The following is a 71,051-nucleotide window of genomic DNA, read 5'->3' as shown; positions in this document are numbered from 1 at the left end:
GAAGAACAATAATGGAGCAACGAATGCCCACAATCCCACAATATCAGAACATGATAACACAGATATTCAGAGATCTCCAGAAGATCATTCAGGAATAACTGTAAAAATAATACAGGACCTTCGAAAAGAATTTAGAAAGAATCTAAAAGACATAAAGGATGCAATCATTGAAGTAAAGGCATCAACTCAAACTATAAACAATCAATTAGACAACATGGAGAATAGAATCTCACTCCTAGAAGATGACTTCTCCAAAAACAAATTCATAATTTATAACTTAGAAAAAAATCTGACAGCAGGAATTTGACATTGAAAAAACATGGGCCCATTTTAAGAGAGCTAATCTAAAAATTGGAATAGAGGAGGGAAAAGAAAGTAAAACCAAAGGATCAATAATCTCTTCAAAGAAATAATAGCAGAAAAATGTCCAAACATAGAGCAAGAGGTCAATACACAGGTCCAGGAAACCTATAGAACTCCCTTTAGACAGGATTGAAGAAAAGTTTCCCCATGCCACATAATTGTCAAAATGAACAATGTAGAAGCCAAAAAGAGAATCTTAAAGGCAACAGAAACAAAAGGCCAAGTGACTTTCAGAGGCAAACCAATTATAATCACTCTAGACTTCCCAAACCAAGTCATGAAAGCCAGAGGACTAGTAGTAACATATTACAAACTCTGAAAAACAACAAATTACAGCCAAAATATTACTTAATACCCTTCAAAACTATCTATCAAATTAGATGGGAAAATAAGAAGCTTCCATGACAAACAGAAACTGAAGGAATTTATGTCTTCAAAACCAGCGCTAGAAAAAATACTCAAAGAGATTAATTACAATGAAGAAATAGGCAATGCACACCAGAACCAGAGAAACAAGATTTTCCAACCAGCAGACAACTAAGCAAAGAAGAATAAACAGTATTTCAAACAGAAATAAAATCTTAACATGTTAGGAATTAAAAATTATCTCATAGACTGGCAATGTGTACTAAAGAATGTACCTAACTATATGCTGATTACAAGAAACTTACCTTACAGGAAAAGGTATCCATACTCTAAAGGTGAAAGGATGGGAAAAGAAGACCAAAAACAAGCTGGGGTAGCAATGCTCATATCCAACAAAGCAGAACTGAAGCTAAAACTTATCAGAAGAGCTAAAGCATACCACTTCTTACTAATTAAAAGAGCAAACCAACAAGAATATATAAAGATAGTAAACATTTATTCCTTAAATGTGGGTGTATCCACTTTCTTAAAGAAAAAGCTTCTAGACATTAGGTTTCAAATAGGCCCAAATACAATCATATTGGGATATTTCAACACATGACTCACAGTACTTGATTTCTCTTCCAGACCTGATTAACAAATTTAGCAATGTAAAGAGATACATAATTAATTTTAAAAATTATTTACATGCCAATCATGAATCTACTTAAAAAGAAATATAGAAAACAATATTATTTACAATAATCTTAAAGATAATAAAAGACTAATGAATAAATCTAACCATAGGAATCAGAAACCTCTATCATATAAATTTTAAAACACTAAAGAAGGAAATCAGGACTTCCGGGAAGATGGCGACGGAGGAAAGCTGCACTTACAAGTCCCGCTAACAATCAAACTCTATTACCACAAAACCAGCGCCTTTCAGAGCCAGAAAACACCACCAGCAAAGAAATAAAAACTGTAAATACAAGGGACAGAGAAAAAGGGCTGGAAAAACAAGACACCAGAAAGAAACCAGACCGAAGTGCCGCGCTCGCCGTTGTGCAGAGCGGCCGGAGCTGTGGCGCGGAGCTTCCGGAGCAGCCGGAGCAGCCAGAGTGGCTGAAGCCATGGCGCAGAGTAGCCAGAGCCACGGCGCGGAGTGGCTGGAGCAGCTGGAGAGGCCAGAGCCACGGCGCGGAGCGGCCAGAGCCGCGGTGCGGAGCAGCCGGAGCCGCGGCACGAAGCGGCCAGAGTGGCCAGAGCTGCGGCGAGGAGCGGTGCGGCCTACATCTTCCCTAGCAGCACCAGGCTCCAGAGAGAAGGGAGACTCAGAATGGAGCTCAAATCCAGAGAGGAGGTACGCTGGCCTCGTGGCCTAGGATGCAGCAGCAGCGCCTTACTGCTGGCGGCAGCGGCGAGTTCACCAGACGGCTCCAGACCAATGCACTCAATCAGCACCAGGCGCCAGAGAGGAGGGGTGGACAGCGAGGCGAGATGAGCCGCTGCTGAACAGCCAGGCAGCAGTCAGCATTTTCTTCGGCGCAAGGAGCATCTAAAACTCCCAAGGGCCGGGCTCAGCACACCCCGCAGGGACTCAGCGGAGCTCAAAACCAGAGAAGAACTACACCAACCTCACAGCTGAGGACGCGACAGCAGCGCCTTACTGCCAGCAGCAGCGGCGAGTTCACCGGATGGCTGAAGACCAACGCACTCAACCACCCACCAGGTTCCAGAGAGGAGGGGTGGACAGCGAGCCGAGGTGAGCAGGTACTGAACAGCCAGGCAACAGTTAGCAGTTTTGTTGGTGCAGGGAACATCTAAAGCTCCCAAGGGCGGGACACAGCACACCTGGCAGGGACTCAGAGTGGAGCTCAAAACCAGAGAAGAAATACGCCGCATCACAGCTGAGGGCATGGCAGTGGTGCCATACTGCCAGTGAAAAAAAAACCCGACAGCAGGAATCTGACATTGCAGAAATATGGGCCCATTTCAAGAGAGCTAACCTAAGAATAATTGGAATAGAGGAGGGAAAAAAAGGTGAAACCAAAGGTATCAACAATCTCTTCAAAGAAGTAATAGCAGAAAAATTTTCCAAACATAGAGCAAGAGGTCGATACACAGGTCCAGGAAACTTATAGAACTCCCTTTAGACAGGATCGGAGAAGAGGATCCCCACGCCACATAATTGTCAAAATGACTAATGTGGAAGCCAAGGAGAGAATCTTAAAGGCAACAAAAACAAAAGGCCAAGTGACATTCAGAGGCAAACCAATTAGAATCACTCCAGACTTCCCAAACCAAGTCATGAGAGCCAGAAGGGCTTGGAGTAACATATTCCAAACTCTGAAAGAAAACAACTTCCAGCCAGAAATTTCCTACCCAGCAAAACTATCCATCAAATTAGATGGGGAAATAAGAAGCTTCCATGACAAACAGCAATTGAAGGAATTTATGTATTCAAAACCAGCGCTAGAGAAAATACTCAAGGAGATTAACTGCAAAGAGGAAATGGGTAATACATGCCAGAACCAAAGAAACAAGAATTCCCATCCAGAAGACAACTAAGCAAAGAAGAATAAACAGTATCTCAAACAGAAATAAGATCTTAACATGTTGGGAATTAAAAATTATCTCTCTATAATCATACTGAATGTAAACGGCCTCAACTCACCAATAAAAAGACATAAAGTGGCAAAATGGATTAAAAGCCAGAATCCATCCATCTGCTGCTTACAAGAAACACACCTTACAAGTAAAGATAGGAACAAACTCAAGGTAAAGGGCTGGAGCAAGGTAATCCACGCTAATGGTACTCGAAGACAAGCAGGAGTAGCAACTATGATATCAGACAAGTTAGACTTCAAACCCAAATTTATTAGAAGAGACAAAGAAGGTCACATTTTACTGGTAAAAGGAATAGTCCAGCAAGAGCAAATAACAATAATCAACATTTATGCCCCAAACATAGGGGCAGCTACTTTCATAAATCAAACTCTTTGTGACATGAAGTCACACATAAATCCCAACACAATAATACTGGGAGACTTCAACACACCTCTCACAATACTAGACTGATCTTCCAGACAAAGGGTCAGTAAAGATGTCTCAGAACTAAAGAACACCATTAACCAAATGGACCTGTTGGACAAATATAGAATATTTCACCCAACTACAGCAGAGATTACATTTTTCTCAGCTGCTCATGGAACCTTCTCCAAAATAGATCACATCCTGGGACACAAAAAGAGCACTAGCAAATTTAAAAAAATGTTACATACTTTTCTGTGTCATTTCAGACCATAATGGAATGAAACTAGAAATCAACTATAAGAAGACCCAGAGAAACAACATAAACATGTGGAGACTGAACACCACATTTCTGAATGAAGAATGGGTCATAGAAGATGTAAGAGGTGGAATCAAGAAATTTCTAGAAACAAATGAAAATAAAGAAACAACATATCAAAACCTCTGGGACACTTTGAAGGGAGTATTAAGAGGAAAATTTATAGCACTGAGTGCTCACATAAGAAAAACAGAAAATCTTCAAATAAATAGCCTTATGACACACCTCAAAGCCCTTGAAAAGCAGGAACAATTGAACCCCAAAGCCAGCAGAAGACGGGAAATTATTAAAATTAGAGCAGAAATTAATGAAATAGAGAATAAAAAAACAATACCGAAAATCAACAAAACCAAAAGCTGGTTTCTTAAAAAATTAACAACATTGATAAACCACTAGCCAACCTAACTAAAAAAAGAGAGAATCAACACAAATTATGAAGATAAGGGATGAAAAAGGAGACATTACTACTGATAGCATAGAAATCCAGAGGATTATCAGAAACTACTTTGAAAAACTATACTCCAACAAAATGGAAAATCTGGAGGAAATCTACAACTTCCTAGATAAATACAACCTTCCTAAACTGAGTCAAGAAGATATAGAACACTTAAACCAACCAATAACAATCAAAGAGATTGAAATAGCAATAAAGAGCTTACCATCAAAGAAAAGCCCAGGACCAGATGGTTTCCCAAGTGAATTCTATAAAACCTTTATAGAAGAGCTAATCCCAATACTACTCAAACTATTTCAGGAAATAGAAAAAAACCAGGACTCTCCCAAATACATTTTATGAAGCCAACATCACACTAATACTCAAGCGGAATAAAGACAGTTCAAGGAAGGAAAACTACAGGCCTATATCTCTGATGAACTTGGATGCAAAATTATTAAATAAAATACTAGCAACATGCATTCAAAACCACATCAAGAAAATCATTCACCATGACCAGGTATGGTTCATCCCAGGGATGCAAGGCTGGTTCAATATACGAAAATCAATCCATGTAATTCATCATATAAACAGAATCAAAGACAAAAACCACATGATCATCTCAATAGATGCTGAAAAAGCATTTGATAAAATTCAACATCCATTTATGATAAAAACACTGCAGAGAATTGGAATAGAAGGAACATATCTCAACATTATTAAGGCAATCTATAATAAGCCCACTGCCAACATCATATTAAATGGGGAAAAACTTCAAGAATTCCCCCTAAAAACTGGAATGAGACAAGGATGTCCACTATCACCACTTCTCTTCAATATAGTACTAGAGACTCTAGCCAGAGCAATAAGGCAAGAAAAGGAAATCAAAGGAGTACAAAGAAGAACTTAAGCTTTCACTATTTGCAGATGACATGATACTATATTTAGAAAACCCAACAAACTCAACCAAAAGGCTTATAGAACTGATCAACAAATTTAGCGAAGTATCTGGATACAAAATAAATCTTAAAAAATCAGAAGCTTTCCTGTACTCCAACCATAAATCCACTGAAAATGAAATTCAGAAAACACTTCCACTCCGGATCTCCCACAAGAAAACAAAATACCTAGGAATAAACTTGACCAAGGAGGTAAAAGATCTCTACAAAGAAAATTATAAAACACTGAAAAAAGAAATCGAAGAAGATCTTAGAAGATGGAAAGATCTTCCATGTTCATGGATTGGCAGAATAAATATCATTAAAATGGCCATCCTCCCAAAAGTGATCTATAGATTTAATGCAATGCCCATTAAACTACCAAGATCATTCCTCACAGACATAGAAAAATCAGTCCTTCAATTTATCTGGAATAACAAAAATCCCAGAATAGCTAAGGTAGTTCTCAGCAACAAAAACCACGCAGGAGGAATCACATTACCTGACTTTAAACTATACTACAAAGTCATTGTAATAAAAACAGCATGGTACTGGCAAAAGAACAGATATATAGACCAATGGAGCAGAATTGAAGACCTAGAAACAAGTCCACACACTTTCAGCCAATTGATTTTTGACAAAGGGGCCAAAAACATACACTGGAAAAAAGATAGCCTCTTCAACAAATGGTGTTGGCAAAACTGGTTAACCATATGCAGAAAATTGGATATTAATCCCACTTTTTCACCCTGTACAAAAGTCAACTCATGATGGATCAAAGACTTGGAAATTAAACCAGAGACCTTGAAGATCCTTGAAGAGGGCATAGGTCCAACACTACAGCACATAGGCTCAGAAAAACATTTCCTCAACTAGACCCCAAAGGCACAACAAATTAAAAGGAGAATCAATACATGGGATTGCATGAAACTGAAGAGCTTCTGTTCAGCAAAGGAAACTATCAAGAACCTCAATCGAGAGCCAACAGAATGGGAGAAGATTTTTGCCACCTACCCCTCCGATAGAGGACTAATATCTAGAATATACAGAGAACTCAAGAAACTCAACACTAAGAAAACAAAGCATCCAATAACAAAATGGGCAAATGAACTAAATAGACACTTCACAAAAGAAGAAATTCAAATGGCCAATAAATGCATGAAAAAGTGCTCAACATCACTCGCAATCACAGAGATGCAAATCAAAACTACCCTGAGATTTTACCTAACTCCAACTAGAATGGCAATCATTCAAAACACAAACAACAACAGATGCTGGCAGGGATGTGCCGAAGTGGGAACTCTAAGACATTGTTGGTGGGATTGCAAATTAGTGCAATCACTTTGGAAAACAGTATGGAGAATCCTCAGAAGAATGGAACAAACCTACCATTTGATCCAGCAATACCACTGTTGGGTATCTACCCAAAAGAAAAGAAAGCAAACTACCAAACTAATGCATGTGTATCTATGTTCATAGCTGCACAATCCACCATAGCCAAACTATGGAACCAGCCAAGATGTCCATCAACAGATGAATGGATCACAAAACTGTGGGATATGTACACAATGGAATTTTACTCAGCCATCAAAAAAAAAAAACTCAATTACATCATTTTCAGGGAAATGGATGGAGCTGGAGGACATTATGCTAAGTGAGATTAGTCACAAAAAATAAGAAATCAGATGCTTTCCCTAATATGTGAGAGTTAGGGAGAAATGGGTCATAGGAGGAACTCTTGAAAGAGGAAATCCTATAGAGGAGCAAACAAGACAACCTAAAGGAGGAGAAAGGAGGGGGAAAGAGGAAAATCTCTAAAACACACAATGTACTTAAACATATCGAAGTCAATCACTAAGCCAAGCAAGGGAGAGAGGGACGGGGAGGGAATGGGGTGGGAATTGGGTAGGGGTTAAATCAGCGGTGAGTACATGTTTGTACACACAAGTTTTTTACCCCAATAAGTTGTATGAATATAATGCACCAATAAAAACATTTAAAAATATAGAAAAAATTAAAATTAAAATTAAAATTTTTTAAATAAAAAAGGTAAAAGTTTATTTTACATTAAAAAAAGAAGGAAATCAAAGAAGATTTTAGAAGATGGGTAGACATGCTCTTGGGTAGACAGAATAAATATTGTAAAAATGGCCATTCCACTAAAAGTTATCTACAGTCAGTGCAATCCCTATCAAAATAACATATAATTCTTCACAGACCTATAAAAATAAGTCCTAGATTTCATATGGAGAAAAACAGACTCAGTTTAGGCAAAGCAAATCTCAGCAATAAGAACCAGGCAAACAGCATAACAATTCCTGACTTCAAATTATACTTCAGAGCTATATTAATATAAAAAAGTGTACTAGCACAAACCCAGACACATAGACCAATCAAATAGAAGATACAGAAATAAATCCACACATTAATAGCTAATTGATTTTCTTCCAAAGGTGCCAAATGCACACTTTGGAAAAAAAGATAGTGTTTTCAACAAAGGATGTTGCAAAAACTGATTATTTTTAGAAAAATGGAATTAAACCTCTGTCATCTTGCTCAAGAGTCAACTTGAGATGGATCAAAGACGTGGAACTTATAACAGGGACTTTGAAATTACTTGAGGGCATAGGTCCAATATTACAACATATAGGTAGAGGTAGAAAATTCCTCTATAAGGCCCCCAAAGTTCAGAAAATTAAAACAAGGATTAATAGATGGGATAGCATCAAACTAAAATATATCTGCTTATCAAAGGAAACCACCAAGAGTCTAAAAAGAGAGTCTACAAATGGAAGATCTTTGCCTGCTATTACTTTGATAGAGGAATAATATCTAGTTATATCTAGAGCAAAGATCACAGGAAGTGAATGAGTGATTAGGAATAAAAAATTAGTGCTTCTATGCTATAAGCCACACCCTCCTCTTAAAAGTCTGATGTGTTTCATATTATTAAAAAGTAATAAGTATGAATATAATGCACCAATAAAAAAAATTAAAAAAGTAATAAAATGATAGATTTGGCCAAAGTCTTTTAAAATTATATCTGACCACAAATTGTATCTGATCATAATCATGAATCTCTGCCCTTTCCATGTTTTCTCCCATGCTTTCATGTTACTCTTAGAGGGGTTAAAAATTCTATTTGGTGATGTCATAATTAAGAAAAAGAATATATATAAAACTTGAGCAAAGTGAAATAAAAAGGCAGTTGAGAAACACAAACCAAATAGAAATGTATTCACTGAAACTTGAAAGTTAATGAATACATAGGTTCAATTCTTTTAAAGAAATTAGAGTCACTGAATAGGTTCAAACGTTCAAAGAGTGTACTGAAAGAGGTAAAAAGGGAGTTTAGGGGCTCAGAAAGATAAAGAAGAAAAAAATAAAAACTTAACAGAGACAAAATCCAGGTTAGTAGCTAAATAAGCATGAACACACACACACACACACACACACACACACACACACAGCCAAGAATATAGTGAATATGATTCTGTATTTTAAAGAAAAAAATAAAAAGATTTAGTGATGTTGAATAGAGAGATGATTGGAGACATGGGACACAAGCAAAGAGAACAAATGCACCATTGCTATGCCTTACTGAAGAAAATAACTCAACAAATATAACAGAAAAAAGATACAATCAAAAATATAGGAGAATACTCCAGAAGTAATGACTTTAATATGCACATCAACGAAGTATATTGTATTCTCAGGAAAAGGAGAAAAATATAATAAAATCTGTGCTGCCACATACTCTCCAGAAATGACTTAACTACAAGGAAAAAAGAAAAATCATATAGATACACAGTTAGGAAAGCAAAAATTACATATTTGGTAGGCTTCCCACTGCTAAAAGATACAGTGACAAAATATTATGGAAGAAAAATTATGAAGCTGGGCATGGTGGTGGATGCTTGTAATCCCAGCATTCGGGAGGCTAAGACCTGAGGATCACAGTTTGTCGACAGCCTCAGCTACTTAGTGAGGCCCTCTGCAACTCAGTGAGCCCCTGTTTCAAAATAAAGAATTAAAAATAGGGCAGGAGGTGTAGCTCAGAGTTCGAATGCCTCTGGGTCCCATTCCCCCCCAAAAAAAATTAAAAAAATTAAAAAATAAAAATTATTAAGAAAGGATGGGCCTAGAAATTTATATGTAGCCACATATTTATTATTAATTATCATCTTTTACTCTACGGACTGTATTCAGACACCTTCAGTTGCGATAATAATATTTATTGCAAAGTAATATCTTGGATCCCACATTAATTTTCATTGCCAGTCTTTTCATTCTCTTTCAATACAGTGCATTTCCACTGTCTTTCTTTTCATTTCCTTAAACTGGTATTCATATTTACTCATAATTAGACTTAGGTTATGCCACAGTTAATATTGTTAATCAAGTGATCAAATTGAAATCACTACTGAACTAGAGGTAGAACCCTTGCCTAGGAAGTGTAAGGTCCTGGGTTCAATCCCCAGCACTGTCAAGAGAAAATGTAAAAGATTTTAATATGTATGTATACAAATTATATATATATATATATATATATATATATATATATATATATACATATATACACACACACACACACATATGTGTGTGTGTGTGTGTGTGTGTGTGTGTGTGTGTGTGTATGTGATCCTGGGGATTGAACCCTTCTACCTCTGGGCTATACTCCCAGACCTATTTTTTATATTTTTTATTTGGAAACAGGGTCTCTTAAGCCAGCAAGCCTGGCTTTGAACCTGTGTGATCCTCCTGTCTCCACCTCCCAAGTGTGAGGATTACAAGCATGTGCCACCACGCCCGGCTGTAGATGTATTTTTAGAAAAACAAAAGTTGTATTTATATATGTACATATAAAACATATAAATATAAATATATTTATATTAACAACATAAATGATTAATTATTAATGTATAAGCAATACTTATATTAATATTTAAATATCAATTAATGTGCAATTAACATTTAATAATTATATATGTAGATAATATATAAATATATGTATATATAAATAAGCTATATATACATATATATAACACTAGTAATGGGACAAATCGACATCATATTTGTCTTCATATAATAAATAGGGAATGATAAACCTAAGTTTTAAAGTCTCAATCCATCATCTATAGAATACAAATTGTAAGAACTCGCCGGGCGTGGTGGCGCACGCTTGTCATCCCCGTGCTTGGGAGGCAGAGACAGGAGGATCGCGCAGGTTTGAAGCCAGCCATGTGCGCTGGCTTAGGAGACCCTGTTTCCAAATAAAAATGTAAAAATAGGTCTGGGAGCATAGCTCGGAGGTAGAAGGACTTCCAGGAACTCTAGTACCACCAAAAATACCCTACAAAAAACAAATTTTAAGAATTCAGGCATAGTGGTAGGAAGCAGAGAGAGGGAGAGAGCAAGGTTTTCATCTCACATCATGGAGGCCAGAAGCAGAGCAGGAGAGGGCGAGAGCAAGGCATGTGAGAAATAGGCCTGCAAATTCCTAAAACCAAAGAATCAGCTCACATAGAAGTTGTGTCTTTCCACAGTGACACAGATTTATTCAACACTCAAAGGTTATAGCATGCAAAAACTTATCAGAAAATTGTCTAAGTAAAGTTAAGCTAAGTACTAAGTTTGGATGCTAAGTGTCTGCTTTGTCAAAGCCAATTAGCAATGCGTGAGAATCAAACAATACAATTAACATTAGCAAATCTAACAATTTAGGTTGAAAAAATGTACTAAACAGTATATAGATTCTCATAGTACTTAACATAATCAGCAAAATAGTACAATATAAACAAACAGGGGTAGGGAAAAATGAACCAATGAACCAAGTCAAGGAATGAAAGAGGAGATTTGGGAGTTGGCCCAAGCTTTAAGCTGGTCGCTGGTCTGAAGTCTCACCGTGATCTTTGGTCAATGTGAAGAGCAGGATTGTATCAAGTTGCTGGATTGTAGTCATACACACGAGTAGACTGTTATGGCATAAGCAAAGCTCAGCATACTGCTTTTTTAAAGGCAGGGTGTTTATAGAACTTTGTGAGCATTTTCCAGTGTCTTTGGTAAGCTCATACAGGCTTATCAAACCTGCCATATTTCTGCCACCAATTCAAATGTATTGATTATATAAGTCCATCAGAGGTAACAAGGCATTTTATGATTCAAGTATCTGTTATCAACTGCAGCAAAGAAGCACTGGTCTATGCTGATATGTCTAGACAAGTTTCTGAAGCTGTATGCTGTCGTGAATGAGCAAGTTGTTTGAGTTTTTGTCTAAGCTATAGGCTGGCATGTTAAAATAATGTAGTTTATGAATTCTTAAAAATTATTTTGTATCCCATGCTCTATACAAATCCCCAAGGCTCAATCCCAGGAACTCATCTCCTCCAGCCACACCCTACCTGCTCAGGTTACCATCCAGAAAAATTGAATGATGATATTACATATTACAACCCTCATGACTTAACTATATAAACCCTGAGCTCTTCAGGGGACATTCTGTATTGGACAATAATATTCTGCCCCTGGCCCCTAAAGAGCTCATGCCAAGTTCAGTCCCTCTCCAAGACTTCTTAAAAGTCCCAGCATAGCTCAAAAGTCCCAAAGTCCAAATTCTCTTCTGAGATTTAGGTGAATTCTTGACTGTGAGTCTATATAAAAAAATAAAAATACAAAGCAAGTTATATGCATCGAATGTGCAATGCCACAGAGTAAATATTTGCATCATAAAAGGAAGGAATAAGATGATAGAGACAAGAATGGACCCAAAACATTATTGAAAGCACATAATCCTGTCACTCCATTTCTGGCATCTAGTGTATATGGTGGTGAGATGTGATCTCCAAGGTGTCTTAGCAGCCCTATCCCTGTGGCCTGGTTGATTGCAAGGGTTGGCATATTGGCTCTTCCAGCCTGAATCATTGGCTTGCAGCTTGTAGCTTGTAGCTTTTTTTTCATGGTTGTTCCATTTTTCTGGCATTTATAAATCTTGGGGGTCTTTTTTGCAACATTGGCTTCATGCCAACAGCTTCACAAATTCTCCATTGGGGCTTTCTTGAAGGGATTCTGACACTGCCATACATTGCCTGGATTCATAGGCTTCCATTTCAATCTGGGGAGAAGACTTTACAATTCCCCTTTCTCCATCAAAGCCAGGATTACATACATGACTGCCTAAATTGATTGCCAACAGGAAAAGTATTCATGCCCTTTTCTATCACGGTCACTGAATCTTTTTAATCCTGGCCACTGGGTCTATTTCAATTATAGTCATTATTGTTGGACCCTTGTTTCCCTGATCTGCACTTGGACTTAAACTGCCCAACTACATTTCTTTCTTTGTTGTCATGCAAAACATTCAAACTCCCTTCAGCCATCTTACATTTTTTCATGCCACCATCTAGCTGGGCCCCAGCCTTAACATGCCTTTCTGGCCAAACTTAAAATCTATAAAGTCACCTTGCTTTGATTTCTGTCTGTAAAATTCAGTTTTACAGACAATTATTTGCTGACTGTGAACATCAAAATCTATAATACAGTTTGGATACTTTTATGTTTTGAGATTTCCTCACCCAATTTAGTCAATCCATCATCTTTAAATTTGGCCTCACACAGTTTCAGGACATGGAAAAAATGCCGTTAAGTTCTTTGCCAAAATGTATCACATGTGGTATCTACTCATTTTTCCTACAGAGTCCTATTTGTCTTAAAAAAATCTCTTGAGCACAATCTCTACCAGCTGCCTTTCTAGCCACATTCTAGCCCTTCAAATTTCTTCTCACAAACCAGTTCCAAAGACTCACAAAATACTACTTCTCTACTACTAATTTGTCTCAGTCAACATTCTTACTGCTATAATCCAAAACACTGACACACAATTTAGAGGAAAAAATTATTTATTTACTCCCAGGTTCTTGGATATTTCATTTCATACAAGACCAGGGTTTTCTGATCTCAGGGCATAGTGGCAAAAAGCAGAGAACGGGAGATAGCAAGGCTCTGCTTTCACACCATGGAGGCCAGAATCAGAGAAAGAGAGAACAAAGAGGAGGAACTATATTAGTCCCCAAGTTTGCACCCCCAGGGACCCATCTTTTCCTGCCATAGCCTACCTGCCCAGGTTACCACCCAGATAAATTCTGGATTTTACCTCCTGATATTGCAACCCTCATGCCTTAACTATATCAATTCTGAGATTTCTGTTAACATTCTATATCTTACCATAATATCAGCTTTCTACAGAGTCTTTTTATAGGGCACTAAGGCCATAAGTGAGAATAAACACGCATGACCTAATCACTTCCCCCAAACCTACCACCTAACACCACTACTTTGAGGATTAGTTTTAACATATGAATTTTAGCAGTACAAAAACCTTTAGACCACTAGATCAAAGCTCTTTCTTTTATCAATCTCCTTTTATTACTATAAATAAACATTGACAGGTAACTTTTATAGCTCTAAAATTAAACTATTTTATAGACTAACTATGAATGCTACCTCTGATAGTGTCAGCTTACACAATTCAGACCACTGTTCTCACAAAATAAATGAGTACCTCTGGGGTAAAATTATTTAAAGCTGTATATTCAAGACCACATAGGAGAGAACAGTATGAATGGGCCAGAAACAGGGAAGGCCGGAGGCCAGAGAGATGAGGTGGGCATCTTGTGCTCTCTTTTCCTCTGGGTTCTCTGCAGATTTGGTAGCAGGTTGATGATATAACAAGGGGCTAGACAGAACCCACGAGAGCAGCATGGATCTGGGAGAGCAGTGATTGGTGTTCAGAGGCACTAAGGAAAGAGATTGCAAAGATTCTGGGCTTTAGTGGGCCCCAGAAGGGGCTGTATCTTAGCAGTAAGGTTGAAAAAGAAATAGCTGTGGTTCTCTCTGATAGCTCAGTTTAGATTTATGAACATTGAATTGACAATATACTGGGTCCCTGGTGGCCTTGGGTATATAGCAGAAGCAAATGTAAATCTTCCCTAGAGGAATGTCATGTCATCTTAGTCATCAAACGTTATTTCCACAATTTTGCAACTAAAATTTCTGTACACAGTAAGATATAAGTTGAAAAGTGAGAAGTTATGACAGTGCACATGCACACAACCCCAAAAGAAATAGAAATGGCAGACAAGAGTAAAAAGACCTGTAAAGATTCCTGCTATGAGCCCATCAGAAAATCCTTTAAAACATAAAATATTTAAAAACATTTTATAATAACATTATACTACATATTTCAAACTTAGAAGAATGTTTTTTTTTTTACCATAAGTAACAATAAATATTTGAGGAGATAGATATGTTCAACTTGATTTCAACATTATAAAATATACACAGGCCGCGTGGCCAGCATGGCGGAGTGCGCGGACTCTGAGCCGACCCCCAGCTGTAGCGGCCTGGACCCGGGCGGCGCTCGCCATGGCGGCGGCGCTCGCGCGTGGGCGCCCGAGGACGCCTGGATTGCCACCCACCCTAAGTATTTAGAAATGATGGAATTAAAAATAGGAGATGCCACCCAAGTGTATATAGCATTCTTGGTTTACCTGGACCTCATGGAGAGTAAAAGTTGGCATGAAGTAAACTGTGTGGGATTAAAAGAACTCCAGCTCATCTGCCTAGTCGGAACTGAGATAGAAGGGGAAGGGCTACAGACTGTGGTGCCTACATCCATCTCTGCTTCTCTCAGCCATAATAGGATAAGGGAGATCTTGAAGGCATCTCGAAAATTGCGAGGCGATCCGGATGTGCCGATGTCGTTCACTCTGGCCATAGTGGAGTCTGATTCTACGATAGTCTATTATAAACTTACTGATGGATTTATGCTGCCAGACCCGCAGAATATTTCCCTTAGAAGATGACATCTATCTTTTCAATATTTACTGTATTCCAAAAAGATTGGATTCGAGATCATCAGCCTTCTTCATCTTTTATCTCAGAGATAGTGCTGACTTAGCTGGTGCCATTTTCTAAGTTTTCTTTTGGAAGCCTGAAACTTTCCCAGATAGAAGATTTTGTATTTCTCAAAGCTGTATAGTAGTTGGTCTAAAACTCTCTTACCGGAGACAGTTTAATTACAATCCTATGCAGGTTTATTCTGAGGGTGTATGTGTTCAGAGGGTGGAAGCCACATGCAGCCTCTGCCACCCACCTCGTAGTAGCTGCCGCTGCTGCTCGCTTCATGTTGAAACTCCCACCGCTTCCCTGCTCAGTCTCTCAGGGCCCTGTCGTGCAGCCATCCTGCAGTGGCATTTCACATGCACTTGGACACCTGGAGAGCTTACTTCCTACTTTTCCTTCTCCAGTAGAAAGTAAAAGACTTCTTTGAATTGGTTTGTTTTCCTGTTACACTTGCTCTTACTTCCCTCTTACTTCCCTCTTTGGTTGTCTTTAAATCAGAACTGGAAATATGTTCATCAGAAGTATAAATGTACATATCTGGATTCAGAGGGACCAGAGAAGTGCTACCTACAAGAGGCCTGGGGCTTCCTTTGCCTTCTTACCACCGTCCTTATGTCATAGCTAGAATAGTATAAGAAAGGGAGTGAGAGAGAAGCTCTGCCCTAACAATACCTTTATTGGTTAGGCCCAATCATTCCCCTTCTATTAGTATTCCCCAGTTGTCCAAAGTATGAAAAATCATATGCACAACTATTTTCTAAATGGCATTACTTATAAAAGCCTGAATTATGAACCACTTAAAGTTTAGGGCTTTCTGTAAAGGGTCATAAATATTTTAGGCTTTGCAAGCCGTACTCTCTTATAATTTCTCAAGATTGCTGTTTGTACCCTGAAAGCTGCTATAGACAATATGTAGATAAAGGTAAACAAGTGGGCAAGACTGTGTTCCAATAAAACTTTATTTACAAGTGTAGAACAGATGTCTATGAAGGGTACATTATGGATTCCTTAAAAATTAGTCGTGAATATTATGAAAAACATGAGAAAATGTCATTAAACAAAAAATTTAGATATGAAAGTATAGGAATGAATGTCAAATCACAGTTGCAAATAACACGCATATAAAACAAAGAAGGTCAAATTACTGTTTACAGTAGGATGGCAGGATAGTCCATGGAAGAGTTTGTCTTTGCTCAATATTTCAGTTTTTATTTACATTTTATAATAAAATATTTTAAACTAAAAAAAATATACACACATAATAAAACATTGTACGGCATCCCATTAGTATGTAAACTTTTTATGTTTTTATTCATCAGGTAAAAGTAAGTTTGGTTTAAATTGAACAAAAAATTAGGCAAAAGAGAGAGTATACAGCTGATGTAAAAAAGTGTGCATAAAACTGATGTAAATAAGTTAAAATTATACCTAGTATTATTTTAAGCTATTAGGATGTTTTGAGTATGGCTTGTTCCTCTGAACTCAGTTGCATACAGCTCATATTAATGGTATTAAAAGGCTAGACACCAGATCTAACTATGATACTTATATCATTGGGGTGGAACCCCACAGTTGAATCCTGTTCACTTTATAAGAAGAGGTACAGGGTTCAGAGAGCCACACAACACACGTGCTCCTTCCCTGAAATTATGCAGCCAAGGGGGCCCCTCACCAAGCCTGATTCATGCTGTTTGGACTTTCAGTCTCCAAAACAGGAAATCTCTTTTTATTATAAAGTTTCCAGACTCAAGCATTTTGTTATAGTAATGAAAAATAAACAAATATAATCATATTGCCATTATACTAGATATTCAAATAATTGTAGAAGAAAGAAGGAATCATAATGAAAACCAGATAATTATTTATTTATTTATTTATTTGTTTGTTTGTTTATTTATTTATTTATTTATTTGCAGGTCTGGGACCGGAACCCAGAGGCATTTGACCTCTGAGCTGCAACCCCTGCCCAATTATTTTTTTTGAAACAGGGTCTCACTGAGTTGCGAAGGGCCTCACTAAGTAGCTGAGGCTGTCTGCGAACCATGATCCTTCTGTCTCAGCCTCCCAAATGCTGGGATTACAAGCGTGCACCACCATGCCCAACTCCAGATAATACTTTAAGTAAATGACAATGAAATAATTTATAATAAAGCTAGTGGAATACAGTTAAAGCCCTGTTTTAAGGGAAATACACAGATTTAAAATAATATATTAGGAAAAAATAAGATTTATAAACACTGAGCTTAAGAAGAAAGAACATGATCAATCAAATAATTAAAATAAAACAATAAAAATAGGAGTAGAAGATTAAATTAGGAAATAGTGTAAATAAAAAATTAACAAATCTAAAAATTGTGTGATCACTCAGAAAGAGGGAGAGAGAGAATAAATAGCCAATATCAGGAGCACAAACGAAATTGTCACTACAGATTCTGTAGCTATTTGAAAGAGCATAAGGGTATATTAAAACACGATAACTTTATATCAAGAAACTTGAAAAAAATTATAGAAGTACACACACACACATATATATGTATATATATGTATATATATGTGGATATATATATGGATATATATATATGGAGATATATATATATATATATATATATATATATATATATATATATATATTTTATTTTTTAGAAAAAATATATCACCCTAAAAATGATAAAAGATTTTGTTGCAGTTGTTGTTGTGGAATTTAAGGGGGGGCTTTGCTTTGTTCCTCTAGTGACTTCACCAGATGTCAAAGAAATACTTCTAGTGGATCCTGAGAAATCCTTTGAGAAGAGGATTTATCAAGCAAATGACATCAACTCAACTGCGATTTGGACCTTGTAGGTCTTAGAAATAATGACAAAATAGATATCAAACAATGTTTATTAGGTGCCAAGTGCATTTATATATAACATCTAACTCAAACTTCAGAGCAAGCATTTATAGTAATTTTTAGTCATTTTCTCAAAAGCAAAAACAAGTTTTATAAGATCCACATTCATGCTTGTAATTCCCGTGCTTGGGAGGCTGAGAAAGGAGGATCGCACAGGTTCAAAGCCAGCCTCAGCTATACTCTGGGAGTATAGCTGGGAAGTAGAAAGCCCCTGGGTTCCACCCCTAGTACTACTACTACTAAAAAATAAAAAAAAATTTAAAAAGCCACATTCAGCCATTCAGCAAGGTTAGATAGCTAAGTGTCAAAGTAGAGCTTTGGACCTAAGTTGGCCCTACTCCAAAACTGGCTGGTCTAAACCAAATTAACTTCTATTAAAAATTTTTAAAATAAAAATTTTATATATGAATAATTTTAGACCACAGAAAAATTGTGTGTGTGTGTGTGTGTGTGTGTGTGTGTGTGTGTGTGCGCCACACCAGTTACCATTTAGTGGTACATTTAGTGGTATATTTACCATAGTGGTAAATATTACCATTTAGTGGTACATTTGCCAGAGTTGATGAACTAATGTTACCACTATATATAGGGAATTAAACCCAATAGATTTCTACTTTTGAGTTGCACCCTAGTCCTTTTTATAACATTAAAAAAAATCTTTAAGCAGGATCTTGGTAAGTTGCTTAGGGTCTCACTAAATTGCTGAGACTGGCCTCAAACCTGCAATCCTCCTTCTCAGCCTCCCAATTACTGGGATTATAGGTGAGCATCACCACATGTGACTCAATATGCCATTATTATCTACCTTGTTCTAATTTCCTTAGTTTTTACTTCATGTCCTTTATGTATTCCAAGATCCTACCTAGACACCATATTTCATGAATTAACATGGGTCTTTAGTCTTCTCTAGACTAGGACAGTTTCTCAGACTTGTTTTGGATGACTTTGACAGTTTTGAGGAGTACTGATCAGAGGTATTGTTGAATGCCCCTTAATTGAGATGCAGTCTGGTGTTTTTCTCATAATTAGACTGGGTAAGTGGACTTTGGGGAGGAAGAGCACAGGGGTAAAGACCCATCATCATCAAGTCTTATTAGGGGGACATGCTGTCAACATGACATCACTGTTGACACTGACCTGGATTGTCTGGCTGGGTAGTGATCGCCAGGTTTCTCCACTGTATAGTTTAGTCTTTTTAAACATTTCCATCTAATGTTTGCTTTTTTGTTATTGTTGATGGGGAGAAGAGTACTGAGGATTGAACCCAGGGAATTCTAACTCTAAGCTATACCCTAGCCTTTTTTATTATTTATTTGGAAACAGGGTCTCACTAAGTTACCACGTGCTCGCCTAATACCTGTGGTCCTCCTGTCTCAGCCTCCCAAATACTGGGGATACCAGATGCACATTGTGCTGGCCCCAATGGCCTTTTTAATGTCATAATTTACCTTGATATAATTTAACAATTCCTATAAAATACATAAAGATTGGTTATAGACAGAAAAATTTATATTGAAAATGTTGAGCTAATGCTTACAGAAAATAGCTCCTTCAGAATTAAATAATGAAAATAATAGTAATTTGTAAATATAATCTAATTATGGTAACATTTTGTTAGAATTCAGCTAGCAGGTTTCAGTTCTACTTAATTAATGTTTTCAAACTGAATGTTGTAAATTTTCATAATCTTAATTAATACAGATTTAAAATTTCTGTAGGGAGATTTAACATAAAATTATTTTATATAGTTCATAACAAAGTATAATAGTAATATTTACAGAAGACATCATTCTTACCAGCAACATGATATAAACAGATAAATATTTTCAAAACAATGTTTCTAAAATGTTCTCTTCGAGCATGGAATTCTTTTAGAAAAATATTTCTTTGTATCACTATTACATGTCATTTCACTTTGAAAGGACCAGCCTTGAGTATGTAGGTTTTTTTGTTCAGAAAATATTTAATAGATAGAAAGTATGCTGTCACTGCTACAGATCTCATTACTTTTGAAACACTTGTTTTTGTTTTTTTCATGAAAGAAATATACGCAAGTCATCTTGAAGTTTGGGAGTTTCTTGGTACTATACATTGCCCTAAGAAAATGATTACATATTTCAAAAGTTTTTAATGGCCACTATATATCATTTCAAAGTACTTTAGCGATTCTTTTATGTAAATCTTTTATTCCTACAAAACGCTTAGATTTCCTCCTGAGATAATTAAAAAGAAGACAAAGAAGAGAGGGGCCTCTCCTTCCTGTTCCTCCTGGGGCTCTTCTTCTCCTTGAGAATGACCAGAGAACAGCATGGGACAGGTGGCCAGGCACAAGGGCCAGGCTGAGCCAACACCAGCTCATTTACTTTGTCTCAGTAAAACTCGCTTCTCCTCTGGCTGTTAAGAAAGGGACTTCATACAATTTCAGTAATTCATCATTGCATTCCAGTAAATTGCCTTTTATATGCCCTGGTATATTTTTTAAGCTGGCTTTAATTTAATTTTATTTTTTGGTACTGGGGATTGAACCCAGGGGCATTCCCTCTCTGAGTTATACCTCCAGCCCTTTTTATTTTAAAACAGGATCTTGCTATGTTTAGGCACACTGACCTGGAACTGGGATTGTCTGACACTGCTCCTGGTGCAATAGCTGGTTTTTAAAAGAAGATTCCTGCTGAGAACACGTGTTTTTTCCTTGTGCTCTTCCGGCTACCTTTCAGCACACCATGCTTCATATCCAGATTCCTAACTTTATGTGTTCTTCAGTAATTTAAACACTATTCTGCTTACTACCACACCATTCCTGGCCAGTTTCCTTCTTCCTCCTGCTTTTTAAAAATATTGCATTTTGTGGAACCCTTTACTCACCTACAATACACCCCAGCCTAGACTTTTTCTTGAATCTTATTTCCTACATTATTTAGTCAAGACTGCTGCTTTTACTTTCTATTTCAACCACTCCATTAAATCATGCCTTACCTGGGTGTGGTGGCTTAGGCCTAGAGTTCTAGTTCTTGGGGGTGCTGAGACAGAAGGATTGAAGGTTTGAGGTCAGCCTCAGAAACTTAGTGGGACCCTGTTTAAAATAAAAACTAGAAAGGTCTGTAGCTATAGCTTAGAAGTAGAATGCCCCTGGGTTCAGTGCCCAATACCATACACATAGATACAAAAGTGCTTTAGTAGGAATCAATGATCATTCTTGTTTCCTACAATCTTCTCTGTAACTTTTGATAACAGTGGCTACCTCCAGATGACTTGGGTTTGATATTTTCTTGCCTGCCATTTCACTGTTCATTTTCTTATATTTTAGGTTTTTATGATTTTTCTACAGCTTTAATCACTGTAAAATATTAATAGTTTTCATGTTTCCTCACCCAACACATTGCTCTTCTACATACACTGAAAGTATCTTGTTTAAAAAATGGTGCTTAGTAGCCGGACGTGGTGGGGCACACTTGTAATCCCAGTACTTGGGAGGCTGAGACAGGAAGATCGCAGCTTTGCAGCCAGCCTCAGCTACTTGTGAGGCTCTCCAAAACTTAATGAGACAACTTTCCAAATAAAAGAATAAAAAATGAGTCCAGAGGTATAGCTCATAGATATAATGGCCCTGAGTTTAATCCCCAGTACTGAAAAAAAAAGGTGCTTAGCTGGTGTGATGGTGAATGCTTGTACCCAAGTACTTGGGAGGTTAAGACAGGAGGATCACAGGTTCATGTCCAGCCTCAGGTACTCAGGGAGGCCCTCTGCAATTTAGTGAGATTCTGTTTCAAAATAAAATAATAAAATCAGGTTTAGACTGTAACTCAGAGGTAGAATGTTCCTGGGTTCCATTCCCAGTACCACACAAGCACACAAAATAATTGGTGTTCATGTGATGTATCATTAACCACACCAACATAAGTAGGAAAAACCTTCCTTTCCTTTCCACTGACAAATAACACTTTCACTCATCTTAGTTTCAGTCAAAATTGGAAAGAAGCATAAGACAGTAAGTAACTAATAGATGGTATCCAATTATTATGGTGCAAAGGCATTATTCACTGAGTAGAAACAATACTTTAAGTTTTTAATTTGACTTTTTCCCAGGCTGGCTATATTTGTTGCAATATTCTTTTGTGGAGCTGGGTGGAGGAGGTGACCCTCAACTTCCAGTCAGCCACCAGGGTAGATAACTCGTACTGTACAGTGTATTTTGTTGCTAAACCATGATCTTTGGTAGGTTGTGTGTATTTAAGTGAAATTCCAATTTTTAGTGTTGTTCTCAATTTATTGTGAATTTATTGAGATGTAACCCCATAATATATTAAGAAGGATCAATATATAGATAAGTAGCAGCAAGAAAGAAAATTTGATTTCTTAGATTGTAGTCTACAGATAGATATAATAAAACCTTACCTAGAAATATAAGGTTTATAATATTGAATTAGTGTTTTATTGGTATTATGAAATACCAGAGGCTCCAGCTTTATAAAGAAAAGAGGTTAATTTTAAAATGTCAGCATCATCTCAGTATTAGTAAGGGCATACTTGGCTGCATCACATCATTGCGGAAGGCAGTGGTGGGGGGTATGTGGATTGAGGACTCCAGGGAGAGGGAGGAGGTAGTGTCACAGATCCGGCTAGGCTTGCTAAATTTTCCTAATGTGTTTATATGTATATATAAAAGTATATTAGCTACATATTATATAGATTGGTCTATGAAAAGTTATCCTTAGGCTCGTATGCTATGTAAGTTGTGAATGAACACTATCACTTGCATATCTAGTAAATCCATGGAACATAAAAATCAGTGTTGGAAATTGATTCAATTTTACAATAGGGATTTGAAAATTATAACAGCAATATGTTTGGTTTTAGATATTAATTATCGATAGGGCCAATTCTTGGTTTGACTCTAAGATTTTCTCTCTCAGAATTTTTTTGTCTGATTAATGACAATGTCTTTCCTCACATAATGCTAGAAGGTAATTTACTCCTCTATAATTCACTCTTCTGTGGTGTCAAGAGAAGTCTAGAAATGTATTACTAGTTAGGGAATGCTGATTGTCCCCAACTTCTTTCATGTTCATTCTCCTATTTTTGGTGCATTGTACTTATACATCATATAACTTTAGTGAGATAGAAACACATATGCACAGAGCACTTGTGTCTTCCCACCGAGTCTCACCTTGTTCTGTCCCTACACCATATGTAATATTAAAATTGGTCTTGATAACTTCATATATTAATACAGGATTATTTGAACTGCTTCTTTCATCATATCTCCTCTTTCACCTCCCTCCCCTAATCTTCTTCTATTATTTTTCTAGTATCTCTTCTTATTTATTTGAATACATTTATGTATTTGCATTTTCATTCTTAAGGAACTCTTGGAAAATAATCTTTCTACATTCATGTGTCTTTGAAAATTATCCTTAATGCATTTCAAATACAATTTAAATAATCCTTTGAACACTTCATAAAATATGACTCCCTATATTACAGAATTATTTGTGATAATGTGAATAATTCATATTTTATGTATTCCTAAACATCATATTTCTTAATTTTTCTCATTATCAAAATGGGAATAGTTTGATTTACAACTTGCATAGTTAAAATAGCTCTTATATAACATTTAACTGTTAATGTGCTTAACATTGATTGCTTTGTTAGAATTAAAGTGTAGAATAAATAAAAATGCATTCTCATTTATAATGCCAGAAATAATTCATTAGATACATAATTCTTTAACTGTGTTTATACATATCATTAAAAATAGATGAGAATTCTTATATTGACATATTATTCTAAATATTTGAATATTCTTCAAAATGATGACATTAAGTCATTATGATGCAAAAGTAAAACCACTTTCTGAAATATTTACTTTAGTTATCTTTAAAATATGTCAAGCAAGAGATATTTTCAAGAAATGACATTTTAAGTGTATATTCCCCAAAGCAGGTAACATTTCATAACTCAAACAGTGAAAATCTAAAGAAAATTTTTTAAAATTTATTTTTATTGGTGTATTGTAATCATACATCACATTGGAATACAAGACTTGAGAGGATATACAAGCACACATCATCCAATTAGCCCTCATCCAGTTCCCATCCCATTCCCTCCCCCTCCCTCGATCCCATGCTTGTTTGGTGATTAACTTTGATACATATGTTTATGTACCTCCTGCTTTTTAAAGAGGCTCCATCCTCCCCTATCCCATACCCTCTGATTGGTCACCTTAATTGCTTCACTATAGGGCCCTTTCTATAGCTCGACCACTTCCTGTTGCCCCTTTCCTCCTAGATATTGCTGATTAGGGGAAGCATCTGGTTTTAATTTTCTGTGAAATTTCTCTGTGCATGCCGTGTTGCAAATAGCGATCCCACCCTTGACGGCCCCAGTTGTGGCCTGGCTACCTGGTGGACTAATCCAGACCTCGCTGGCTCAAGCAGCGGCCTTGCCTCATGGGAGGCCCCGGTTCTGGCCTTGCTGGCCCCGACACTGGCCTAACCCCTCAGCTGGCTCTGATCCTGGCCTCGGAGACCCCAGCACCAACCTTGCCTCACGGCAGGATCCAATGTTAGATGATGGCCCTGGAATAGGCCTAATCCCTTGGCAGGCTCCGATCCAGGCCTCGGAGGCCTCAGTAGCGGCCTTGCTACATGGAAGGCTCTGATACCGGCCTCTGAGTCCCCGGCACCGGCCTTGCATCGCTTCAGGCTCCGATCCCAGCCTCACTGGCCCCAGCACTGGCTTAACCCCTCGGCAGGCTCCAATCCCAGCCTCGGAGGCCTCAGTAGCGGCCTTGCCTCACGGAAGGCTCTGATGCCAGCCGCTGGCCCCAGCACTGGCCTAACCCCTCGGCAGGCTCCGATCCCGGCCTCGGAGGCCCCAGCACTGGCCTTGCCTCACGGCAGGCTCTGATCCCAGCCTCGCTGTCCCCAGCACTGGCCTAACCACTAGGCAGGCTCCGATCCCGGCCTCAGAGGCCTCAATAGCAGCCTTGCCTCACGGAAGGCTCCGATGCCGGTCAGTGGCCCCAGCACTAGCCTAACCCCTCAGCAGGCTCTGATCCCGGCCTTGGAGGCCCCAGCACCAGCCTTGCATCGCGGCAGGCTCCGATCCTGGCCTCGCTGGCCCCAGCACCAGCCTAACCCCTTGGCAGGCTCCAATCCCGGCCTCAGAGGCCTCAATAATGGCTTTGCCTCATGGAAGGCTCCAATGCTGGCCCTTGGCCCCAGCACCGGCCTAACCCTTCGGCAGGCTTCGATCCCGGCCTCGGAGGCCCCAGCACGGGCCTTGCCTCACGGCAAACTCCGATACCAGCCTCACTGGCCCCAGCACTGGCCTAACCCCTCGTCAGGCTCCGATTCCGGCCTCAGAGGCCTCAATAGCGGCCTTGCCTCACGGAAGTCTCCAATGCCAGCCAGTGGCCCCAGCACTGGCCTAACCCCTCAGCAGGCTCTGATCCTGGCCTCGGAGGCCCCAGCACCAGCCTTGCCTCATGGCAGGCTCCTATCCCGACCTCACTGGTCCCAGCACCAGGCTAACGCCTCGGCAGGCTCCGATCCTGGCCTCGGAGGCCTCAATAATGGCCTTGCCTCACAGAAGGCTCCGATGCCGGCCGTTGGCCCCGGCACTGGCCTAACCCCTCGGCAGGCTCCGATCCCGGCCTCTGAGGCCCCAGCACCAGCCTTGCCTCACGGCTGGCTCCGAAGCCGGTTGTTGGCCCTGGCACCAGCCTAACCCCTCGGCAGGCTCCGATCCCGGCCTCTGAGGCCCCAGCACCAGTGTTGCCTCACAGCTGGCTCCGATGCCAGCCATTGGCCCTGGTACCAGCCTAACCCCTCGGCAGGCTCCGATCCCAACCTCAGAGGCCCGAACACCAGCCTCGCCTCACGGCAGGCTCCGATCCCAGCTTTGCTGTGTCTGTCACCAGCCTCACCCCTCAGCAGGCTCTAATCCAAGCACCATCTTCTCCCAACTATTTCTCCCACGTTCTCGAGGGTGCATGGTGGTAGCATTCTGCCTCTGGGGTCATTACTTCAAAGGTTCCAGATGTAATGCATCAGACTCTGCCTCCCCTGAGTACTTGCCACTGCCATTGCCACTGCCTCCACCATTTCAAATCTTTCCCAAGCTCTTTTTCCACTCTGAATGTTGTCCAGTGTTCCTAAGTATGTGCGACGGTAGCATTCAACCTTTGGTGTAATTTCTCCAAAAAAAAAAAAAAAAATAAGGTTGGTAGGCTCCGATTTCTGCTTCTCCTGAATACAAGTCTCCACTGCCAACGCGGAGACTGCTTTCAGCACTGCCTTTCTCCTTGGTCTCCGCTAAAGTCTCTCTCCTTACAGGTGATGTCCAAGATTCTTAACAATGTAGAGAAGAAGCAGTCCTCCTTAGCGGGGAATTTTTCTATAAGTTCCAGTTCATTTGGATAAGTTTTGTCTGCATCTCCAGTATCCTGGCATCCGCCACCTCCTTGACCCCTCTCCGATATTTTACTTTTTTCTTTTTCTTTTCCTTTTTTTAGAGTCCTTCCAGGTGGAAAGGGGTTTGCATAGGGGTGCCCCACCAGCACCTGCCCATCGCCCAGGGTTGGGGACAGAGGTCTGGACCACAGGGTCCTTCCGGGTGGAGAGGGGATTGCCTAAGGGTGCCCTGCCAGTGCCTGTCCACCCGCCCAGGTTTGGAGCCAGGGGCCCAGACCACAGGGTACTTCTGGGTGGAGAGGGGGTCGCCAAAGGTTGCCCTGCCAGTGCCTGCCAACCCTCCAATGGTCGGGGCCAGGGGCCTGGACCACAGGGTCCTTCTGGGTGGGAAGGGGGTTGCCGAAGGGTGCCCTACCAGAGCCTGCCCACCCGCCCAGGTTTGGGGCCAGGGGCCCAGACCACAGGGTCCTTCCAGGTGGAAAGGGGGTCACCTAGGGGTGCCCCACCAGTGCCTGCCACCCACCCAGGGTCAGGGCTGTTGCGGGTGGAAAATGTGCGTGGTGTGTGTGGGGAGAAGTAATCCCCCCCCCCCACCACACACACACAGACAAATGGAAAAACCGTGGATTCTTGTCCTAAGCTACAAATAAGTATTCATCACTTGGACAGCTGCTGAAGATTTAAAGGAGTTTATTAGAAAGATAGAAATACAGAAAATAGAAATACAGCCCCATGCCAAGATGGCATGAGGGGATGACTCGAATGAGTACACCAAAGGGCTTACACGTGGACCGGACTTTTTATATCCATGACCTCCATCTTGTTTGCATGACTCTGAAGTAGTGAACTTCCCTGTAAGGTACCTCCCCTAGCAAGGAGTGGTGAGGTGTCTCCTTTCATGAAGAGCAAGGTCAAACCCTGCCCCCTCCTCCCTAGCTCATCATGTAGATCTGTCTTTAGAAAGAGGAAGCCCTAGCTATCCTCTATTGACTTGTTAATTACTTTGAGCTAGGTTGATTTACATTGGAATAGCTGCCTGTTTTCAGGCAGAAACCAAGTCCTTTCTTTATCCATGTCTGCCTCCATTTTAACACAACTATTTTGAAATATACCAATTATTTTTTTTGAAATATATTAATAATCAAAGCTTTCCCAAATCTTCCTAGGTCATTCCCAATACTGGCACATTCCCCCCTTTGTCTAGTAACTTCCTGACATCTGTCAGGCCAAAGGTAGGTACAGAAAATACATTTTGACATTTACAATTTTATAAACATTTAACATGAGCTAATTTTACATCAATGTCATCCCATTATTATTACATACGTACATGTATCCCTAGCAAAGGAATCAGGGCGACAACTCATCGAACTGCTTTGAAGCTGAACAGGGGTGATGTAAGGGGCTTAGGGTACATATGTATGAAATTGGCATGGGGAGATTAGATGGGTCCATGTCGTGTGTGTCTATGATGAGTCAAAGGCCTCAGTAGATGTCTGCCAGGTTTTGTCTGTCAGAATGCTTTGATCCTATGAGATAATATTTAACAATATAGGTTAGTCATGAAACTGTAATATAGCATGTAAATGAGAAATTAAAACTGTTTTATTGACTTACTCTGAAACACATAAAAGTGGGATGCATTAAGTTTATTCTGCACTATGTAAATTCAGAAATTAGTGTTGTGGAAACCTGAAATAGGCTTTGGAACAAAGATTTTAGATGATTTTATGAGCACCAGGTCACCTGGATAAAACAGAATTTATTTTATTTTTGGCCCGGTTTGAAATGTAGTTAAGACTTGTTGATATTGCCAATTGGGCAACATAGTCTGTTAATATTTGAGACTCTGTATCTAAGACTATAGCTTGAGTTAAGAAAGGTCTCCCATATAGCTTTTCAAAGGGAGTTAGCCCTAATCGGCTAGGCGTATTCAGAATCCACATTAAGGTTATTGGAATTAATTGCCACCAGGGGGGCCTGTACCTCTTGGGTTAGTTTGAGAAGATGTCGCTTTAAAATCCCATTTGCTTTTTTTTACCTTTCCTGAGGACTGGGGGTGCCAGGCACAGTGTAAGTTAAAATCTATTCCCAAAGCTTGTGTAATACCTTGTGTAACTTCCGATTTGAATGCTGACCCATTATCACTCTGTAATGAGCGGGAAACTCCAAAACAGGGAATAATTTCTTGGAGTAGTACCCTTACATCCTCCTGTGCCTTCTCAGATTTGTAAGCAAAAGCTTCAACCCATCCTGTAAAGGTATCAACTAAAACCAGCATCACCCAATGCCTTTTACCCCCAGCCATGTGGGTGAAATCAAGCTGTTAATTCCTACCTGGATATGTGCCCCTCAATTGATTTTGTTTTTGGTGGGCTTAACAAGCTATTTAGGGTTAACTCTAAGACCAGTTTTACATCTCAGCACAATGTGACTCATAGTTTTCCATAACTTTTTCCAGTAAACAATCTTAAATCTAGTTTTTAAAGAATTTTTACAGACTTTGGGGGTCTCCCAATTTTATGGCCAAAAGTAGTCCTGTATAGATTCTCTATATCTATCTTTTGTTGTTACATACAAACAAACCCCCAAAAAGCATACCATTTAATAATGTTGTTTATATACCAGCAGTCAAAAAAACCATTTAAAAGACTTGTTACTTTAAACCTCATGAAGTTAAGAGCCTTTTAAAGCATTGCATTTAGCATTTTTTAAACTTAATTGAACTATAGATTACATGGAAAATTAAGATATTAGATAAATACCACTAGCATCTTAAAACCTTAATTTTGCAAAAGGAGTAATATTAAAAACACTGTATATTCTATTTGACCACACACTTTAAAAACTGTTGTAAATTACCACACAAATCTACATCATAAAAACATCCCTAGTCACTTAAAACATTGATTTTGTCAAAGAAAATAACTTTATTTAATCACCTTTCACAGGAGTCTAATTGGACATCTTTCTTGAAGTAACCATTTTAGCTAAGACTGAGATAAAAATATCTTTGAGCAATAACTTTAATGTGACCAGCAAAAGAAAAAAATACCTTTGTTATCAGAGGAGCTGAATTTTCTGGTGTGGCCAAGAACATAGAATGGAAGGTCATTCTAAGCACCTCTGTAGGCTGAATCTCGAGTAAAGAGATGGCTCAGGGCTGGCCTGAAAAGACTCCCCACCCTGGCTAAGCTTTTGGACCTTGGGCCGGGAAAGAAGGACACCGCCTTAGAACTGGCCTCTCAGATCTCACTGCATGATCGCCTAAGGCCCTTTTAGTTAACTCAGGTGGTGGTAAGTGGGAGGACTCACTGGGAACATAGGTCTGAGGACGCCAATTCCTTCCGGACCTGGGGGCATTCATCCATTTAATGGTCCCCTTTGCACTGTGAGTCAGGCCTCAGAGGGCCTTTATGGCCTCCTGGTTAAGAGCATTTCCTCCAGAGTTGCTCTTGCTTTTCCACCTTAAATAGACTTGAGCCTAGGCTTCTGCGACCAGCTAGAATCCTTAAATTACTTTTGTTCATCTATCTTTCCCTTTTCAAGTCTCTGTTAAACCAAATTGGCAGCCTGAAGTATTAGTCTGTCTGAGGATGGCCTTCCCTTCTACTGGGTAAAGAATTAACTAATAATGTTAGCATCTATTTTTTTGAGGTGTTATAGCCTTATATTTAATCCTCATGAAAGAACTGCATGTGGACAGATCAAACTGTGAACTTTACTCTCCAGGTGGTCTGAGGCCCACAGGCAAAACCAATTGGAAACTAATCTGGCAGCACTAAGACCCTGCAGATCCCAGGCTGCTAAAGCTGCACCTGGAATGCACCGGCTTTATTGTGGCCAGGCCCAAGAACTTTTGCATTTTGCAAGTTGTTCCTTCCTAACAAGGGGCTGGGGTCTATGAGTGGCACCGCCAGTTTCCCTGTGGGCATATTTTGTCTATCATCTGATTCTTCATTTGTGGAGGCCTCAAAATAATCATCCCCCACTGCTCTAGCCTCTTTATATTGAAGGGTCTGAGAATCGCCCACCAACCCAAATAACGAAGGACTCACAAGAGATGTAAAATTCAAGCGAGGTTTATTGTGCTGCAGCTCTGTCCCGGCAAGCCAGGGGTCGAGACCCAGACACTATGGTTGAGTTTCGACCCAGGGCTCACTCCACAGTCTGGATTTATAGCCCCAGGAGGGAGTGGTTACAACGTCAGAGCCCGCCAAAAGTCTGAGCCCACCAACCTTAGAATACAACCAATCAGATAAAAGGACAAACAAGTACAACCAATAATTTTAAAACATGCATCCACACACGTCAGAACCTGCTAAAGACTGCTTATCTCCCTTATGGTATGTGTTTGTTCCCTAGGGCTGCCTTTCCCACCCACCTTGGCTGGGCCAGGCTTATCTCTGCGCTGAGGAATCTGCCTGGAGAGCAGATTAGCATGGCCTTGTTTGCTGATCTGGCTCAGAGATATGGGGATGGGGCCCATGTTCAAAGACCATGGCCGGCAAGCTGGAGATTAGAGGCTTTGACCTGGTGGGTCCCCTGCCCTGGTCCTTGAATCCTGCAATCTGGGCAGCTGGGATTATGGATCTTCATTCTGTTTCTAATCCTACCTTACTTCTATATCTTAACTCTATATTCTAATATCTTATTTCTAATCCTAATATGGGAGAAAACTTCTCTAGTTAACTTCTCATGCTGGGGGGTGGGGGGAAAGAGCTTCTTCCAGCCTGCTTTCGAGCACCCTTACAATATACCCTCTCCCTCTCTATAGACGTCAGAGTTTGTTCAAGAAGTAATCTAACATTTCTCCAAGTAAGATCATACAATGAACTGAGTAATTCGAATGCCTTTATGTAATGGTCAGGGTCAGTAGTATAACTTCCCAAGTCTTTTTTAATTTCTTTCAATTCTGCTAGCGAGAAAGCCTGGTGGACTTGCTTCGACCCCGTTCTCCCCCCCCCCCCCCGAAATGAGAGGAAACATCCCTCTCTGCCCCCAAGCATCAGGCACCCCCTGGGTCTACCGCATATCAGGGTTGCTACCCTGAGGTGGAGGGGCCTTAGTCTGGTTCAGTCCCGTGGGCATGAGAGGGGGTCCTGTGGCTCCTATAAGGCCCTCTTCCCGATTGTTCTGTCCCATTTGCTCTTTAGATTTTGTTTTAGCCAAAGCTGCCACAATAGCCTCAACCTTGCACCTTTTAAGTAACTCTGGATGTTCCCATGAGTAAAAAAACACCTGAAGATAAGCTGTCTCTGTCCATTTACCCTCCTTTCTACAGAATAGATCTAATTGCCTTAAAGTATTGTAATTGAGACTTCCCTGTGGGGGCCACGTGTCTTTGTCCCCTAGTGCATACTGCGGCCATACTTGAGTGCAAAAAAATATGAGAGCTTTCTTCTTGAGCATCTTAGGGTCAAATTTTTCCCAATTTTGGAGAACACATGCGAGTGGAGATCCGGATTTCACCTTGGAGTGCTGGGAACCCATCTGAGAGGAAAAGGGTGTGGTTTTAGTGTCCTGTCTGGGCAGAGGTCGTCTCCCCTCCCCCAGAGCTGTGCACTTAAACCGATTTATCCTAGCATTTAGGACATGCTTGGAATCTCATCTTAAGACAGAGAAGTGTTCTGTGCTCAGAAGGTTGTCTTCCTGTCCCTGCACCCTGTGTATGTAGGGGCCTTGAGGGTGGCCTCATTTCCCACACTTTGCTGCCCACCAGGAGAGTATTAAATGGGAAGAGGCTTTGCCACCCTTTCCCCTTGCCCATATTCCCCTGTCCGATAGAGCTGCGTGGCCCTTCTCTGTCCAGATGAAGTTTCCTGTCCTAAAGCCATTGGTCCAGCTGTGGACGTCTAGCTGTCCTGTTCATAGAGAAGTACGGGGCAGTACCTTCCACCAAAAAGCCGGAATGGATATGAGGTTAAGCCCCCCTCCCCTCGGTTCCATCTCCCGCGCTTTCACAGTGCCTTCCCTTTTCCCAATGGGGTGTCTAGTTGAAATTGCCATTTTCACCAAAAAATGGTCTTATTAATGTGTTTTCCTGCACTCACTTCACTCATGCAAAGCCTAAAAGTCCCCAAGCCAGTGGCTGGGCGTTGCCTTTCTTTGAGGCGCCTCCTCAGAGGGCTTTTTCCATGCAAATTGAGTTTTCCCTGCCTGTTGAATGTCAAACAATTCCTGCTGAGTGCAGCCTCCACCTAGCAGACTTGTCTGACTGAAACTTTTTCCTTTTTGACCTCTTGAAAAAGCTTACTTCTTCATGCTCTGAAATTTAGAACTATTACACGTGGCTCCGGTTGCCAATGGCAACACTACCTAGATGCTGTCTCTAAAAACAAAACGCGCTAGCTTATCTTCCTAGAATCTGTTTCAAACTACAGAGAAAAAAAAACCTATCATTCACTAGCTCGAGTCTCCTTTTTGGAGAGCTTTCTTAGAGTGGGCCATGGGCATTTCTTTTTTTTAATTTAACTTTGTATAGGGATTTTAACAGTGTCCCATCCGTGATGTGGGCATAATAGATGGGCACTCATTGGGACTGAAAAGACAATAGCGGTTTCTGAGAAGCCTCAATAAGGACCAAGAACTGGCCCTGCACCCCCTATGTAGGCATAGGCAGCAAAGATCTTACCCCCACAGGGTACGGATCTCAGATTGCTTACTGGCCACCACTAAGCCTTGTAGTAGGCCGGGAGGAGGTTCTCAGTCCTCTATCGTCCCCTACACTATATAATGGGAAATTCTTCCTTCCCCTGGAGATTCTGCCATAGCTAGGCCGTGGCAGGGGGGTCTCCATGGTTCCAGAGAGCTCATTGGTGCCAGCATCCAGTCATCCTCTGAGATCTGGTCCCATTTTGGGGAAGGTTACTGACCTTCAAGATGCAGTGGCTTTAAAACCACCATTGTCTGGAGTCACCTGCAGCTGTATAGAAAGCCCTGCATGGGCGCCAAATATGTTGCGGGTGGAAAATGTGCGTGGTGTGTGTGGGGAGAAGTAATCCCCCCCCCCACCACACACACACAGACAAATGGAAAAACCGTGGATTCTTGTCCTAAGCTACAAATAAGTATTCATCACTTGGACAGCTGCTGAAGATTTAAAGGAGTTTATTAGAAAGATAGAAATACAGAAAATAGAAATACAGCCCCATGCCAAGATGGCATGAGGGGATGACTCGAATGAGTACACCAAAGGGCTTACACGTGGACCGGACTTTTTATATCCATGACCTCCATCTTGTTTGCATGACTCTGAAGTAGTGAACTTCCCTGTAAGATACCTCCTCTAGCAAGGTGTGGTGAGGTGTCTCCTTTCATGAAGAGCAAGGTCAAACCCTGCCCCCTCCTCCCTAGCTCATCATGTAGATCTGTCTTTAGAAAGAGGAAGCCCTAGCTATCCTCTATTGACTTGTTAATTACTTTGAGCTAGGTTGATTTACATTGGAATAGCTGCCTGTTTTCAGGCAGAAACCAAGTCCTTTCTTTATCCATGTCTGCCTCCATTTTAACACAACTATTTTGAAATATACCAATTTTTTTTTTGAAATATATTAATAATCAAAGCTTTCCCAAATCTTCCTAGGTCATTCCCAATACTGGTACAGTGGCCAGGGGCCCAGACCACAGGGTCCTTCCGGGTGGAGAGGGGGTCGCCAAAGGGTGCCCCACCAGCGCCTGCCCACCCTCCCAGGGTCAGGGCCAGGGTCCCGGACTACAGGGTCCTTCTGGGTGGAGAGGGGGTCGCTGAAGGGTGCCCCGCCAGCGCCTGCCCACCCGCCCAGGGTCGGGGCTAGGGGCCCAGACCACAGGGTCTAAAGAAAAAATTATGGACACAGTTTTTACTTCAAATTAAGGATGTTATAGATTAATATGAATATTAGGTAAAAAGAATTCTTTGAACTATATTATGAGGTGAGACTATAATGTACCAATAAAATGTAAAGAAAAGAAAATTCTCAATTGAAAATTACAAAAAATCTTGTGTTGAACTAGTTTAAAGCACAGATAAACTTATCATCATATACACGAGAAATCCAGAGGTCAGCAGGATCTCTGGCAAAGTATGAATTAGTTATTAAACAATGTTATAAAAAGCGCATAATCTTTGGACCTATTAGCTAATATATTTTAAATACCAGCTTCATCCCTAGGCTAATTCTTTTTTGTCATTGTAAGATTGTTCCCAGGGCATTCTGAATGTCTACTTTCTTTTTCCATGTTTATCATTGGAAAGCAATAAAAATCTACACATTCCACTGATGAAGAAGAATTTTATCAAGTTTTGTCAGATACCCATGCTTGGATCAATAACCACTTGAGATCATAAAGACAGACAAAACAGTATCAGCCAAAATCTAGGAATTGGGGATAGTTCATGGAAATTCATTGCCAAGAGGAGTAGGGTTGGATATATAAACAAAATCAGACTTCAGCTAGGAAGGAGCAGAAAGAGACACAAAATAAACAGCACTTGCTAGTACCCAATGTAACAAACATTTTTAAAAGTTTAAGAATGTAAAAGAATGACAGTGAACAGAATGAAGGCCAATCACAATTATATTTTGGATGAAGTGGTACAAGTATTTATGAGACCCATACTATTTTTGTAAAATCTAGAAGCAGTATAATACAGCACTAACTAAAAAATTTGATGCCCTAGGAAATAGAGATTTTTTCATGTGTTTGACCAGGGATATTTCAGGTGTCTGACAGAAGGTTTGTAACTAGTTGCTGCTATAAAATTGTAGATGATTTTCAAGATAATTTTGTTTATCTGGCCCTTATAATCTCTCCATTTTAATACTGTGTATACTAACTCATCTAATCTTCCTAGGAACCATGGAAGGTAGTAAGCATATTATCATCTCTATTTTACAGAGTAGAAAACAGAAGTTAGGTGACTTGTCCATTTGGTGAAGCTAGAATTGAACGAAAGAGTCTGCTTCCCAAGCTCATATTCTAGAACTTACATTCTGCGTAGTTCTATATTAATGGAGGCACAAAATGACCCCAAATACCTCCTTATTGGAGTGAACTTCAGACTGAACTCCTTTCTGTGTTCAGGCTTGGATTTGGATGAGATATCCTAGGGTGATTCTCAACCAAAGTCAGTGCCTCGCAGCTGGATAAAAGGAAGAGTTGAGATCCAAGTACATGTAAGTCAGCCAGGCCCGAGGCTACCTATTGTTTGAGAAAAATCATGCCTTATCAGAGTGACAGATTGTTCAGCTTCATGAGTGCATTTAAACAGTCACAGGGTGCAAGAATCTGAACATTTTTTTTAAGCAGTTAAGTTCTGTGCTTATAGACAATTGATGGTTAAGAAAAACAGCAAGAAAGAATTAATTAGAATAAATGTATTTGTAATACAATACCCATCTTTCAGCAGCTGTGTTGCTCATTTTGTCAAAATGCTTGCAAGCTGTGAGAGTTGCATATAAGGGTTGTATGCACACTAAGAGAAGAGCTACTAGTGCCAGGCAACATAGGTTTAAATATTGAATCCAGTAACCTGCTAGCTATGTGAAAGGAGGCAAGATAGGCAACTTTTCTGGGCCTCAGTATCCTCACCTATAAAAAAAGAGATACCATTACTACTCTCCACATAGGATAGCTCTGAGAATTTTACTCTAGTAGCTGGTATATGGTAAGTGCTATAGAAGCATTTGTTATGGTTCTTAATAAGGGCTATATATAACACATACAGTTAAGAGTTACCATATTACTATTTTTACAATACTTTTTTTTATAAATAATATGTTGTGATTTTTCTTAGTTTTTATGTTCGGGATAATACAAAGGTAGCTTTCTGAGTCTTTCCATCTTTTCCATTCCCCTACCATCCACCAAAATGCTGAAACACAACAACCTAGAAAAGTGTTAAGGGAAAAAAAACCAGTACTTGTCTTTTTATAAATTTTTCATAAACTGTATTCTGTTTATTTTATGGTTTGTCATTTGGCTTGTGTCCTAAGAATAAATATATAACTGTCTGAAAACAACATGTTCTCTTTTGGAGAGATAAAAATTTTAAGTTTTTGTGATTTCAAAAGGGAGAAAGATTTAGGAAAAGAAATATATATATATATTTTTGGTGGTACTGGGGTACCTGGAAACCCTTCGACCTCTGGGCTACACTCCCAGACCTATTTTTATATCTTTATTTGTAAACAGGGTGTCTTAAGCCAGCATGGCTGGCTTTGAACCTGCGCGATCCTTCTGTCTCTGCCTCCCAAGTGCAGGGATTACAAGCGTGTGCCACGACACCTGGCTAGGAAAAAATATTTTAAGAAAGCTTTTTATAGATAGTAGGAATTGATTTAGGACTAGCACTTCTGGGAATACCTTTAAATCCCTCTTCATTTATACCTAGGACCATTGTTCATTTATCTAAATGTGTACATTACAATGTTTTGCCAATAAATTGTAAATGCTTTTAGACAAAGCATTTTAGAAAATCTGAAATTTATTTATTTTTATTTTTTTTAAATTTTTTATTGGTGCATTGTATTCATACATTGTAATGGGATAAAAACCTTGTGTAGACATACATGTACACATCTACCATTTAGCCTCTACCCCATCCTCACCCCATTTCCTCCCTGTCCTAATTTTATAACTTCTATGATTGATATTTAGAGGCAATTCTTACCAGTCACTATGTAAACTGATTTTTACTTTTTATTTTAGAAGATTAGTTTTATAAGGACCAATATAGTAGGAAAAGAAGGTGTTTTTTAATAAATGATACTGGACTAATTTGATATCCATATGAAAAATTAAATCCAATCCCATTTTATACTGTATTCGGGGTAAATTATAGGTGATTTATGGTTTATACATGTCCTATAGGAAACCCTAATTTCATCATTTACTGGTATGAAAAACTGTGTGGGTTCAAGGGGTTGCAAATGGCTTGTTCTCAAGATTTTTGTTTCTAACAAACAAAACAAGGTTTGGAATTTCCTGTACAAACCTATCTTATTGGTATAATTTAGGTTTTAAAATATTTATGGAGTCTATATTGTGCCTGTTATTTTCCTAATGTCATAGATAAGTCATTTTCAGGTAATAAAATATTTAGAAATGATTTAGAATTGTTGCTATTTTCAGATAATGAAGTAAGATAATAGCTCATGCACTTGTCTTTTATACAGCATTGAGCAAAATTATAGTTTTTATTTTTGAGTGACTGATATTTTATGTGTCAGATAAATAAGCCTACAAATATTGCAATTCTTTAGTCTAATTGGCAAACATAGCAAATGCTGCTGTTAATACACCCTTCAAACCCCTTTTCTTTGAAGGTCTAGGCTCTGGCTAAGGATTAGTATACATAAATGAGTGTGATTGATTTACACTATATATGAAGAACTAGGGTGATTGTCAGGTATAAGTGGGAAGACAAAATAGTCTTTGTGATTCTAGAATATTGGAGCAGAAGCATTGTGTACATAGGAAGGGAGTTTACTTAGGAAATTTATAATCTAAGGATAAATTTCTATAGTCTTAGGCAATGAACTTGCTAAGCTATAAAATTTCTAAAATATATCATAACAATAATCTAATAGATTATTTTGGAAAATAATCTATTATTGGAAAATAATCTATTTTGGAAAAGCTAAGCCAAGAAGGATTTGATGAAACTACATAAAACATTAATTCTCTAGAATAATCTTGGCATATAATTAGACAAAATGTATTTCTTTTTAACAATGAATAACAAAAGAATTTTCCATTCCAAGGGGATAAACATTAGCTGGTGGAGACTCTGTATATTAAAAACTATTTCCTTTGTTGTAGCATATAATCAATAATTATAAATTCATTGTACCTGCTATGTCTGTTAAATCTGCGCACTCATCTTAATATGTCATCTTCCTTGAGCAGATTTCCAGACTTCTTAGTCTTGGTAATAGGTACTGGCTAGAAACTTGGTAAATAATCTTAATCAAATATATCCAGGTAGACAATAAACAAATGCATTTACTCTAGCTCCTAACTCGTTCATATGCAGAAAACAAACCAAAAACCAAAACAAAACAAAAACAAGCCTTATTTTCATTTGCAAAGTCTTAGTTGAATTTGTAAGGTCAAGACCTCAGTGTTCCTTAGTAAAGTCAGCTCCTACTTCTTTATCAAAAATAATATAACTCTCAGCTATAGTTATTTGCAACTGGTGTTTTTGTTTTCAGTGAATGTTTTATTAACACACTGGTAATACCTAATAATGATAGTCATTTGAAAAATGTTTAGAACTCAAAGAGAATGAGTTGAGACCTATAAGTTGAGTCAAGGACCCTTGAATATGCTTTCCTCAATCCTCTGTCCAGCCCTTCATTCTCATTTTTTCAGCATTCTAGAACTTTCACATATATTGTGACTTCCACACAGAGGGAAATAGGTAAGGACCTGGACCCCAAAGGAGTCCTCAGCTCTTTTTGGCAGGGCAGTATAGCAAGAACCAGATTGAATGGAGGATCACAGAGAACTGGTTCAAATCTCTGCTTGAATACAGAGTTGCAGTGAGCAGATAATCTGACTACTTCCATATCTGTTCAACATTCCCTGTAGCTCCATCAGGAATATTAAATGGAGTAAAGCACTGAAGAACATTAATAGAGTGTTGAGACTGAATGAGCACTTCATAAATGGCTGGCTACCTGGGCTAAAATCTTGGTGCAAAACTTATATATGCTCGACCTTGGGTAACCACTGGGCTTCCCTAAGACTTTTTTTTACCTATTTATTTTTAAATCTGTTAAATGAAGACAATGAGCAGCATCTAATTCTAGGATTATTGAGAGCAGTAAAGAAGATGATACACAGGCTATCTATGCTTACTAAATGTTCACTATTATAATTGTGCTGCCTGTATTTTCTGTAAGTTAGGTAATGCAACATACAACCATTTTATTTTGCAACCCTCAATCAAGAACCTCTGAGAATAACACTGATGATAGTAACAATAGATTATAAACTTCCTATTAACCTAGCTTTTTAACTTTTTTTTTTATTGGTGCATTGTAATCATATATCACATTGGAATACAAGACTTGAGAGGATATACAAGCACACATCATCCAATTAGCCCTCATCCAGCACCATCCCATTCCCTCCCCCCTTGATCCCATGCTTGTTTGGTGATTAACTTTAATACATATGTTTATGTACCTCCTGCTTTTTAAAGAGGCTCCATCCTCCCCTATTCCATACCCTCTGATTGGTCACCTTAGTTGCTTCACTATAGGGCCCTTTCTATAGCTCAACCTCTTCCTGTTTCTATAGCTCGACCTTTCCTTCTAGTTTTTGCTGATTAGGGGAAGCATCTGATTTTTATTTTCTGCGATATTTCTCTGTGCATGCCGCGTTGCAAGTACTGATCCCACTCTTGATGGCCCCAGTAGTGGCCTTGTTACCTGGTGGACTGATCCAGACCTCACTGGATCACGCAGCGGCCTTGCCTCATGGGAGGCCCCAATTCTGGTCTCACTGGCCCCGACACCGCCTAACCCCTCAGCTGGCTCCGATACAGGCCTTGCTGGCCCCAGAACTGGCCTAGCCTCAAGGCAGGCTCTGATACCAGCCTCAGAGGCCTCAGTAGCGGCTTTACCTCACGTCAGGCTCTGATGCCGGCTGCTGGTCCCAGCATTGGCCTAACCCCTTAGCAGGCTCCAATCCTGGCCTTGGAGGCCCTAGTAACAGCCTTGCCTCACGGCAGGCTCTGATACCAGCTGTTGGCCCAGGCATCAGCCTAACCCCTCGGCAGGCTCTGATCCCGGTCTCAGAGGCCCTGGCACCGGCCTTACCTTGCCACAGGCTCCACTGCTGGCAGCTGGCCCCGGCATCGGCCTAACCCCTCAGCAGGCTCCAATCCTGACCTCAGAGGCCCTAGTAGCGGCCTTGCCTCCTGGCAGGCTCCGATGCCAGCTGTTGGCCCCAGCATCAGCCTAACCCCTTGGCAGGCTCCGATCCCGGCCTCACTGGCCCCGGCACTGGCCTAAACCCTCGGCAGGCTCCGATCCCAGCCTTGGAGGCCCCAGTAGCAGCCTTGCCTCCTGTCAGGTGCCATTGCTGGCTGTTGGCCCCAGCATCGGCCTAACCCCTCAGCAGGCTTCGATCCGGGCCTCAGAGGCCTCAGTAGTGGCCTTGCTTCACGGAAGGCTACGATGCCGGCCACTGGCCCTGGCACCGGCCTAACCCCTCGGCAGGCTCCAATCCTGGCCTCGGAGGCCCCAGCACCGGCCTTGCCTCACGGTAAGCTCTGATCCCGGCCTTGCTGGCCCTGGCACCGGCCTAACCCCTCGGGAGGCTCCAATCCTGGCCTTGGAGGCCCCAGTATGTGGCCCTGCCTCACGGCAGGCTCTGATGTCGGCCATTGGCCCCGGAACCAGCCTAACCCCTCGGCAGGCTCTGGTCCCTGTCTTGAAGGCCCCAGCACCGGCCTTGCCTCACAGTAGGCTTCGATCCCGGCCTCACTGGCCCCAGCACCAGCCTAACCCCTTGGCAGGCTCTGAACCGGCTTTGGAGGCTCCAGCACCGGCCTTGCATCATGGCAGGCTCCAATCCCAGCTTTGCTGTGTCCGTCGCTGGCCTCACCCCTCGGCAGGGTACAATCCGAGTACCCTCTTCGCCCAACCAATTGTCCCACATTCTCGAGGGTGTGTGGTGGTAGCATTTTGCCTCTGGGGTTATTATTTCAAAGGTTCATGGTGTAATGCATCAGATCTCTGTCTCCCCTGAGTACAGGCTACTGCCATTGCCACTGCCTCCACCATTTCAAGTCTTTCCCAAGTTCTTTTTCCACTCTGAATTTTGTCCAGTGTTCCTAAGCATGCGCGGTGGTAGAATTCAACATTTGGTGTAATTTCTCCAAAAAATAAGGTTGGTAGGCTCCGATTTCTGCTTCTTCTGAACACAAGTCTCCACTGCCAACGTGGAGACCGCTTTCAGCACTGCCTTTCTCCTTGGTCTCCGCTAAAGTCTCTCTCCGTACAGGTGATGTCCAAGATTCTTAACAATATAGAGAAACGGCAGTCCTCCTTCACGGGGAATTTTTCCATAAGTTCCAGTTCATTTGGATAAGTTTTGTCTGCATCTCCATTATCCTGGCAACCACCATGGCCTTCTTAACTCCTCTATGATATTTTCTTTTTTCTTTTTCTTTTCCTTTTTTTTTTTTTTTTTTTTTTTAGTAAGAGAAGACAGTATGTGTGGTTTGAGGAGGTAGTGGGATCAGGCACTCAGTAGTACTGTGACCTGGTCGGTTTCCCCATGGGTCCAGCATGCTCCGCACTACTCTGCCTGGGGCCCAGAGTCCTGCGACCCAAGCTCTGGCTGTTCCAGGTTCTGGCGTGCCCTGCACAACCCCTGCCCGGGACCCAGGGCCTTACTGGGCCCGGTTTCTCCAGGGGTCTGGCGTGCTATGCATGGTCCGGCCCGGGGCCCAGAGTCCTGCGACCCGGGTCCTGGCTGTTTCAGTTTCCGGCATGCCCCACGCGACCCCTTCCTGGGATCCAGGGTCTTACTGGGCCTGGTTTCTCCAGGGGTCTGGCATGCTACGTGCGGTCTGGCCCGGGGCCCAGGGTCCCGCGACCCGGGCCCCGACTGTTCCCACTTTTTAACTTTAAGAAAGTAAACTTTGAGGAGGTTGACATAGGTTAAGTTCAGCTTCAACAATATAGTGAGATACAGTTTCAAAAAAAAAATAAATAAGTGCTGGGTGTGTAGATGAGAGGAAGAATACCTCTAGGTCCAATCTCTAGTACCAAAAGGAAAGGAAGAAGAAAATAAATAAATAAATAAATAAATAAATAAAAACTTATCTCTATATTCTCATTTATGAAAGAGGGATAACAGATGTACTTAAGGCTAATGTAAAAAATAAAATTATTCTTTATTAAGGAAAAGACGGGAAAGTTCACATGATAGGATTAGAATGTATCTTAATGTTAGCTTAAAAACATGTTTTCACATATATACTCTTTTTTGACTGTTTTAGATATTGTTTTAAGTGAATTATTTTAGTAGATACTAAGTCATTTTGGACTCTTTTCTTTCTTTTCTTTGTGGTACTGGGGATGGAACCCAGGGGGATATTCCCCATGAGCTATACCCCTAGCTCTATGTTTTATTTTTTATTTTGAAATAGGGACTTACTAAGTAGTTGAGGCCAGCCTTGAACCTGTGATCCTCCTGCCCCAACCTCCCAAGTACTAGGATTACAAGCATGGGCCACCATGTCCAGCTTATTGGACTCTTCAAAACATATACAAATAGAGGTCAGTCTGGGCTATATAAACATTTGACTTGAACTGGTTTTGTCAGGGATTAATCAGCAAGATTTTTAGGGATTGAACAGTCTTCTTGCATTACAGAATCTTTCACATGTCAGTCTTGAAAGTCAATAAGAATGCAGATAGTCCTGAAATAGTTCCAATTTAGAGTGCATCTCCTGAGAGTTTTGGCAGGAGATATAAGGGGAGATGGAAAAGCAAAGCAGGTCATGTTGCCTGCAGAGACAAGGACACTAAAGATACAAAGGTTCCTACACTGAGAAGCTACGAATTCTAGATGACACATGCCACCCACTTTGCATGTTTGCCTGTGGCTGATCCCAACTGTCATCTCCTATCTGATAGACATACTCCTTAACTGCCCTGGCAGCTCCTCTGAGGACATTTTGACTCTTTCTTTGTAGAGAGGATGGGCTCATATGTACTGTGCACCACTGAGATGAAATGTGTGTCACACCATTGAGAGAAGTCATTAATTCCAATAGTCACAATCTCAAATGGACTTAACATCTGATGCCATTGGAGAAAAACAATTCAAAGCAATTAAGAAGATAAATCTTAAGTAAAAGCATAGTGATGTGCTTTGGATATATGGATTAGAATTTTCATCCTTTCAACTTTAAGAATTGCACAGAAAAGAGAGGCAACCACAATGCCTTCTTTGTGTGCCTGACTAAAGAGCTGCAGGTTTCTCACATGGATAACACTGTGCTGGAACCAAGTGTGCCTTCAAAGTTTGGCTGACATCATGAAGACATGCACTTGTTTTGTTTTGGTTACTGTATAAGAATCAAAAGAACCAGAGCTTTCTTTGCTCTGCATTTTCTATGCCTTCAGAAGATAAACTCTGCTTAGATCTTAGCTGGAGATATGACTTCTGCAGAGGATGGAGGTGTGGACAGGGAGCAAAAAGGTAATGGTTCCTGGATGTGAGAAAAAATGTGTTGTGTCCCCTCAACTGAGAAAGATCCAGAGACCTGAGAGGTTGGCATCTCAAGGCTTGTGTGCAATATCCTTGACAGGTGAGGCACAAGATGACTGTGCTGTCTGTGGATGGGGTCAGGAGAGAGGACAGTGGGAAATGCAAGATACTGGACACAGCAAATAGCAAAAGGTGGGACTCAACAACAGCACTGGCAGCAGAAAGAGTGCCCGGGTCCACACCAAGGACCAAGTCTCAGACCTGTTTCCTATTATCTAGAATCATTAAAGCTCCTCAAGTTCTTGTAAGACTCTAGATAGGGAGGGGTTATTTTGAACATGACTGGGACTAGATTTATCCACACTCTTCTAAATGAACTCAGAAGTTTATGTAGTTTAATTTAGAAAGCAGAATTTTTGCACCTAAGTGTTGTGAGACAGATTCTTATAGATGACTTAGAATAAGGACTCTAAAATATATACCTAGTATTTGTTCAGAGCAGATTAGTACAATAGTTAAATGAGAATATATTAAAATTTAAAGGATTAAGTGAAACCTAAGTCATAGGGCAAAATTTCTCACTTTTGGAACTTTTAAAATTTTTATCCAGATATTTTTTGTGCTTACATTTTCTGAGTATTAAATAATCTAGAGTCAGGCAGATTTGGCTGGAAATTATGAGTTGAGAGAGTTTGGAAATGACACAGAGAGAGGCCTGACCTAGTGGAGGTGAGTGTTTAACATATGGGAAGCTACCTTCATCAGATCCCAGCATATGCCGGCCAAGCAAGAACTGTGGATAAGGTGGCAATCTGGGGTGTTCTGAAATCATGAATTTTTCACTGAAGGTGTACCATGGTCCTGGAATATTCTTATTTCTATGTGGGGTTTGGCATTCTGAGAATGAAGAAAGTATGGATCTATTGTACCTACCTTAGAGATGTCTTGTCTAGACATTTCAAGTAATGAAGACGTGGCAATGAATGATCAACTACTAAAATATAGATTTGTGCTTATATTTATTTTGTTTTATGTATTGATTTATAGTCTTGACCTTTTAAGATACATATTTTATGAAGTATTATGCTTCATATTATATTCTTTAATCTTGAAGCTCAAGAAGTTATTATTATAAATTTAAAATCAGTAATATTGAAAACCTAAAACCTAACCTAGAGCCTAAAATTAAAGGTTTGATAAATAATAGCATTATATAACTACCATGTCACATTTACATGCCTAGTGACGTAAGAATCTTTATCAAGATTTTAAAAATAACTTGAGTTCTGAATGGCTCATCATATGAACACATAAAAAAATATAATTTGGGATGTAGCTTGGAGGTAAAATGCTCCTGACTTCAATCCCTAGGACCAAGAAAAAATAAAAAAATAAAAGAGAGCTTTAAATATAAATATAAAAATATAATTGGGGATGTAGCTTGGAGGTAAAATGCTCCTGAGTTCAATCCCTAGGACCAAGAAAAAAAAATAAAAAAAAATAAAAGAGAGCTTTAAATCTACTATTGTATCAGATCCTACCCCAATACCCCAATTTAATAGGTCTTGGGTGATAACAAGGGTATTTATTTGCTTTTTTATTTAAAAAATCTCCCAGATAAGTTTAATGCACACTATGTTTGAGAAGCATAGAAGCATTACAGAAGAAACTTTTAGGTGCTTAAAAATATTTTAAAAATTGTATTAGATGCTTTTTAAATGGTTCAGAGAAGCTTTAAACAGTTTTTAGTCTTTAGAACTCAAATTTCCATATGGAAGTTTTATTTTTATGAACTTGAGAAATTAACTATATCTGCTGTTAGTATGTAGATCCATAAACCTCAAAGGTGGAGCTTGATTCTGTGTTTCAAGTTTATTAGTCTGCTTAAAATGCCTCTGATGTGATTATAATCCTTCTATAGATAAGCAAAGGACTCTACAGGCTTTGAAGGTTGAATTTTACATCGCTATTTTGAGCATGTTTTGTTCATGCCTGTTATGTGTAGTGACCATTTGTGGTGGCAGATAAGCACTAGGTAACACATGCTTCTTCAGTAGACAACTTTTTCTCTTCCTCTGACAAATGCAAAGGATGTGGAAGAAAGGTTTATAAATTCTGTTACAACTCTCTCAAGAATGCCTATTTTGAGTCATTCCACATTTTGTACCTATGTGATTATGATGAAATGAAAAGATTATGGACTTAAATATGAATTTGAATGTAAACATTTGTTTCATCATTCATTCATTTAACAATATCTACGAGAGGCTGCTTTGCACCAGAGGCTATACTCAGTGAATAGTGATGGTTCAGGCTGTGGGAAAGAGACAATTATTTTTAAAAAAGTGTCAGAGAGCTGGAAGCATAGGGGAGACATCTGAGGATGGAGAGAAAAATGTAAATTTATGTTGGGGGCAGCCATGGCTGGGAAAGTGTTGGAATTTTTAGAGAATTATTGCCGAAGTTCCAAGCCATTGTTTTGATTTTGAGGTCCAAACATATGAGATTGATTACCTGGATCCCACCCCCAAAAAGAGAATGTTATGGTCAAAAGTATGAAATAGATTTTTATCAGTATAGCTACAACTGGAAAGAAAGGGTATCCATGTCCTTAATTCTGCATTCAAGGGGCTGACAGTGACTTAGAGGTTTTATAGAAGGGAAACAAGGGCAAGGTTTGCACAGTTGCCAGAGCAAGTGATCTGGATCAGATGTGGTCTGGTCCATCATTGTCTCAGGGTTGGTCAGGCAGGGCCTTGTCCTAATAAGAGTTGCTGATGTCTGGGGGGAGAGGCTTCCAATCATCACAAATTGTTTATTCATTAGACCAGTTTTTATGAGTCCAGGTGACTCTGTGCAAGGGAGTGGAATGCAAAATGGAGACAGAGATGCCAAGCTTTTTTTTTTTTTTTTACCTGCTTTTAGCCACTCATCTGACATTTATAGGCAAAAGTGAAAAGTTGAAGTTTTTGTTACAGAATGATTGAGCTTACATTAAATTTTAAGGAAATTTTAAGTTAAGTGAGATGGAGTTTGGGATAGTTCAGTGTGATGGTTAATCTTGGTTATCAGTTTGATTGGATTGTGAGACACCTAGAAGATTGAGAAAGCTGACTTCTGGGTGTATAGGTGAGAGTTCAGCACACTTCTGGATGTATCAGTGGGGCTTTCCAGAGGAGATTGGCATGTAGATTAGCAAATGGAGTGGAGAAGTACTGTCCTGAATGTGCTCTAAATCATCTAATAATCTGGGAGACCTAATGGAAGGAAGAAGTGGAAAAGGGAAGCTCATGCATACTCAAGCAGGACCTTTCTCAAGTGTATGTGGTCTTTGCTGCTGTGGTAGCCACAGGCTACCACATGAGACTGGAGATTCTTCAACCACTGTATGAAAATTTGCACCAGCAATTCTCCAAGAGGCTTTCATGTCAGCTTCAGTTTGGAACATCATAAATCTCTCTCTTGTTCTGAGGTGTCCAGCTTCTTGGACTGATCAATTATCGGTTTTTCTGGTTCTACAGTGTACAGCCATTGTGGACTTTCTAGCATCTGATCATGTAAGCCAACTTCATAAATCCTTTATTAGAATTATATATATTATATTGTTTCTATTCCATAGAAGAACTCTGATTTATACTTTCTATTTAAGAAAATGTGTGTCTTATATGTTTGAGAAATGCAAGTAACTTAGAAGATCTGAAGGAAAAAGAGGGAAAAAAGAGGTTATAGGAAGGTCTAGAGAACTTGGTAAAAGCCTCATTGTTATAGCCTATGAGCTCTGTTATGAAGGCAATAGAGAAAGATTGACTAGGAGTGTTGGGATCACAGTGCATCTTAGAAAGCTTATAGGGCTACTACTAGCAGCTGTTGAAGTAACTCAGACTGGAGAGGCAGGGGTGGTGGTGCTGGTAGTGGGGGATGGTTTGTAGGGCTATTTAGGGGGTTATCTTGATTGAGATTTTATTCTTAATCACATATAAAGGATTTTTATCCTTAATCACATGTAAAGAAGAAGTAGAGATGTAGGGTGCCTTTCAGTTTTCCAGTTTGGGAAAATGGTAAATAGCAGTGTCTTACATTAACTTAGGGAGGGCAGGAAAAGGAGCCCTTTTGGGAAACATGTTTTCAAAGATTTATGCTAAGTCATCAAGTGGCATGAATTAAATTTTCTAAGTGTTATGTTGCTAAAAGGAAAAGTAACGGCAATAGCTCACAATCTCCAAAGCAACAAGTGTATTAAGATGATCCAGGTTAGATGTGATACAACAGGAATATAACAGACTTCCGGGAATATGGCGACCGAGAAAAGTGGGGCTTAAGAGCCCCGCTAACAACAAATCTCCATTACCACAAAATCAACGCCTTTCATAGCCAGAAAACACCATCACCAGAGAAACAAAAAAATCACCAGGCTCCAGAGAGAAAGCGGACTGAGAACAGAGCTCAGAGCCACAGAGGAGATAACCGGCCTCATGCCCGAGGACGCGACAGCAGCACCATACTGCCAGCGGCAGCGGTGAGTTCAACGGATGGCTACAGCGAGGCGAGGTGAGCCACTGCAGAACAGCCAGGAGGGATTTCTCACCGCAGGTAAAATCTAAAGCTCCCAATGGCTGAGCTCGCACACGCCGCAGGGATTCAGAGTAGAAATCAAAACCAAGAAGAAATACGCCAGCCTCATGGCCGAGGGCATAGCAGCGGCGCCATATTGCAACTGGTGGCAGCAGCAGAGAATTCACCGAATCCTGTACAGCTACATCTGCGTACTCAAGAACAGTGAGTCAAATTGCGGGCCACAGAGGAGAAATCCCAGTACTGTACTCCCTGGGACTTGACCCAGTGGGGGAGGGGCGGTGGCAGAGATATCACACCATAGGAGAACGTGCAACCTGGCACCCCCCACAGTCTAAAGCAGCCTCTATCGACTCTCTGGGTCGGAGACTCTGTGATACAACCCAGTAAAGGAGTAGTGGGGTCTGAGATACTACTGACTCGAGATCCAGAATACCTTAAGTGAAGTCATAGTGACCCAAGGGAAGAACCCAGAGAAGGCACAAACATCAGAAATCATGGGAAAGAGGAATAATACTAGAGCAATGAATGCCCACAACCCCACAACATCAGAACCCAATAAAACAGAAAATCAGAGATTTCTAGAAGATCAAATCAGGAAAATAACTGTAGAAATAATAGAGGTGCTTTGAAAAGAACTCAGAGAGAGCCAAAAAGAGATAAAGGATGCAATTAATGAAGTAAAGGCCTCAATTCAAAGCACAAACAACCGATTAGAACACATGGAGAACAGAATCTCACTCTTAGAAGATGAGCAATCCAAAAATGAACGCATAGTTTCTAATCTAGGAAAAAATATCTGACAGCAGGAATCTGATATTGAAGAAATATGGGCCCATTTTAAGAGAGCTAACCTAAGAATAATTGGAATAGAGGAGGGAAAAGAAGCTGAAACCAAAGGGATCAACAATCTCTTCAAGGAAGTAATAGCAGAAAATTTTCCAAACATAGAGCAAGAGGTCGATACACAGGTCCAGGAAACCTAGAGAACTTCCTTTAGACAGGATCGGAGAAGAGGATCCCCACGCCACATAATTGTCAAAAGGAACAATGTGGAAGCCAAGCAGAGAATCTTAAAGGCAACAAAAACAAAGGGCCAAGTGACATTCAGAGGCAAGCCAATTAGAATCACTCCAGACTTCCCAAACCAAGTCATGAGAGCCAGAAGGGCTTGGAGTAACATATTCCAAACTCTGAAAGAAAACAACTTCCAGCCAAAAATTTCCTACCCAGCAAACCTTTCTCTCAAATTAGATGGGGAAATAAGAAGCTTCCATGACAAACAGAAACTGAAGGAATGTATGTCTTCAAAACCAGCGCTAGAGAAAATACTCAAAGAGATTAACTACAAAGAAGAAATAGGTAACACACACCAGAACCAGAGAAACAAGAGTTTCCATCCAACAGTCAACTAAGATTGGTTATCTGTGGAGATTCATTACTTATGTTAGTCTTTTACATATGTCTAAATGGTATTGTTTGCTTTTATTGTTGTTAATTTTTAGGATTTCTAGTTGGAAATATTTTATCCCATTCTATTAGTAACTGTTAACTCTGTTTACAGTGTCTTTGGATATACAATATTATTTTTTTATTTTTTAGGGAGTTTGTATACTCTTCTGTTGCCTGTGCCATTGAAATCATATCCAAGAAATCACTGCCAATTTCAGTGTTGTGAGGTTTTATGACCCGGATTTTCTCCTAAAAGTTTATAGTCTTAAGATTTATATTTAGGTCTTTTATCTATTTTGAGTTAATATTTGTATATGGGATTAGGTAAGGGTCCAACTTTATTCTTTTCCATGTAATTATTATTTTTCAACAATATTTAGTTAAAAGATTATTATTCCCACCACCAAATGTTTGTGGAAACCTTGTCAAAAATAACTTGACAATATAGGGAAGAATTTAGCTCTAGGCTTTTATTTAACTCCAATGGTTTATATATCTGCCTTTAGAATAGTACTACACTGTTTCAATTATTGTAGCTTTATATGGTTTGAAATCAGAAAATATATATCTTCTAGCTTTGTTCTTTTTCAAGATCGTTTTGGGTATCTAGAGTCCATATTCCATATTAGGATAGATTTTTTTTATGAAAAATAAATATATAAATATATGATAGTTTTACCTCAAAAATAGAAAAAAATATTCTCTGGTAAGAAAGAAAGTAAAAAGAAATATTGAAATGTTATCTTTAAGTCATCAAAAGCTTGGTATCAGACAAATGAAACTGTTATGTGAGATTATCATTTTAAATTTTTGATAAATTGCTATAATACTAGATGTCAACCACTAAGCCAAGCATGGGAGGGAGGGATGGGGAGAGAATGGGGTGGGGATCAGGTGGGGGCTGACTGGGCGATGTGTGCATGTATGTCTACAAAAGTTTGTATCCCACTATGATGTATGAATACAGTGCACCAATAAAAAAAATAGCAAAGTAAATTACAAATGGAAAAAAAAGCAGGAATATAATAGTGTAGTAAATTGCATGCAATGTAATAACTGAAGATGGCTTTTCCTATTCCACTGCTGCTCAGCCACCCTTCTTCAGGCTAAAATATTAGCCTGAAGAAAAAATCAGAAAAGAAAAAACCAGTGTTTAACAACATATATATGCACCTTTTGACCTAGAAATTCTACTAGGGATATGCTTAGACTAATTTTGAAATGTGTATGGAATTAAAGGCTGCCACATGCCTGTTGAAAGATCTGAGAATGTGCAAGGGAGCCTTTCCAGTTTCTTATGAGCTGTATTTGCCAATATAAATTAAAAAGTACTTGGATGACCTTGAAAGGTCACTGTAGTTTTACTACTTTAAGTCCAAATATACTTAAGCCAAGAAGCACAAATCCGTCTTGGATTTGTAATTATGTTTACAGATTTTTATGTTGTATAACCAACAAAAATGTTCTCATGTATTAACTCTCATGTGTTTTGCATGTTGAGAAACTTAATTATGCAGAAGAGCAAACCTTTTCAAATTCTTAAGCACTGTGAATGTTTATAAAGTTTAAATACTTCTTGTTAAACACATGTGGAGGAACTATTTTTTTTTTTTGGTACTGAGGACTGAACCCAGAGGCATTCTACCTTCAAACTATACCCCCAGCCCTATTTTTTATTCTTTATTTTGAAACAAAGTCTCGCTAAGTTGCAGAGTGCCTCACAGAGTAACTAAGGCTGGTGGTGAACCTGCAATCCTCCTGTCTCAGTCTCCCAAGTACTGGGGATTACAAGCATGTGCCATATGTTGTGTTATATAATCAATCAAATAAATTTATAGCTTAATCTTTCAGATCTTCATAGTCTAATATAAAGTAAAAAAGATAAGACAAAAACAAATAAATGCATATTCTAAATGAAAAGTTATTGGGGAAAATGTTAGATGTACTAACATAGTTAATCAATTTGTTATGTGTGGGCCACTTGATTCCAAATCTTATTAATATAATCAGACAGTTCGCATGTGAAATTTCAATCTTAATTGTTAGTGCTCAATAGCTAAAAGAGGCAGTCTCCTAGTTGGATGCTTATACACAAGGACTTTCTTCCAACCTGGTCTAAGACAACTCTCTATAAAAGACTGTAGCAACAAATTGTACGCACAGCCACACCATATTCCTAGAAGATCAATTGGAAATGTACATCAAATCTTCAACCAAACACCATATTAGGGTTATGCCACAAAATGAACAGTGGCTTTAGAAATTAACAGTGAAGAATCAAGAATATATATTTAGTTTCACCACTGAAGAGCTAGTTACTGATTCCAGGAATGAACAGAACTTGAGGGGGCTTTAGAATTAAGCTCAGGCCAAGGACAAAATCATCCTGAAGGGCAAATTTAAAGTAGAGAAAAGCCAGTTGTTATCAAAGCAGCTACAACTCCTCACAGTTACACATTGTCACCCAGGCAGTTATTAGCAGCCCTCACCCTGGGGTTGATTGCAGAGAACAACTTGTTAGAGAAATTGTATTAAGAGTTAAGAGTCTTGTGTCAAGAGTTCAAATTTGGTTTCAAAATCAAGACCTAGATTCCATACTTAGAGATAATAAGAAACTTAATGAGTTCTTAGGGCAAGACTAGGAAAAGGATCTCAGAGAAATGGTTCAAGGTGTAGAAGCTATAGAACATGGCACACATTTTACTAGCATTTCTCCTGTTTTGAGTCAGAACAGAATGGACACAGAGTCAAACTAGCATTTGAGATAATTAGTTGTGATCTAAATCTCTCTAACACTGTTCCTTTCTGCTGAGACCTCAAGCTAAATGTTCTGGAGATAGTTAATAGGACTTCAAGAGGTAGAGATGGGTGCTAGAGGTACCATACAACTCTGTTGACTGAATCTGACTCTAGAATTCAGCACACCTTGAGATGATGAAGTAACCTTAGTAATAATCATCTTTCAACCATCAAAGTAATGATGAATTCAGTCAGAAATCATAACTGACATCAAAATCTTCTAGTGATATTTAAATAAATAATGCAGTATCATCTCAAAGAATCCCTTAACGCATACTGATTAATTACAAAAGGAAATGTAATAATTTAGCAGTGGAGAAACCTGGATCACTCCACCTTAACTAAGTGAATGAAATTTACTCCTTCATTGATGGTCCAAAGGAACATGAGATGCCTCCTGAAATGATACAAGAATAAGAGCAGTTTAAAAATTACTTTTATTTTGATGCATTGTAATTATACATCATTTGGGGTGATTGATAGAGTGATAGAAATATACATGTACACAGCCATTGGAGCCCGTTCCTCTGGATCCTGCCCCTTCCTTTCCCTCCCTGTGCATGTCTTTGAGATTGGAAGTGGTAATTTTTTGTACATATATAACATTATTTCAACTGTCAAAATTTTTATGTCTCCTTAGCCCTTATCCTTCATTAAACCCCCTCAATCACTCCATTGGAGTCTCTGCTTTTCTCCCTGATATTATCCTTATTTCCAAATTTCTATCTAGCTTCCACCTATAAGAGAAAATACAACTATTTGTATTTTGAGACTGGCTGATCTTAGCATAATTTCAAGTTCCATCCATTTTCATGCAAATGACATAGTTTTCAGTTTTAAGGCTGAGTAAAATTCCATTGTGTGTATATATTATAGTTTTGTGATCCATTCTTCTGTGGATGACACCTAGGCTAGTTTCATAATTTAGATATTGTAAATTGTGCTGCTATGAACATGGATATGCAAGTATTGCTATAATATTCTGATTTCAATTCCTTTGAAAATATGCCCAGGAGCAATATCACTGGGTCATATGGTAGTTCCATTTCCAATCTTCAGAGAAACTTTCACACTGATCTCATAATGGCTGTAGGACAGAGTTTTGTTTCTCCCCTGTAGTATTACTAACAAAAGGCAGGTAAGCTGAAACTAATCATTAGGAAGCATTATGAAAATTCAAGTTGAGTTTCAGTCAACATAGTAACATCACTGTACTCAACAATGGATTGAATAGTGATAGTAGAAAAAGAGAAAATTAGACAGGCCCAGCAAATGTTTAGAAAGTACAGAGTCTACAGATTTTTCTACTATATATAGTTGGTACTGCAATTTATGTGGGAAAAATGTAAAACATTCAAAGACATGTTTGTGGCTAAGATTATGCCTATTTTTTCAGAGGAAATGGCATATTTTTATTGTGGTAAAATATACATAACATAAAATTGTCCATTTAAATAATTTAAAATGTATAATTAGTGAAATTAAGTACATTCACACTGTTGTATAATCATCACCATCCATCCAGAACTTTTCTTTTTTTTAAATAGGAAATAGACTATATATATATATATATATATATATATATATATATATATATATATATGAAATATATTTCCAGAATACTTTTCATCTTATAAACTTGAAACTTTGTATCTGTTAGACAATGTGTAAGAATTATGTTAGATTATGCCCAGGGGAATAATTCCTATTCCCTTCTCTACCTCCAGCCACTGACAATCACAATTTCAGTTTCTAACAGTGAGTATAACTACTGTAGGTATATAAAAGTGAACTCATAGTACTTGTTTCTTTGTACTGACTTTTTTTAATTTAAAATACTACCTATACGGAAAAATTGATGGGGAATAAGCTCATGTTAAATGCAAATAGAATTGTAAAAGTCAAAATGTATTTTCTGTATTTACCTTTGGCTTGACAGGTGTCAGGAAGTTACTAGACAAAGAGGGGAATGTACCAGTATTGGGAATGGCCTAGGAAGATTTGAGACAGCTCTGATTATTAATAAATGTATTTCAAAAATTGGGTGGAAGGACTTGTTTTCAGCCAGGAAGCAAGCAGCTATTATAATGTAAAACATATTAGTTAAAAATAATTAGCAAGCCAGGCGTGGTGGCGCACGCTTGTAATCCCCATGCTTGGGAGGCTGAGACAGGAGGATCGCATAGGTTTGAAGCCAGCCTCAGCTACTTAGTGAGGCTCTCAGTAACTTAGTGAGACCCTGTTTCCAAATAAAAATATAAACTAGGTCTGGGAGTATAGCCCAGAGGTAGAAAGCTTCTGGGTTCCACCCCCACTACCACCAGAAAGAGAAGGGGAGCTAGGAATTCCTCATTCTAAAGACAGATTTACATAATAATTGGTATCTAGTTAGGATGGGAGGAGGGGATCAACCTTCATCAAAGGAGAAATCTGGGCATAAACTAAGAGTTTGGAGGGAAAATTAGGGGGATGGACTTTACCTATGTCAGAATTATGTAGGAAAAAGCAAGATGGAGGATGTTTTGTCTATAAAAAGGCTGTTTCGTGTTTTGTATTTCAGTGATTTCATTCGAAGCATCCCCTCATGTTACCCAGGGGTAACTGCTTTTCGTATTTCTATCTTTTTAATTAACTCCTTTAAATCTTCAAAAACAAAAATAAAATACTACCTGAGTATCTACTTTACATATTATAATACATTTATATTATAGGACACTCATTAATAGCATATATCAGAATATTCTTCTTTTATAAGGCTGAATAACACTATTTTGCAGAGATATATTTGTGTAATTACTCATGGAGCACATGTAACACAAATATGGACATATCTATGACCAGGACATATCTATGTACAGGCATACACATATGTATACACAAAAGGGGTAACATATGTGTGTACACATGTCGGCATGCACATATGTGTTATATAATACATGGATTATCTCAACCTTTGGGCTATTGTTAATGATACTGCTATGAACATATATGTACAAATATTTGATTCCTATCTTCAGTTCTTTTATATCCACAGAAATGGAATTGCTGAGTTATGTTAAAAAAAAACAATATAAAAGTCAGATACTGTAAAGCAGTATATTTAAGAAAATTTTAGAAAATACATGTCTGATTTTTCAAAAATTGTATGTGATTGCAAAATTTTGAAATTTTCAATTGGTCTATTGCAAATAGCCACAATACAAATAAACAGAAGTAAAGGCAAAGAGCCTAACATGACTTTTTTCTAGTTTTGACTTATCTTTTTATATGCACATGGGCTTCCTTCCCTACTCCAGGGAGGCTGTTCCCTGCAGAGAACATATTTCATGTGGTGTGTAAGGGGCAGAGTTCCAGGTCTAAAGGAATAAGGTTGCCCAGTGCTGTTTGTGGTGATTGCTAAGTTCAACTCTGGGTTTAGTACTAGGAAGTCTATTTTTGTGCATAAGCCTTCTTCTGTGATCAAGACTCTGTTCAGTACTGGTCTTCATCTGTCTTTATATAGTTTTTTGGTCTTATTTCTCATCTGGTTCAGAACTTGAGCATGAAAAATGGATGCTGTTTGTAGGCCTCCTAAACCACCAACTTTTGTGAGGTATCAAGAATATTGAGAGATAGCTACAGGTAAGAAAAGTAAAGTTGGTGAGGTTATTTTTAGTTTGTTATGTTTTTTCCAGTTGAGTCTTAGAACTTTGCTATGATTTATGTTGCTATATATGGCTAGATTTGACAGTCAAGGGTGGGCCTATAATTGTAGTAACCCATGCAGGCAGCTTTATAATTAAGTATGAGGCATAATAGATTTCTACAAAGACAAGTCACAACTTAAGATGCTTTTACCCATAGTGAGAACTCTTTTCAGCTGGAAGAGGCTGTTATAGAGATAGAGCATACTCGTGCGACTATGAGTGAATGCTGTGCGTGCCATCTACTCTTAGATTTTATATATATTATGCTAGACTAACTTTAAGAAATCAATTTTCTTGTGTTATTGTAAATGGTATTTAAAAATTAAATTTCAGTTTTTCATTGTTGAAAAACTGAATCTCACTAAGTTGTGGAGTGCCTCAGTAAGTAGCTGAGACTGGCCACAAACCTTTGATCCTTCTGTTTCAGCCTCCTAATACTGGAATTACAAGTGTGTTCCAGCACACTTAGCTGAGAAAATTCTTAATGCCAGAGGATTTTTAAAATTATTGCTATGAATGAAAGTTAGAATTTGTCAAATATTTTTGCTGCATCAATTAGCAAGATTATGTGATTTTTCTTCTTTAGCCTTTCGATGTGGTGGTTTACTCATTTGATTTTTTAATGTTGATTCAGTCTTGTGTGTGTGTGTGTGTGTGTGTGTGTGTGCGCGCTTGTGTGTGTGGTATCAGGGATTGAACCCAGAGCTAATCTTCCGGATTGAACCCAGAGCTAATCTTCCTTTGAGCTACACCCCTACCTTGATTTTATTTCTTATTTGGAAACAGGGTCTCGCTAGGTTGATGTGATTCTCACTACTTGTTGAGGTTGTTCTCAAACCTGCAATCCTTCTGTCTTAGCTTCCCTACTACAGGAATTACAGATGTGCACCATCAGTCCTGGCAGATTCAGTCTTATATACTTGGAATAAATCTCAGTTAGTTATTATGTATAGTTTTTTTAGATTCAATTAACTTATATTTTGTTGGGAATTTTCATTCCACTGCTCATGAGATCTATGGGCTTGTATTTTTCCTTTCTGTGATATATTTATCTTAGTTTTTTGCATTTATTTTGTCAACCTCATAGAATAAATTAGAAAGTATTCCCTCTGCTTCTTACTTTTAGAAGAGGTTGTGGATGATTGATATAATTTCTTTCTCAACTGGTATAATCCATCTGGGCTTCATGCTTTTTACTAATGAAAGATTAAAATTATTAATTCAAATTATTTAATACATTTGTCTAATTCAAATTACCTGTTTTGTCTTGTAATGATAGTTTTTGTCCTTCAAAGAATTGGTGCATTTCATTTAAATTACCAAATTTGTGGGTATTTCTTTATTATTCTCTTTTTAATTTTTATAGTGTTTCATTGTAGTAATACATCTTAATGGGGTACAAGACAGTAGATGCATATGCACACACATGGACTCAATAATGATGATCCTTCAGGAGGGATTAAAAATGGTGACTGAGGGACATAGCACTTCTCAGTAGCTGAAATAAAAAAATAAAGTTCAACTACCTAGAAGGCAGCATAAATATATCTCAGGAACCAAAAAAAAAAAAAAAAATCTAGGAACCTCGGTGGAAGGAATCCAGAAACCCTGAACTGTGAGATCCACTGGGAAAAAAAAAGTTTGGGCATCAGACCTGCTGCAGACACAACCCACCGCCTGCCAGCACCAGCATGAGTTGCTGGCCCAAACCCCAATGGACCTGACTGACACCACCGTGGCAAAATAACCCAAGAGTTGGAAAATGGACATAGAGCTCCAACATCTTAAGCAGTGAGCAGCACCAGAGCCAGAAGCCAGTGTACTCACCAAAGACGGGACCACAGCTGCATAGTGAGTCCTCCAGACACCTGGATCAAGGAAGCCAAGTATCTGAGTGTGTCCAGAGAAGCTGTGGGTCTTAGCATGCGTCCCAGGTCCAGCACTAGCCCTGGGTGCCTGTCCCCCACCCTAGGACCCAGCACTATCCTTGTGTGCCCTGCCCATGCCCCAGGACCCATGCTAATTATCTGTGCCACCTGCCCCTGTAGACTTGGCACTCATATTGTGCACCTAGCCTGTGCGCCCTGACTGAGCTCAGGTGCTAACCTTGCAGGCCCTGCCCCCTCCATAGGCGTGGATAGCTGTGTGTACCCCACCTGCACTCAGAGACCTGGAGCTATCCTTGGGCCCCCTGCCCATGCACCAGGTCCAGCATGAATGCCAGGAGAGACTGGTATGATGTTATCCAGACTCTGGAAGAAAACAAATTCTAACCCAAACTGCTATATCCAGCAAAACTATTATTCAAAATTGATGGAGAGCCGGGCGTGGTGGCGCACGCTTGTAATCCCCGCGCTTGGGAGGCAGAGACAGGAGGATCGCGCAGGTTCGAAGCCAGCTGCGCGCGCTGGCTTAGGAGACCCTGTTTCCAAATAAAAATGTAAAAATAGGTCTGGGAGTGTAGCCCGGAGGTAGAAGGGCTTCCAGGAACCCCAGTACCACCAAAAAAAAAAAAAAATTGATGGAGAAACAAAAGTGTTTCAAGATAAGCAGAACTTCAAAAAATTTATGAATTCTAAGCCAACACTAGAGAAAATACATAAAGAAATAAACCATAAAGAAGAAAAAAGAAGCAGACTCCAGAACCAGAGAAGAGATGAAGTTGATCAGCAGGGCATCTAAATACGAAGAAATAATACTATATCCAACAGAAGATAGAACACAAAATGACAAGAAACATACACCATATTTCAATAACACTGATTGTCAAAGGACTTAACTCTCCATTTAAAAGACACAGAGTGGCAATGTGGATCAAAAAATAAAATCCAAATATATGCTGTTTGCAAGAAACACACCTTACAGCAAAAGACATTCACAGACTGAAAGTGAAAGGATAGAAAGAGATATATCATGCCAATGGGGAACAAAAACGGGCAGGAGTAGCAACACTGATATCCAACAAAACAGACTTTAAGCTAAAACACATCGAAAGAGACAAAGAAGGGCACTTTCTTTTATTAAAAGGAACAATCCACCAATAAGATATAATGATAGTAAATGTTTATGCCCCAAATGTGGGTGCAGCTACATTTTTAAAAAGAAAACCCTCTTGGACATCAGATCTCAAATAGACCCAAATGCAATAATAGTGGGAGACTTCAATACACCTCTCACACCACTGGATAGACCTTTAAGGCAAAATATGAGTAAAGACACTTCAGAACTAATGAAAACTATAAAGCAAATGGACTTAATACATATATAGAATATTTTAACCTTGAAAAACAGAATACACATTCTTCACAGCAGCCCATTGCACCTTCTCCAAAATAGATCACATTCTGGAACACAATGCAAGCACCAGCAAATCCAAAAGATGTAATATAATTCCTTGCATCTTTTCAGACAATAATGGAATGAAAGTAGAAATCAACAACAGGTAACCCAAAATAAACTATTTAAATACATGGAGATTGAATAATACACTATTGAGTGACGAGTGGGTAAGATTAGGGATTAGAGGAGAAATAAAGAAATTTCTGGAATTAAATGAAAATAGATAAACAACATACCAAAATCTATGGGACATTTTAAAGGCAGTGTTGAGAGCAAAGATCATAGCACTGAGTGCCCACATAAGAAGAACAGAAAGTCACCAAGGAAACAACCTAATGATACAACTCAAGGACCTAGAAAGACTGCAAGAATCTAGTCCCAAAGCCAGCAGAAGAAAGGAAATTATTAAAACCAGAGAAGAAATAAATGAAATGGAGAACAAAAAAACAATTCAAAGAATGAACAAAACAAAAAAGCTGGGTCTTTGAGATTAATAGGATTGAGAAATCCCTGGTCAACCTAATTAAAAGAAAGAGAGAAACCCCTGGTCAACTCAAATTATTAAAATCAGAAATGAAAAAGGAGACATCACCACAGACAGGGGAAATTCAAAGAATTATCAGAAACTATTTTGAGAATTTATACTCCAACAGACTGGAAAACATGGAAGAAATTGATAGATTTCTTAACACACATAACCTACCTAAACTGTACCAAGAGGACATAGCAAGCCTAAACCCAACCAATAGCAAACAAAGAAATAGAATCAGCAATCAAAATTCTGCCAACAAGGAAAAGACCAGGCCCTGATGGGTTCCCAGCTGAATTCTACTAAACTTTCAGTGAAGAACTAATACCAATACCTCACAACTTCTTCCAGGAAATTGAAAGAGATGGAATTCTTCCTATTTCTTTCTATGAGGCCAGTTTCACATTAATCCCTAAACCAAATAAAGATACTTCAAGAAAGGAAAATTACAGACCAATATCCTTAATGAACATAGACACAAAAATTCTAAACAAAATACTAGCTATACACATTCAAAGCCATATCAAGAGAATTGTACACCATGACCAAGTTGGTTTCATCCCAGAAAAGCAAGGCTAGTTCAACATATGAAAATCAATACATGTTATTCACCACATAAATAGAACTAAGAACAAAAACCATATGATCATATTAATAGATGCTGAAAAAGCATTCGACAAAATCCAACACCTATTTATATTAAAGACACTACAGAAAATTGGAATAGAAGGAACATATTTCAACATCATTTAGGCTATATACAATAAACCCAAAGCCAACATCATACTGAAAGAATTTTCTTTAAAATCAGGAACAAGACAAGGATGCCCATTATCACCACTTTTTTTTTTCCAATATAGTCCTTGATTGTCGCGTCCCTCGACCAGCGATTAAGACGCAACATGAAGCTCTTCTTGCAAGCCGTTTATTCAGGATACTAGTAATGGCGGAATGGCAGAATGGCATGGCCTGGCAAAGATCTGCCTTGCGCAGGGGATTATAAACATTAACCCTCCCAATCACTCCCTGCCACGTCTCACTCACTCATTGGCTCATGCTCGTCAGGCCACCACCACGTCATGCGTTACATAACCTTAGCCTCCAAATATGGAGTTGCTTCCTGCACAGCCATGTGTCAATCAAACTCAGAGGCAGGAAGCCGGCGCCATTTTCTAGTTCAGAGGCAGGAAGCCGGCGCCATCTTCTAATGGCGGCTCGCCACAATTCCCCCTTTTTGTTTTTATAGGCAACAGGTAAGAGCAGAGGTTTGACCCCTATTAATCACTGGCACCTTTTTCTAGGGACGGGTACTTGGGTGCCTAACCCGTGTGCAGTCAAGCGTACTCTTCCTGAGGACCAAACTTGTGCCCTCAGCTGCAGTGCTTTGCCTTGCAACCTGAGCCACTATGCCTTAGCTGCCGCGAGCCAGGCTTGGGGTGATTGTCCTGCCTCGATAGCCACACAGGCCTGTACAAACATGGCTGTATTATGATTAACACCTTGGCGAAGACGAGCAATGCACCAGACACAAAACACAGCCACAACCAATAATCCCATTAAGGTCCCCAATCCAGCCCATTCCTTTAGATGATTCATGGCATGAGTTATCCAAGATGACAGTCCTTTGGCCAAACTAATGTCCACACGAGTTGAGTTGACGGTGACCATGGCAGTGCGTAATCTCTCTAGTTGGGTTTCAAATTCTCCCGTCCAGTTGCCTAAAAGATAAATTGACAACTCCCGAGACAGGTTAGCGGCTTTTGTAGAGTTTTCATATTGAACGCTGGTAACACAGAGACCAGGGTATCTCCATTCACATCCAAGCTGAGCAAGCTGCCATAATATCTCAACTTGTTCTTGTACTAAATCAATGCGCTGATTAACTACCATAAGGCCGCCTTTAAGTTGACTATTCAGCATTGTTTGAGTATCTAAGGCCTGCACCACAGTGGAGGACATATTAATTAAACTCTCCGCTGTCTGTACTGTCTGAGTTAAGTCAATTGCAGCTGCAGTGCCCGCAGCAGCAGTGGCAGCAACCGCGGCTACAATGGCAGCCGTGATGCCAAAATCTCGTTTAGACCTAAATAAAACCATGGAATTGGGAGCATCCACTGGGACTGGAACCCAGCGAGGAATTTGAGCAATCATAGCACGAGAAAAACTTCTATTATTCCAGCACAAACTATAAAAACAGCTATAATTATTATTTGGAGGAGGAACGGAGGTCCAATCCTGCGGAGCTTTGAGTGGCTCCCCCTGAGGCGGAACAATTGTTTGAAGAGTCGCCTGTGGGATATTGGAGGTGGTAAGGGCCCCATATATTTGCGGGCCCTGGGGTCGAGGGCCCTTTTGCCCGTTTTTTGGCAGAGAATTTTCTTGAAGAGGAGGCAGGGGCTGACCAATGATGTCTTTTACGGAACGGCACTCCTTGGCCCAATGCTTTCCCTTCTTACACCTAGGGCAAAGGCCAGGTTGTTTTATGGTATCATCTGGTACAATAGACAAATTCTGTTTCTTTTGCGGGCATTGTCGCTTTTGATGACCCATTTGGCCGCATTGAAAACAGGCTCCCGGATTTATCCCGGAGCGCTGAGTTAACTGCATAATGGCGGCTGCTAAACCCACGTTAGTTAGAGGGCCATTTAACTCTCGACAGATTTTCATCCAGTCCTCAATATTTTTGTCCTTGTATGGTCGGATAGCAGCTCGGCATTCCTTTGTACACTGTTCAAAAACTAACTGTTTAATCAAAGGTGTTGCCACCTCCACATTAGGACCTAAAATTTTACTTGTAGCTTCAAGGAGACGAGCTACAAAATTTGTGAATGGCTCGGTAGGTCCTTGTATAATTTTGGTTAGATTACCAGCAGATTCCCCTGAGCTTCTAAGGGATTTCCATGCTCTAATAGCACAAGAATTTATTTGATTATAAACTTCCAAAGGAAGTCGGGTTTGGTTTTGGGCATGTAGTCCTTGTCCTAAAATCATATCTCGATCCCATTGAGGATTTCCAGCAAGAGCATTAGCAGCAGCCTGATCAGAGGCATATTCTATGTTAAAGGAATGCCTTAATGACCTTAAAATCAAGGGGTTCATAAAAACAAGCGCCCTGTGTATCTTGAAAAATAGGAAAGGCCAACGGGAGCTCAGTTCTAACACGTGACCAAACTTGAGGGCAAAAGGAATTATGAGATCCCTGAGTGGAGGATGGTAAGGATGGCGGTGGCTCAGGAGGAGAATCCGGATTTAATTTAGGCAAATGGGATTTTTTTGAGGCTGAATGAATTGACACATATGCCATTTTTTTCTTTAACGAACTTTCTTCCTTATCAGAAGAATCAGAAGAGGAGTCTGGCCCTTGAAATTCAGACAAATTCGGATAGAGTGAGGAACGGACAGGTTCCTTTGCTTTACTAACTGCCCGTTCTGACTTATGCTTTTCAGATTTCTGTTCTTTGAGTAATTCTAGGGCGGTTTGCCCTTCCCTAATAGCATCATGATATTTTTGATCTTCTAAGCAACCTCTGATCAATTTCCAAATAGGTAGAACACAGGGATTAAGGCTTCCCTGTTGCTCGGCATATTCAAGATCTCGACCAAGCCTTTCCCAACTAGGAACTGTCAGGTTACTTGAGACAGCAAACCATGGAGCGGCGTTGTCACAGTCATTTAAAAATTTTTCTAAAGTAGACTTTCTAATTTCTAAACTTCTAGAATGAAGTAGCTCCTGGAGAGCCCAAAAAATTGGATGAGATTTAGAATGAAATAGCTCCTGAAGAGCCAAAAAAATTGGATGAGATTGCAAAGCCCCCATCCCAAAACTAAGCTCAATATGAAACTCAAAAATGGTCCGCTTTGATCGCGGCTCTACCTTCGCATTCCCGCGTCTGCTTTGACCGCAGTTGTACTTTCACTTTCCCGCGTCTGCTTTGATCGCAGCTCTACTTTTACTTTCCCGCGTCTGCTTTGATCGCAGCTCTACTTTTACTTTCCCGCGTCTGCTTTGATCGCAGCTCTACTTGATTTATCCACAGGTGAGAGTGGTTACCAGCATTTTTCGCGGACCCCCCAACTTACCAGGGGACTTACCGGTGCACCTTCCCTGACGACAGCAAGTTCTGAGCTTCATGCATGGGAGCTGATTCTCTTTCCCATACGGGCCACCAGTTGTCGCGTCCCTCGACCAGCGATTAAGACGCAACACGAAGCTCTTCTTGCAAGCTGTTTATTCAGGATACTAGTAATGGCGGAATGGCAGAATGGCATGGCCTGGCAAAGATCTGCCTTGCGCAGGGGATTATAAACATTAACCCTCCCAATCACTCCCTGCCACGTCTCACTCACTCATTGGCTCATGCTTGTCAGGCCACCACCACGTCATGCGTTACATAACCTTAGCCTCCAAATATGGAGTTGCTTCCTGCACAGCCATGTGTCAATCAAGCTCAGAGGCAGGAAGCCGGCGCCATTTTCTAGTTCAGAGGCAGGAAGCCGGCGCCATCTTCTAATGGCGGCTCGCCACACTTGATACTCTTGCCACAGCAATAAGACAAGAGAAGGAAATCAAAGGAATTCAAATAGGAAGAGAGGAGCTAAAACTATCCTTATTTGAAGATGATATGATTCTTTATTTAGAAGATTCAGTGAATTCAACCAAAAACTTCTGGAGCTGATTAACCAATTCAGCAAAGTTGCAGGATAGAAAATCAACCTAAAGAAATCAGTTGCTTTTCTTTATGTCAACAATGAATCCACAAAGAAAAAATAAAGAAAACTATTCCATTTACTATAACCTCTAAACCAATAAAATACCTAGGAATAAAGTTAACCAAAGATGTAAAAGACCTCTATAGAAAAAACTACAAAACATTAAAGAAAGAAATTGATGGAAAGATCTCCCTTGTTCATGGATAAGCAGAATAAATATCATCAAAATGGCCATTTTGCCAAAACTGATCTATATATTCAATTTAATTCTAATTAAAATACCAACAACATTTCTCATAGACCTGGAAAAATCAGTTATAAAAATTGTATGGAGAAAGAAAAGCCCCAGCATAGCCAAAGAAATTCTCAGCAACAAGAACCAGGCAGGAGGCATCACAATCCCGGACTTCAAATTATACTATAGAGCAATAGTAGTAAAAACAGCATGGTATTGGCACAATAGGCAGACTGACCAGTGGAACAGAATAGAAGCTACACAATCAAACCCACACATCTCTAGTCAATTGATGTTTGACAAAGGGGCCAAACTCATATGCTGGAGAAAAGATAGCCTTTTCAACAAATGGTGCTGGGAGAACTGGCTATCCATTTGTGGAAAGTTGGATCTGAATCCTTACTTTTCATCATGCACAGGAATTAACTCGAGATGGATCAAAGACTTAGAAATTAGACCAGAGTTCCGGGAAGATGGCGACCAAGAAAAGCAGCATTTACGCATCCTGTTAAAACTCGATCTCTGTTGCCACAAAATTAGCGCTTTTCATAGCCAGAAAACACCATCAGCAGAGAAATAAAAAATGTAAACACAAGCGACAGAGAAATCAAGCCCGCAATGCGGCAGTGGGGCTGTGCCGGCACCATCTTTCCTAACAGCACCAAGGCTCCAGAGAGGAAAGGTAAACAAGGAGCTGAATTGAGCAGCTCAGATCATTCAGGTGTAATTCAGCAGTTCTTTCAGCACAATGTACGTCTAAAACTCCCAGTGGCCAAGCTCATCACGCCTACCAGGGACTCAGAACTTAGCTCAAAACCAGAAAAGAAATATGCCAGCCTCGTGGCTGAGGGCATGGCAGCGGCACCATATTGCTAGCAGCTACAGCAAGTTCACTGCACCCACCACAGCTTCAGATCTGCACGCACAATAATCGCGAGAGAAATTGGGGCCCCTAAAGGAGAAATCTTTGTACCGCACTCCCAGAGACTTATGCCGCTTTGATAAACTCCTTGGGTCGGATATTTTGCAGTCCAACCAGTGAAGGAGTAGCAGTGGCAGAGATACCACACCCTAGTCACAGCTCCCCATGGGATAACACCCAGTCTGGCACCCTCACGGTCTCGCGCAGCCACGATTAACTTCCTGGGTATGAGACTTTGCGATACAACCCAGTAAAAGAGTAGTATTGGCTGAGATTACAACAGAATCGAGGTACAGAGCACCTTAAGTAAAGTCGTAGTGACCCAGGGAAGGCACAAAATTCTGAAATCATGGGAAAGAGGAATAACAATAGAGCAATAAATGCCCACAACCCCATATTATCAGAACCTGATAAAACAGAAATTCAGAGATCTCCAGGATATCAAATCAGTAATATAACCGTAGAAATAATACAGGGCCTTCAAAAATAATTTAGAGAAAGTCTAAAAGAAATAAAGGAAGCAATTATTGAGGTAAAGGCCTCAATTCAAAGTATAAACAATCGATTAGACCACATGGAGAATAGAATATTGCTCCTAGAAGATGATAACTCCAAAAATGAATGCATAATTTCTAACTTAGAAAAATAATCAGACAGCAGGAATCTGACATTGAAGAAATATAGGCCCATTTTAAGAGAGCTAACCTAAGAATAATCAGAATAGAGGAGGGAAAAGAAGATGAGACCAAAGGGATCAATAATCTCTTCAAAGAAATAATAGCAGAAAAATTTCCAAACATAGAGCAAGAGGTCGATACACAGGTCCAGGAAACTTATAGAACTCCCTTTAGACTGGATCAGAGAAGAGGATCCCCACACCACATAATTGTCAAAATGACCAATGTGGAAGCCAAGCAGAGAATCTTAAAGGCAACAAAACAAAAGGCTAAGTGACATTGAGAGGCAAACCGACTAGAATCACTCCAGATTTCCCAAATCAAGTCATGAAAGCCAGAAATGCTTGGAGTAACATATTCCAAACTCTGAAAGAAAACAACTTTCAGCCAAAAATTTCCTACCCAGCCCAACTTTCTATCAAATTAGATGGGGAAATAAGAAGCTTCCATGACAAACAGAAACTGAAGGAATTTATGTCTTCAAAACCAGCGCTAGAGAAAATAATCAAAAAGATTAACTACAAAGAAGAAATAGGTAATACACACCAGAACCAGAGAAACAAGATTTTCCATTCAGCAGACAACTAAGCAAAGAAAAATATATTCATGTGTTTATAGGTTAAAATCTTTGGAGATTCATTATTTCAGTCTTTTACTGATTTCTAAATTGTATTTCTAAATTATATTGTTTGCTTTTATTGTTGCTAATTTTTAGGATTTCTATTTGGAATATTAATATACCATCAGATATAGCATTTGGAAATATTTTATGCCACTCTATCAGTAACTTTTAACTCTGTTTACATTGTCTTTGGATGTACAATATTTTTTTTTTTATTTTTTAGGAAGTTTGTTTATTCTTTTGTTGTCTGTGCCTTTGAAATCATATCCAAGAAATCACTGCCAATTTCAATGTTGTGAAGTGTTATGACCCAGTTTTTCTTCTAAAGGTTTATAGTTTTAAGATTTACATTTAGGTCTTTTATCTATTTTGATTTAATATTTTTATATGGTGTTAGGTAAGGGTCCAATTTTATTCTTTTTCATGTAATTATTATTTTTCAACAATATTTAGTTAAAAGATTATTATTTCCACCACCAAATGTTCTTGGAAACTTTGTCTAAAATAACTTGACCATATATAGAAGAATTTATTTTTAGTCTTTTTATTTTACTCCACTGTTTTATATATCTGCCTTTATAGCAGTACTATACTGTTTCATTTATTGTAGATCTATAAGGTTTGAAATCAGAAAATGTACATCTTTTAGCTTTGTTATTTTTTGAGATTATTTTGGGTATTTAGAGTTCATATTTCATGTTAGGATAGATTTTTTTTTCTGAAAAACAATAAATATACAATAGTTTTACCTTAAAAAAAAGAAAAAAATCCTCTGGTAAGAAAGAAAGCAAAAAGAAATACTGAAATGTTATTTCTAAGTGATCAAAAGTCTTATATCAGACAAATGAATCTGTTATGTGAGATTATCATTGTTAGTTTTGGATAAATTGCTATAATATTAGATGTCAACCACTAAGCCAAGCATGGGGAAGAGGGATGGGGAGGGAATAGTGTGGGGATTGGGTAGGGGTGAACTGAGTGTGTGCATGTATGTCTACACAAATTTTTATCCCATTATGATGTATGAATACAGTACACCAATAAACAAATTTAAAAAAAAGAAAAGAAATTAGAGCAGAGACTGTGAAGTTACTAGAGAAAGCATAGGATCCTCATTCCAACATACAGGCACAGGCAGTAACTTTCTCAATAAGACTTCCAAAGTGCAGGAAATTAAAGCAAGAATTAATAAGTGGGATCTTATCAAACTAAAAAGTTTCTTCTCATCAAGGGAAACCATCAATAACCCAAAGAGGAAGCCTACAGAATGGGAGAAGATCTTTACCAGCCACCACTCTCATATGGGGCTAATATCCAGAACATACAAAGAGCTCAAAAGACTCTACACTAGCAAAACAAACAACCCAATCAAGAAATGGGCAACTGAACTGAATAGACATTTCACAAAAGAAGAGATAGAAATGGCCAATAGATACATGAGAAGATGTTCTACATCATTGGCCATCAGGGAGATGCAAATCAAAAGTATGCTGAGATTCCATCTAACCCCAATAAGAGTGGCAAGAATAATTTGCTGAGGCTTTTCTCAAACCTGAAGTTCTCCTGTCTCAACCTCTCAAGTATTAGGATTACTGGCATGTACCATGCCTGGTTTTTATTATTTTTATTATTGCTTCACTGCCATTGCTCATTATTAGTCTGTTTAGGTTTCCTATGTTTTCTTGATTTAATTTTCGTAGGTCATATATATAGAAATTTATCCTTCTAGCTTTTCCAATTTATTGGAATATAAGTTTTCAAAATTGTCTGTAATGCTTCTATGGATTTCTGTGGTGTCTGTAGTAATATCCCATGTTCATTCTCTAATTTTTATTAATTTTCCTTTTTCTTCTCTTTTACGTAGTTTGATTAAGTACTGGGATTACAGGTATGTACCATAATGCTTGGTTAAATATCTAAAGTTATTAGGTATTTTTGTTGGATTGTTCCCTTTACCATGATGTAGTAAACTTCTTTTTATCTTCTGACTTATGTTGACTTAATGTCTACTTTTTCCAGTAGATGAGTAGCTATCTTTGCTTCCTTCTATTTGCATGGAATATTATTTTCCATCCTTTGTTTTTAGTCTGTGTATGTCTTTGTCTATGATGCTAGTTTCTTACAAGCAATATATTGTTGGGCCTTATTTTAATCCAATTTGCACATCATTGTTTTTTTTTTTTTTTTTTTTTTTTTTTTTGCAGATCTGGGGATGGAACCCAGGGGCATTTTACCTCTGAGCTATACCCCCTGCCTTATTATTTATTCTTTATTTTGAAACTGAGTTGCAGAGGGCCTCACTAATTAGCTGAGGCTGTCCACGAACTGCAATCCTCCAGGTCTCAGCCTCCCAAATGCTGGGATTACAAGCGTGTGCCACCACATCCGGTGAATTTGCACATCATTTAATTAAAGAATTGAGATGATTTACATTCAGCAGTACCATAGAAATATATTTTTTGTTTTATTTCTGTTAAACTTGCATAACTATACTAATTACATTTATGACTTATTGAGATTTCTTTGATGTTTTTATTCTTTCTTTTGTGTGTAGGATTTCTTTAGTTATTTTCTGCAATGTGGTCATGGATTACTTTAGTATATGTTTAACCTAAAAAGTTTTTATTTTTCTTTAATTCTGAAGAATTTATGGACAAAAAATCTAGGTTTGCAGCTATTTTCATTCAGGGCTTGAAATATTTTGTTTCAAGCCCTCCTGGCCTTTAAGGGTTTCTATTGAAAAATCTCATATTTTGATTGTTTTGCCTTTATAAATGACCTGGTGTTTCTCTTGCAGATTTTAATATTAATTCTTTAGATTTTTGGCATTTCAACTATAATGTATTATGAAATTCTTTTCTGGCCTTGTCTATTTTGGGTTCTCAATGCCTCAAATATGTGAATGTCCACCTTATTCCCAAAGTTTGGGAAATTTCTTGCTATTATTTCACTGAATAGATTATCAGTATTGTTAGCTTGTATCTCTTCTTGTTCATCAATACTAATGATCCTTAAGGTATCTTTTTTATTTCTTGCTGTCTAAGTGTTGAAGTTCATAATATATCTTGTTGTAAAAGCCTGGAATTCTATATTCTACATAATCTAATATGTTATTGAGGCTTTTAACTGAGGTTTCTATTTGATTAATTGAGTTTTTTATTTCCATAATTTATGTTTGGCTAATTTTCAGAATCTGTATCTCCATATTGAAATGGTCTTTTGTATTCTCCAATTCCTCAATTATTTCATTTATTAAATCTTCTTTTAGTTCACTAGTCATTTTAACAATCAATTTTTAAAATTTTTTATCTGGCATTTCCTCTACTTTGATGCCTATGAGATCAGTTATTAGAGTGTCATGAACTTTGGAGAACATATTATTACCTACATTTTTATGTTTCCTGTATTTCTCTGTGTTGTTATTTGCACATCTGCAGGAATTGCTATCTCTTCCACTGTTTCAGGAGGAACTGTTAAGTGAGATGTTTTCTCTTTACTATGCTCCAGTCTGGGAGTACATCTAAGTGTCAATACTCCCACTCAGTGTGACCATGTTGCTATGTTCATGGTCTATATTCTCAGTACTTGGGAGGCTGAGATTCAGGGCCAGTGTGTGGTAACTTAGCGACATCTTTTTCAAAATAAAA

General features: G+C 39.2%; 1 protein-coding gene across 1 annotated transcript; it reads left to right on the top strand.

The window, feature by feature from the left end:
* Positions 1-14,784: 14,784 nt before the first annotated feature.
* TSEN15 (tRNA splicing endonuclease subunit 15) lies at positions 14,785-15,291 on the top strand (the record flags this gene model as incomplete). The annotated part of the gene is made up of 1 exon (XM_080705550.1): positions 14,785-15,291. The coding sequence occupies one exon, from the start codon at positions 14,785-14,787 to the stop codon at positions 15,289-15,291; it is 507 nt and encodes a 168-aa protein (XP_080561676.1).
* Between the last annotated feature and the right edge of the window lie 55,760 nt (positions 15,292-71,051).

This window comes from Muscardinus avellanarius (assembly GCF_963383645.1).
Source record: "Muscardinus avellanarius genome assembly, chromosome: 11".
Taxonomy (NCBI): domain Eukaryota; kingdom Metazoa; phylum Chordata; class Mammalia; order Rodentia; family Gliridae; genus Muscardinus; species Muscardinus avellanarius.
This window is presented reverse-complemented; position numbering and strand designations above follow the sequence as displayed.